The sequence below is a fragment of the Grammomys surdaster genome, unplaced genomic scaffold (genome assembly GCF_004785775.1).
Source record: "Grammomys surdaster isolate TR1022 unplaced genomic scaffold, NIH_TR_1.0 194, whole genome shotgun sequence".
In the NCBI taxonomy this organism is placed as follows: Eukaryota; Metazoa; Chordata; class Mammalia; order Rodentia; family Muridae; genus Grammomys; species Grammomys surdaster.
In genome coordinates this window covers 10,692,320-10,751,012 of record NW_021604639.1, presented here as the reverse complement: position 1 = coordinate 10,751,012, position 58,693 = coordinate 10,692,320, and the positions used below count along the sequence as shown (strand labels likewise).

The following is a 58,693-nucleotide window of genomic DNA, read 5'->3' as shown; positions in this document are numbered from 1 at the left end:
TCCTTCCTTCCTTCCTTCCTTCCTTCCTTCCTTCCTTCTTTCTTTCCTTCCTTTGTTCTTTCTTTCTTTTGTTCTTTCTCTCTCTCTCTCTTTCTTTCCTTCTTTCTTTTATAGATAGTGTCTTTTTGTTTGTTTTGTTATCTATTGGTTATTTTATTTATTTACATTTCAATTTTAATGTTATCCCCTTTCCAGTTTCCCCTCCACAAGCCCCCATTCCCTCCTCCCTCCCCACTGCCTCTATGAGGGTACTCCTGCCTCAGAGGCCTAGTGTTCTGTTCCCCTATCCCTGGTCATCAAGCCTCCACAGGACCAAGGGGTGATCTTTCTTTCTTAACTTCCCTCTCACTCACTCTTTTTTTTATCTTAGCCCCCAACTTTGGCCTTACCCACTGCTAACTCACAGGCTACTCCTGCCAGAGAAGCAGCTAGGCTGACTACAGATCTTCCCCATCTCCTTCCTTTTTTCCAGATCCAATTCCCAGTCTCATCCTCAACTCTGTCTCTGACTTTCTTTGGTGAGCTTTCTTCACCCTCAATTCCCAACTGAAGTAAATAGATCTGATTGAGACACTCTGATTTCCTCACTTCTGTGAACCCCTTTGGAAGCCTAGCCTTTTCTAAGTGTCAGCTCCCAATTTCTAGAAACACATTTTATCTGGAGCTTCCAATGGTCACAACCATCATGTCCTATGAAAATTTTCTGTCAGGAAACACATAGCCACTACATTCTTCTAACATCCAGGACAATATGTCTCCACTAGATCCAACAATCCTACCACAGCAGACTCTGATTATTCTAATATACCCAGCAAAGAAAAAAAATGTACCAATACAACATTTCATATTGTATCCCCAATACAAGGGCACCCAAGTTTGTAAAACAAACACCACTACAGCTTAGATCACCACTTGACACTCACAAATATTGATGCTCCTGAGAGTGGGAACGTCTATAGACACTCTCACCAACTGATTATCCAGACAAAACTAGAGAAATGCTGAATCTAACAAACATTATAAACCAAATGGACTAAATGTCTACAAAACATTTCACTCAGACAAAAGTGAATTTACATTCTTCTCTGCACTTCCCAGAACTTTCTCGAAAATTCACTATATACTCAAACACAAAGCAAGTCTCATGAGATACAAGAAAATTGAAATAATTCCTAAAGGATCACCATGGGTTAAAGACAGATATTGACAATAAGAGAAAACCCATATATTTTACAAACTTACGAAAACAGAAGAACTCTCTGCTGAATTAAAAATGGGTAGGGAGAGAAATTAAGAAATAAATTAAGGTTTTCTCAAATTGAATACAAATTGCACCTGATATTATGGGACACAATGAAAGCAGTTTTAAGAGGCAAGTGCATAGTACTAAGAGACAACATTTAAAAAATAGAAAATATCTTATACTAGGAACTTAATAGCATAAATAGAAACTCTAGGAAAAGAAGAAATAACACCCCAAATCAGTAGATAGTAAAAGATAATCAAGCTGAGTGCTAAAATCAATAAAATAGAAACAAAGAAACAATGCAAAGAATCAATGAAATAAAGAATTGATCAATAAGATCAACAAATCCTTATCCAAATTAACTCAAAGGCAGAGTGAGAAAAATACAAATTAACAAAAGCAGATGCAAAAAAGGGGACATAACGACAGAAACCCAGGAAGTCCAGAGAATCCAAAGGGCATACTTTAAAAATCTGTACTCCACCAAATTGGAAAATGTAAAAGAAATGGATAATTTCTTTGATATGTATCACTTGCCAAACTTAAATCAAGATCAAATAGGTAACTTAAAGAAATCCATATTCCCTTGTGAATTAGAAGCAGTCAATAAAAGTCACCCAACCCCAAAATATCCAGGGTCAGATGGTTTTAGTGCAAAATACTAGTCAAAGAAGTGTTAATGCCAATAGAAAGAAGGAACATTGCCCAATTCATTTTATGAGGCCACAGTAAATCTGATACCAAAACCTCATAAAGACACAACAGAGAAAAAGAATTACCTTCATGAACAATTTCTTTTATGGACATATACTTGAAAAATACTTAATAAAATACTTGCAATGGAATCCAAGAACACATTGGAAAGATCATCCACCACAGTCAAAGAAGCTTTATCCTACAGACATGGGGATAATTTAATATGCAAATATCAACAAATATAATCCACAATACAAACAAATTGAAAGAATAAAACTACTGAATCATCTCAATAGATGCTGAAATTGTCTTTGACAAAATCCAACAGTCTTTCATGATAAAGGTCCTGGAGAGATTCGGGATACAAAAGATAAAAGGAAATACCTATGTGTAATAAAGGCAATTTACAGCAAGCTGTAGCCAACATCAAGTTAAATGGAGAGAAATTCAAAGCATTTCCACTAAAAGCAGTAATAAGACAAGGATGCCCACTCTCTATTCAATATAGTATTTGAAGTTCTAGCTAGAGAAGTAAGACAACTGAAGAAAATAGGCTACAAATGGAGGAGAAAGAAGTCAGTGTATTATTATTTGAAGATGGTAAAACACATACATAAGTAACCCTAAACAGGGAATTCCTACAGCTGATAAACACTTTCAGCACAGAAACTGGATACAAAATTAACTCAAAAAAATCAAATAGCACTCCTATATAGAAATGACAAATAGGGATCACATGTGGAGAGGGGGCTGGGATTGAAAATGGAAGTTGATGGGAGGCATTTATGGGACTAGCTGTAGATCTGGGACTTGAGAAGGCTCCCTGGAGTCTATGTGGGTGACCACAGCTGAGATTTCTATCAGCAGGGAATTTGGAGAGTGAAATGGATACTTCCTGTAGCCAGGTGGGACTTCTAGTGGAGGGAAGGGTACTCAACAAAGAATGAAAAGAACTTCAGACCAATTTCGCTTATGAATATCGACACAAAAATATTTAATAAAATTCTCACAAACCAAATCCAAGAACACATCAAAACATCACATCAAAATGATTCACCATGACCAAGCAGACTTCATCCCAGACATGCAGTGATAATTCTAAATTCATCAATGTAATCCACTACATATAAAACATAAAAAATTAAAGAAAAAATCATATCATTTCATTAGATGTTGAAAAACCTTGGACAAAATCTAACATGCTGTCATGCTGTTAAAAGTCTTGGAGAGACCAGAGATACCTACACATAATAAAAGCTAATACAGCATGTCAATAGCCAACATCAAATTGATTAGAGAAAAACGTAGAGCAATCCCATCAAAATCAGGGACAAGAGAAGGCTACCTATTCTTTCTCTGCTCAATATAGTATGCAATATCCTAGCTAAAGCAATAAGACAACAAAATAAAAAGATCAAGGGAATACAAATTGGAATGGACAGCCAAGCTAGGTTCCTGTCTGCAAGCACAACATAGCATCAGTAATAGTGTCAGGTTTTGATGTCCACCATGGGAAGGATCTCAAGTTGAGGTGGTCACTGGATGGCCTTTCCTTCATCTCTGCTCCATTTTTGTTTCAGCATTTCTTTTATTCAGGAAGAATTCTGAGTTAAAAATTTTGAAGGTAGTTTGGTGACCCCATTCCTCTACTGGGAGCCCTGTTTATCTACTAGATATACATTCCCTCTCCACATTGTTGGACATTTCAGCTAAGGACATTCCCATTGAGTCCTGGAAGCCTCTCACGTCCCACATCTCTGAGTCTTTCGAGTAAGGTTCACCACCCCCTTAAGCTGCATATTTCCATTCATTCTCCCAGTCCTCTGGGCTTCTCTCCTGTCTCCTCTCATATCTGATCCTGCCCCCTTCCTCAGCCCCATCCTTTCCCTTTCCCACCTATACTGAAACAGATGCAGAAACAGCCAACCATTGGACTGAGGTCAGGGACCCCTGTGGAAGAGTTAGAGGAAGGGCTGAATGAGCTGCAGGGGATGGCAACCTCATAGAAAGACTAACAATGTCAACTAACCTGACATGGCTAATTAGGCCTAGAACCTGAGACTACATAGGTCATGGGAACCAGGGGAAACTTAGTATTACTCTGATAAAACATCATAGCAACAGAATGACTTCTAATGACATAACACTATACCCAAAGATCACCGCCTTGTTCTACTCTCCTGTCACCTCATGGGCCCATACTATTTCAGTAAGGTCTCATTCCTTAATCCAGAAGTCTGTTATTTAGATGCTGTGAAAAAAGCCAGGCACTGCTGGTCAGTCTTTCCAAGAATGTCTCACCTTCTATAATGAGGACCATGAAACATGCAATGTGTTTTCTGTTTGGCTCACAGGCCAGATGAACACTCTCATAAATACCTGTGAACTGCAACTTCTTTAGACCCAAAGGTCCCTATCCACTATTTCCCCATAGGTTATCATTTCTTAAACTCTATCCACAGGGTTCCATAGAAGTTAATTTTTGGTCTCAATGATTCAAAAGGAAGCAAACCACACAAGAAACATGCCAATCCTGATCAAAGAAAGACCTTTATTACAAGCATTAATGCAATTTCAAAGAATAGTGAAAATGTAATGTCTTATGTTCTGGACTGTTAGATGCAGCTTTGGGTGAAGGATGGTTGTCAGGCAGCTCAGACTGAGCAGAAGTTACATATGTTGAATCAGCGGCATCTGGGATGTCACATACATCACTGTCCATATAGAAGAACGCTGAGACTGTGTGTTGAAGTCATGACACAGGTCTCCACATTAAAATTCATCAGAAAAGGGGTATTCTGGGTGTCCCTCTCCACTAAAAAAGAAAAGAAAAATGCAAAACATTAACTCTTGAGTTTATTTCTGTTAGCAAAAGCAGAAATATATGATGCTATCATTAGACTTAACCAGTTTGTTTTCCTGCCCGATTGTGGATTGTGGAATTTGCTATTTTTATTTTCATATATTACACTGTGAAGGAAATGTTTTTAAAATATAACTGGATTTTTCAAATTAAATTTTGTTGCCATGATCAGAATGATAGAGACAGACATTCACAAAATGCTCCTTTCTGTTGGCTTCTACAGCCGGTCTGCCAAAGCACAGAAGGCAATACTGGGTCACGTTTAAGTCAGTCAGTACAAGCATAAAGGGAATATCCTGTTGAATGTGAGTCTGAACATTCATCATTATACAATAATGCAGATACTACAGCTTTTAGGTACTAGCTTCTCATTTAAATAACTCATTTGTTTTTACGCACTATCCATTAAAAACAACACATTCTGTTAAATTTGGATAAAGAATGTCATTGACCAGATAGATTTCTAAGTCTAAGGAGAGGGTTATCATATAATTTGTTGATCTTTATACTTTAGCACTATTACAAAACATAAATTAACAAAAATCACTACTTACTAAACTATTTAATAGGTGGCCAGAATTCCTGAGTTCTTGCTACTCTCTGTCTAGCCACTCTTAAATTAAGTCTCATCTTATCCTTCATTTTGCTTTATTAATTAAAAACTCTTTTAGTGATGATAATGCACATGCTAGACTTTTCAATGTATTTACCACTTTTAAGCATTATTATATTTATTTCTATTGATGATTAAAATCTCCACTAGTAAAAAGGGACTATATATTTAGTGTTTGTCTTTATTTGAAATATGTATGAACTATCAGAATATATAACCATGGCCTCAGTGGGAGAAGATGTGCCTAAACCTGCAGAGAAAAGAGTTTTTAACAACTATCAATTGAATCAGTGAAGGAATTTTTTCCTCCTGAATATTTTCCCGTTGGTTTTACATCTCTTTCTGCATAAACTTTATCTTCAGTATTAACATATTTGCAACTCAGAAATGGGAAAAACAATTGTTAAAATAAGTGTACTAATGACAGCTTTCAAGAAACTAATGAAGTTTTTGATTTCTGAATAAGCATTCACTGAAAAGAAAATGATAAAGTAAAATAAATTGTGGATAATTATTAGAGTGACTTACAATGGAGCAGGAGCATATCTGAAGTTTCTGTTCAGGCTATCTAGAATTTTCATATCCTCTGATGGTAGCTCAAATTCAAATACCTATTGAACAATTAGAAACACTTTAGGACACTCCACATTTGCAAATCTTAAATACCAAGTGAGTCAAATTTTATTCTGAAAGGCAATTTTTTAATATACAAATGGTTCTGAAATATATTAAAGATATCAAGAAAGATATTCAAGTGCTCAATGGATGTCAGATAAAAGTTCAAGGAAATCATTTTTCAGACATGTTGAAGCAGCCCAGGATAGACAAAAGGAGCTGCAGCAGATACAAATTAGATGTTATTCAAAGACCAAGGCAATGACTTAAAGCAAACTAAAGTAAATTTCATATAATATTTACCATATAATTCAAATATTTATGTGAATACGGTTATTCTATATCCTACATAATGAACTGTCAAAATATTAACAATGTTCCTTACAACACAATTTAATCCAAGAATTAGGCAAATATTAATTTTATCATTTCCAAAGAACAAAGGAATTGACTTATAGCAATAAAATAAATTTTACTATTTTCTTAAAACCAAACCTTGGGTTTTTTCTCTAAAAATAGTAATAATTAAATAGAACAGAGGAAGGTAGGAAGAGAGAGAAGGAAATGGAAGTGGGAGGGAGGAGTGAGGAAGGAATGGAGGGGAAGATGGAAGAAGGGAGGAGAAAGAGCTTAAAATGTCAACAGTCTAACAACTGACCCATCTAGTAAAAAGCAGTGAGTGATCTTTTCTTTAGATTTAAAAACCATCAAAAACACTGAGAATACATTATTAAGAGATGATAAATAGAAACACTTTTCTATCAATAAACCTAACAGAATATACACAAATGCCCTAATGGAAAAACACTAAGAAAGTTATTTAAATATATTAGAAAGCCACCTAAAATTTAAAACTCCCATTGTAGTTACATATTAAAATTCTCAATATTTGAAAACTTCAGTTTTTTTCTCAACTGATGGACAAATTTAGTACCTCCCTAAAGACTGAAAGACCTATCTAAATGCTGAAATACATAATCAAGATAAACAATAATAAATTATGAAATTCGTATATACATGTGTATGGATTATCTACCCAGAGAATCATACTTTTATTCTTAATTAAATTATTATGTCTTTCGACCACTCCCTTTCTCTTGCTTTCTAGAAGTCTCACATGTCTCCCTGCTACTCTTTCATATTCATGGTCTTTTTTGTCCAACTATTCACACACACACACACACACACACACACAGACACACACACACACACACACACAGACACACACACACACACACAGAGCCTGCTGAATCTACTTAGTGTTGCTTGTATCTATAGCTAGATATAGATCCTATATGTATGAATTATCTAGAACTAGAACTAGATGTGATTTCATGGCTGACTAGTTGGTACTAGATAAGTAATTAAAGAGCTTATCCTAAACAAGACTAATTCTTTTGCTCTTAGACTCTTAGATGTCTTTAATTGCCTGCAGCTCTTTGTCTAAGGATGCTCTTTCATGAGAGTTCTGCCCTACATGTAGGAGTGTCTTTTTGTATTGCCCTTATTCAGATCTTGTTTAAATAGTCATATTTTTGAAGTAATTTGTCATATTTTTAAATAATAGAAGGTAGATAAAAACTATTGTCACTTTGTTCAGGAAGACTGATATTCCAACATAATTTGAGAAAGGGTGAGCATAAATAAGAGAAAGAAAATCCCTGAATGTAAGTATTCTTGCTGGCAAGACCACATAGACATTTAGAAAACTATTAGAAAATGTTTAGAAAGCACTATTAAGTGTTCTTTGAATTTTTAGTTTAAATGATTTCATAAATTGTACTTCAATTAAGAAAGAGTTTAGAACACATCTGTAAACAAAGAGGCATATAATATTCTATTCCTAATGAAGAAAAAACTTGGTATTTAACCACAAGGTAAAGAAATAAACACAATAAAAAGAAGAGCTTTAGCTCATCAATATATACGTATGTGTATATGATGTATATGTGTATGTATATCTGTATGTGTATATGTATATGATGTATGTGTGTATATTGAGTGAATGAATGAATGAATAAATACATGTATGTGTGTAAACCTGAGCTTGATACCAGGCTACATCCTCGTAGCTCTTGTACCTCATTCATTGGAAGAGCGTCTATCCATCAGATCCAGAGCTCACCGTTATGGCTATTTTCACTATCCAGATTATTCTGGGGATTCCTTGTCTGCCTACAAGGCTGGAATTAGAGGAGAGCACCATATCCACCTGGAATCTTAAGAGAGTTCTAGACACCTAATGTCCAGTCCCATGGTTGATAGGCAAGAGTTTTAACACTGAGCCATCTCCCAGATCTTAATTATTTTTTAGCTTGCATTAACTTCTACAGCTTAGCAGGAGAAAGTGATATAATAATTATTTGCCTAAGTTTAAAGTCCTTGCAAATATCTACTCAGTGTCTTGAAGGAGCACAGGTGAGGAGGTGAAACCTATGTCATTTGGGTAGTGAATGAAAATTACTTGAAGCTAAAGAACATCAGTTAGGAGTTGAACTGAATCCTGAGGTAGATGGATCTCATCATTTTGCAAACATTTACAACAGTTCCATGAACATATTTGAGTGAACTCAGATTAGAGAGATGCTTCAGAAGGAGAATTTAAAATTGTAGACTAATGGACTAAATAAGACTCTTTATATGTCAACTGGCCAGACACTCCAGAGCTCCTGGGGACTGGTCTACCAACCAAAGAGTACACATGAAGGGACCCATGGCTCCGGCCGCATACGTGGCAGAGAATGGCCTTGTTGGATGTCAGTGAGAGGAGCGGCCCTTAGGCCTGAGGGTTTTTGTTCCATGCCCCAGTGTGGGGGAATGCCAGGCAAGAAGACAGGAGTGGATGGGTGGGTGGGGGGCACCCTCATAGAGGCAGGAGTAGTGGGTAGAAGGTTCCAGAGGGGAGACCTTGAAAGGGGAAAACAATTAAAATGTAAATAAACTAAAAAATCCTCTCTGTTGGGACTCTTTTATTGTGCAACTATTTTAGGTAATTGTACAATAAAGTTTTTGTAGTTGAAAACAAAAGATCATCTGCATAGATAAGTCTTTAACAAAATAATATATACTTAGCCAGGGAAGCAACTCAAAAGAAATGAATATATCCATATTAAAATGTGTCAGCACAGGCCTGAAGAGATGGCTCATTGTTTAGAGCACTAGCTGCTCTTTCTGGAAAAATTCAGTTCCCAGCACCCACAGGGCAGCTCACCAGCATCTACAATTTCAGTTCTAGGGCATATGATACCATTTTCTGGCCTCTGCCAGCACCAGGCATATGCATGGTACATAGACATATATGTAGCCAAAACATCTATACACATAAACTTCTAAATGAATAAACTACACTAAAATAAAACATGTGAATATACAGGCAAATTACAGAATAAAGCAACAAAAATTATCATATAAAATATCTATCCAAATTTACACTCTCATTTCTGCACTGAAGAGCTATATTGAAAAGAGCTGTTCACAGTGAATGATTGATTTTGTGCTGGATCCTAAATCTCTGTGCTTTCTCTAAATCAAATTCTCTCTGTTTAACTTGATGTTTGTGTTTAGTACAGAGCACTTCTGAGTGCAAATGAAATCTCACATGTGTAGGAAATACTAAGGAGATTGACTCTGAAAACAAAAATGCCCTGAGAGATTTCAAAGAAGAAAATAGAGGTGAGATAGTGAGAGAGTGTGTAGGAGCCTGATGTCTGCAGCCTCCCTGGTTACCTGTATGTTCTCTTTTATCTCATTCTCTTTGTAACTCTGGGCAAGAACCACAATTCCACGTTGAAGTTGGTAGCGGAGGGCAATCTGAGCTGGGCTTCGCTTGTGCTTTTTTGCCATGTCACAAAGAACTGGGTCATTCAAGAGAACTGGAGCGCTTGGGTCTGTCCTGGAAGAAAAGGCAGAAATTTTAGCTTCAAAAGTTAAGCCTTTAGGAGGTTTCTGGACTCATAGGGTGCCCACTCAAAACCAGGGGTCTTCAAAGGAGTCCATGGACCAGAAATGTTTCCATCATTGAGATCTTCAAAATGCAAATTCTGCCATCTCCCTGAGCATGTTCAAACTGAGCTTCTGAAAACTGAGTTAATAGTACTGAAAAGACTTCATCAACACTGGTGTTTAAAGTAAATTTCCCACTGTCCTTCTTACCATCTCTTAGGTCGTTGAGATCCAAGAGCACAGTAGGCAACTAGAACAATGTCCTTTGACTTGCAGTAGTTCAATAGCTTGCTCTGGTTTAGGTAGAGATGGCATTCCACCTGTAGATGGACAAACAAAGATACATGATTATATGAGAGGCTAGTGTTGATGTAACAGAGAAACATTAAAGGTAAGTATTTGAATAAGAAAACTAATAAAGTGTAATCTGTGCCTTTACAACTGAATTTCATGTATATAATTTTCCTGTAATAACCCAGTTCTATGAACCATGCCTTGGAGTTTAATTCTGTTTTGCATTACAAACAGAAAGCATAGTGCTGGCTTGAAGATGTCTCCAGAAATCATTGCAAAATTTAAATACAGGCAGATTCATATAATGTAAGAGAAGTATTGTTAATTTCTCTAAACATAAATAAAACAATGTCTGATAACATTTTAATTCTTGGGAGATGCTTTCTAAGCTCTCTGAAGGTGAAACATTAAAGAACCTGCTTTGGAAAGGTCATAAGAATGTTGTAGTAATAGACTCAGTGAGATGTCTCAGTGTGTTAAGACCTTTCTGCCAAGCCAGAACTGACTTTGTTCCATGAGACCCACATATTATCTTCTATCCTCCACAAATGCACCATAACACACGTGTGTGTGCTCGCGTGCATACACACACACACACACACACACAGAGGCATGAACACATACACACAAGTGTAATTTTAAAAATGAAAGAAAATGCATATATTTCCATTTTATATTTAACTTGTATTTACTATATCATTACATATTTTATATAGTATAATTTTATAATTAAATATTTTATATTATAATTCAAATAATATTACTTAAATGTTATATTTAATATGTTACATGAATACATTTATATTCATTTTATTTAATTAAAATTAATGAAAAATATATGTATATGTACATATATACCTATATGTATGTATATATATGGACATATCTTTTCCAGCTCAGGGATAAATCAACTTTGATCCTTAAATACTCCTACTGACATCTGCTTCCAGGAATTCTTTAAATCTCCATATTCTGTACCACTTGGGCAGTATAGTATGCTCTTATGATCAGACTGGAGACATTACACCAGAAATAAGGAAATGGATGTGAGGTAAAGAGGCATGTGAGGGTCTCACCTGGTTGCAGACAGGCTTGTATTTGAGCCCAGGCTTATTCAGAATTTTCTCCAGCTGCCTGCTATTAAAGTTGGACACTCCAATAGACTTGACTAGTCCTGCATCCTTACACTTCTCCATTGCCTAGGAATGAGGAAGTTACAAAGAGTCATATTTATATTGAAATAAATGCAAGATGGAGCTGTTAAAATAACAGCGTCCAGGTCTGCACATATAGCTCATTGGCAGAGCCCTGCCAGAGTGTGAAAGACCCTGAAATTGATCATCATTAATGCTGGAAAGGTCGCCCCAGGAAGACACTGCCTGCATGATCCCTGACACTGAGCATGAAGAAACCAAAAGACGAAAGACAACAGAGGAAGAAAGTGACAGCCACACAGGATCCCTGGGTCCTCACTAAGAAGCAGTGGTGTTCATATCGATTGCCATGGCAGAATTCAGTCATTCATGTTGTCCTGAATACTCTACGTCCCTCGTCCCATCGCAGGAACTCCAATAACACTCTCCATAAACATATAGAATGCCTACACTCGAAGGCACACTCCTATATTCTCCCATACCTCTGAGGCTCCCTCCCTCACCATCTCCGTTGTCCCTCTTCCAAGTGCTCACCTCCCATGTGGCACAGATATCCCCTGAGTCATGTAATGTTTTCCCATGCTCATCTTCTGGAAACAGATCTTCCCCTGGCTGGAATAGAAACAGTCTGCATGATGATCTGAGTAAACATGGTGTCTCAGGAATAGCTAGAATTGGAACAGTAAATATTTCCTTAAGTAGAGCATCATGTTATGTATTTATATTTACAGAGTTATTTCCATGTGGAATTTTAAGGAGTGTTTATAGGTGCTTGAACTAGCTCCTTGTATAAATCATGTTATTTTACATGTCTATTATAATTTATTATTGTTATTGTTATTGTTATCATTATTATTATTATTTAGTATTCTCATAGATCTACCTGTGGCCTCCTAGCTGATATCTATTATTTTGTCACTTCTTATTGATATTTCTGTGTTGGGAGCCATTTTGCCTGCTTCTGTGAAATCCTTCCTGTTAGGCAGAGTCAAGTCAGGCCAAGGTCTACTGGCAGATTTCCTGGACTGCTGACACAAGGAATGATACAAGGGAATACATTTGAAGTCCAAGGCAAGGGACTGACTATTCTGTCAATCTTGGAGGAAGGAACAATCTTGGGAACAGGGAGGCCTCAGGTTGAGAACAGATATCAAATGTATATCAGCCATTGTCTCTGCTGGCTTGTTACATTGTATCCCATGGTACTGTATAGTACATAAAGCCTAAGAGAATTAAACTTGGAGCTGCCACAGTACTGTCTGGACAGTCCTCCCTATTTCGAACCTCTGAGTTTATTTTTCTGTGATGTGTATAATCCTCACTCTCCCCTCAGAGGGACTGTTCAACTTTGAACCAGCCAGACTGGTACACTTCTGCTGAGATATTTCTCTATCAATGAGAAATTCAGTAGTCATACAAACTTGATTTCTGGCAGTAAGGAAATTGAGTTCTGACACACGCCAATCAATGGTCTTTTTCTATTTGAGTTTATTTGGGGGAAAAGCAAGTATACCCACTAAAGATGGTAAATTAGGCTTATAGTCAAGACTAATTTTGATGGTAGAAAACTCAAAGATGCTATAAGGAGGTAATAACAAAGAAACTTAAACTGTCTCAATGCCAAAAGGAAAAGCTGAATAAAATTCAAATACCTACTAAGGCAATATAAAGAATGCTTAAATAGTGGCATTTTTGAAATTAGTTTTGAATCTATAATTCTAGCAATTGCATAGGCCTCCCATTTTATGATCTTTTGTATAATTTACTTTGCATAGACTATATAACACAGCAATTGAGTTTACTAGAAAATATGATAGAAACTTATCTTGATCATTGTGAAAAAATAACAGCCCCACCTTTGTCAAAGTTCGTCAATTCTGGTCATTTAAATTGCTTACCTTCATTGATACTGGATAATGTATAATATAGAGGTCAACATAATCCAGCTGAAGGTTTTTCAATGACTTTTCCAAGATAGGTCGAACCAGCTCTGGTCTATGGAAAGTGCACCAAAGCTACTTGCATGAAAGAATGGAAGTAATTCTGGATTAGTAAATTATTCACATATGGAGGACATACTGATATGTTCTCTAATATATAGAAAGTAATAATGAGTAAATTTTTTTTGTTCTGTGGCTTCCATCAATGTGACTAATATATATGAACATCATTATAAGATGCTTTCAATCTTTCAAAAATGAAAGAAATTTTCTCAAAAGAGCAAACTCCCATCAACTAAAACTAATATTCAGTCTCTGGGTTATATCTTATGGAGATCAGAAAATAATTATTAATCTAATTTTTCAATCCTTTCTTTCATTAAAGAAGAATTGGCAGCTTACAACATTGAACACTAGCACCATGTGAATATTCTAATCTGTGATGGACACAAGTAAATTCACTTTAAGGAATCTTTAATATGAAAGTTGCTTTTTTACTGCTATTCAATATTTAAAGGTAAAAATTAGCTTCTGGAATATAGCATATTGCAAAGCTATATAGGAAGTATAGAAGCCTCAATTTCATAGTTTACCTGAATTCACAGCCCATGATAAAATATAATTGAGGCTCAGAAAAATAAAGGACTTTGAACTATGCATTTGTTGCTAGTAGGAACTCATAATATTTTTTCTGCTTTTCATGCTGGAGCTCATCTATGAATTATCTGCAACTAAGTTGAACACGGGTGTATATTTTACCAATTAATGAGCCAATCAAGTAAGTGTTTGCTTGCTTATATTACAGTTCAACTAATCTGTATACCTAAGCACCGCACACATAATACCTTTGTAGTGATGAATATGTCTTCTCTTTTCACAAGGCCGGCTGCAATCTTGCTTCGAACAGCCTGCCCTACATGGCTTTCAGTTTGGTACACATAAGCAGTATCAATATGGCGGAACCCAGCCTCTAGAGCTAAATGGATAGCCTCCAGTGGCTTATTTTCAGGAACCTGAAGGAAGAACAAAGGCAAGTATTTAAAAACACAGAAGAGAGTGGCTCAAGTGGATCTGATTGTCAGTTATCTAAGGCAGAAGGAATTGTACATTCCTAGGTCTTTCTCCCACTGCTTTAGTGCTTAATAAGAGCCTAGTTCCTGTACACTGAAATACAGCCACCTGTAAAATAACAGAATCTACAACAGGAATCATGGAGATCAAATACACAAGAGTGATTTCAGGAGAATCATCTTTTTCCTGTATCTCAGGATTAGTGAGCATTCAGGGCAGTAAGTGTCAATTTCACTGAGTCTTTCCTGGGTAATCACTAGAAGTTCACATTCATGACCTTTGCATACACACACAACAATGGTCTATCAGTTGCATCAGTGCACCCGAAACAGACCTCACATTCAGTGATTATTCTGGAAAAGTTTACAGGGCTGAGTATATAGGAATAGTTCTGTTATAATTTATGTAGTGGGGTCACAGAAATAGCAACACAGGAGAAGGGTGCTTGGAACAAAACAGAGAAGAAATACAAATTTGGTGCTGTATTATGCGTCTTCCCTATCAAAGACTCCTAGGAAATACTGAGTCATTTTCTGCATCAAATTGTAACAATATATGGGAAATTTCATCTAAATAGAGAGCTAGTTGTTCCTTATTTTGTAAGGGAATATTCACGTTGGGTTGTCAGCCCTTAAAACAAAAGTTACTTTATTTAGTGAAGTATAACCTGACTTAAATTTAAAATTATTGCCTACTCTGCCAGATTTGAGTAGTGCTGTGAACATTCATCTGTTAAAGAATAGAGGATCACATCAAACCTCTTTTGCAATTATATAAAAATCTTCAGAGCAGGACATGGTGTCCTATCTTTAATACCAATGCTCCCGAAGCAGAGGAAAGTGGATCTCTATGAATGCAAGGACTTCCTGGTCTACAAATTCTTTTCTCAATGAAGTTATAGTAAGTGAAATAGTGATTCTCAGTGCTGAGCCCTGAAACGTGCCCAGGTTGTCTTGCTGCAGGCCTACTCAGGTTGAGACTTCTTGACATTTGTCTTTTTTTTCATTTTCTACACAATAATTTAGATTAATTTTATTGTGAATGTTTTGTTTGAATATATGTCTGTGCATCATGTGCAGGCAGTGCCTGTGGAGGCCCAAGTTGGATTACTATTTGGTTCACCATCCATATGGCTTCTGGGAACCAAACCCTGATCTCTGCTAGAGCAACAAATGCTCTTATCTGTTGACCCAGCTCTCCAGCCCTGCTGCTTTCCCTGTCTGTATGCCACTTTATCCTACACAGTAATTAAGTCTCATCATATTTCTTTACTCTTGCTCTTTGAATATTTATGACAAGATAAATTGCATTCGGGGCAGTTTGGTCATTGTTACTCCATAAATATCTTTGTGAATCTTAGAGATAAGAAATGTACAAATTCAAAGTTAAAGAAAAAATTCACTTATTTTAAAATTGTGTGATCTAAGGAAGATTTTAAAATATGAAATTCCTTCCAGATTTGCAAACTGCCCTCTTTGGTCACTTCATTTCAAAGAACCTTCTGGACTACTGTGTTCTACCCTTAGGGTATAATAGCAAAGACCAGCCAGCATGTCACCCTTACCATTTACACCGTCATCATATTGTAGCATCCCTACTGTCTTCACAGTTGAGAGTTGTAAATTAGAGGCTTTACTTAATTTAAGTGTAGCATTTACTGTGAATTTTACTGACAGCTCCCCAACATAGAACTGCAGTAGTCCTTGAACATTTATACAAAATTCAACATGCTGATTTCTCTAAGTCTTGTTTTATTTAATAGGAGGAACATACCTGCAATATGTAGCTAAACAGAGGAACCCCTCCTCTCTCTTCTGCCATTAGTATACAATCAAAGAAGTTTATGGTGTTCTAGACTGGAAACTGATTCTTCTAGCAAGCCAAGACCAATTATTAAAATTATTGATAAGCAATGGTATAATTAGACCTTGATACAGAGCAAAGTCAAGCTATCTTCCACCTTGTATAGTAATCTAGAGGAACAGAACCAGTTGAGTCCCACAGAGTCACATAGGGAGTAAGTGACTTGATGGTTCATCTCCTCTGCCCACCTTCAGCCCATTTTGCCTTGAACCATCCACCACAACACCACTGTTCTTACCTCTTCTGGTTTATAGGTGCCAAAGCCCAGTGCAGGGATGAAGTGGCCATCGTTCAGTTTCACAGACTGTTGCTTGGAACTCATTCTGACTAAGCAGGTTCTGTGGCTCCTGCAGTCTTTATTGAACAGTCAATCAACTTCCTGGCTAATGGATAACCAGAGGCACACCCCCTCTAATGACAAAACAGTGTTAATCTCTGATTAATTATTAAACATTTCTCAGGCCTGTTTAGTGGTTAACCAGTGACATTACCTGTTTAATGGTTAACCAATACAAAAGGGAAGGTAGGACATTTAAAGAAGTACTTTTACCTGTGACTTGGTACCATTCAGATAATGGTACCAAGATAAAAGATAATTCTGCAGTAAATCATTAAATATTTATAATTTGTTTGAATTAAATTTCTCTTTAAGATGTATAAATTACTGTCAGATGTTGCAAGTGGTTAAGAGATCACTGAATGTTTTCTAGATAGAAACCTTGTGGTGATGGGGGTGTCTCAAGTCTCCCCTTGTCTCAAGCTCACAGCACTCTTAAGTTCTTATGCACAACAATTGACCAAACAGTCTAGCATGAGTTTTAGCAAATAAGGAAACAAGAACAGATTCAGAATAAAAGCAGACCAAGCTGGGCAACAGTGGCCTTGATTCTGACAGGTACAGTCTTCTTCTTCTTCTTCTTCTTCTTCTTCTTCTTCTTCTTCTTCTTCTTCTTCTTCTTCTTCTTCTCTCTCTCTCTCTCTCTCTCTCTCTCTCTCTCTCTCTCTCTCTTGTCTCTTACCTATACTTCGCTCAGTGTGGGCACTTTGAGAAAATGGGCCTATATCTTTTGAAGGTCTAGTTTACCCAAAATTCAGAGTAATAAATGAGGCATTTACATAATCCCTAAGTTGATAAACTCACTAAGAAAAAAGTGTAACATCACTAGGCGTGCATTCCCATAATGAGGAAATTCCTTAAGCTTGTTTGAGTTTATTATCCAGGTAAAGCCAACCACTACAAGCTGTTGTTCTTTCTGTCCTACTTGGGAAGCCTAGGACTGACCCAGTGAGAGTGAACATGACCAGATCTTGTTGGAACCTATCTTACCCACTACCAGTATCTACACAATCTACTGAAGGCCAGAGTTATCTCAATTAACATGACCACTACCATCGTAAAATAACCCTAAGAGTACAGTAGTGGCATTCACATTTTGGTGGTAACCATCATGTGTCTAATTGCACCTAAGACCCACTCAACAATGGGGAAAACATTCCTGGTGTTGAAAACCTATCCAGCTACTCAGGACTAGTGAAATCATAGACCTTTGAGCAAAACGTATAACCACAATGTTATTAAACCATTATATTCTAAACCATTAACCCTAACTATATTCTAGATACTTGCTCTTCTTCTCAACATTAAATTTAATTCCACTCCTTATCAAGAAAACTTCTCCATGAAACCAATTTAGACCATCATAGGAAAAAAAATCACAAATAATCCACATATGTATTTGTGGAGCCCTGTCCCAACTGATATATTTACATTACAACTCTTGTACCTAAGCCTCAAGGGTTACCTATGGCTCTTTATGCCCTGATTTGAGGAGAGCCTTGCTCAGCTAGCCTCCTGTTCAACATTAGGCTCTTGAAATTTTTCAGGGAACAGGGCAGTGGTTCTCTGCCTATTCTTTGCCTGGTGAAGGCACTGTCATAAGGAACATTCAGATGAGGAACCACAGATTCCTCCAAAGAAGGTCAGTTCAGGGAGTCTTTAAAAGAAGAAAGTGATTGTAATGGTCAAAGTTAGCATCACTTAGTTACTATCAGCTGCATTTTGGGTATAGGAAATGTTGAAGACATCAGTTGTAGCAGTGTACTAAATAAAATAAGGATCAGAAACACATGACAATAATCAAACTATGAGAAAGAGATTGTGGAAGCCTGTTGGCATAAGTAACATGTAACTTATTTTTTTAACTTAAAAAATCCCCAAGGCTTGTCTCATTTAATCCAATGTAGCCTCTGATGTGTCAGGATGTGGTCCAGGAGAGATGTACAGTTACATGCCAGAGGAGTGCATCATGTCCAGCATAGATGGTTGTAAATCACCATGTGGTTGCTGGGAATTGAAGTCAGGACTTCTGGAAGAGCAGACAGTGTTCTTAAATACTGAGCCATCTCTCCAGCACAAAGATTTGCCTTGAATCTTAGAACGTGCATTGATGCTTTTTTTTTTTTTTTTTTTTTGCCTGCATGCATGTTTCTGTGAGAATGCCAGATCCCCTGGAACTGGAGTTACAGACAGTTGTAAGCATCCATGTAGGTCCTTAGAACAGAACCCAGGTCCTCTAGAAAAGCATCTAGTTCAGGAATATTTTTTTTGTATAACTATTTGAAAAAGTAATATGTTGAATTCTGGAAAAAACCAATTTGATTGCCCATTAAAAGAGGAGCAGGGACTGAAAATGTACAAAATAAGAAATGAGAGACTAGGGCCAGAGAGATGGCTCAGCAGTTAAGAGCACTGGCTGTTCTTCCAGAGGTACTGAGTTCAGTTCCCAGGAACCACATGGTGGCTCACAACCATCTGTAAGGTACTCACATACATAAAATAAATATCTTTAAAAACAAAAAAGCAGGGCAGTGGTGGTGCATGCCTTTAATTCCAGTACTTGGGAGGCAGAGGCAGGCAGATTTCTGAGTTCGAGGCCGACCTGGTCTACAGAATGAGTTCCAGAACAGCCAGGGCTACACAGAGAAACGCTGTCTCGAAAATCAAAAAAAAAAAAAAAGAAAAAGAAAAAGAAAAGAAAAGAAAAGAAATGAGAGGTTATCTAGGCCCATTCCTGTTTAAATAATGTTAGAAGAACATCTGAAAATATTTTGTAGGAGTCAAGAAAGAATTTATCTGTTAAGGCCAGAGGTTAAAGCAGGTGGAGGAGATAAAGCTGTCAAGTCATCCACTTTCCATGTGACTCTGTAGGAATCACCTGGTTCTGTTTTTTGTATTTATTATTAGTCTCCTACGATTCTGTGTGATATTGAATGATATACTCTAAGAGGGGTTGGCCATGATAAGAGCTCCCAAGGACCTTGAACACTGAATTATCACACAAGAGAAGTCATAAACACACACACACACACACACACACACACACACACACACAGAGAGAGAGAGAGAGAGAGAGAGAGAGAGAGAGAGAGAGCATAATACCTGTTTGTCAACTGATCTTGTAATTGCAGATTGGGAGACAAAACGTCTATCCCATTGAAGGACTGTGAGAGATTGCAAATGGTTACTTTTTCATGGAGGATCAAGCAAGGGAAGAGAAACCATCGGTGCCTGCTGGAAAGACTCGCTGTTGTGTGATGCCAGGCTGGACCCAGGACCCTTTGCTACCTCCAACATGCAAAGCATTTCTCAGACATGGAAATGGGTATTGATGAGCAAGAGAAACCAGTCCTTTCTCTGCTCAGAGTGATCACTTCTCTTCTTCATAAATAAGGAGTGACTTTCAGAGGGGACAACTTGATGTTGAGGGGCTACCACCTGACAATTTCCAATAGTTTAATGACATCTGTGTTGCAATAAGACCAGATTGTACTGAATTTCATTCCCTACAGAATTTTAAAACTAATATCAAGTTTGTAAGCACTTAATAAAAAGTCTAGCTCACATGAATAAATACTTGGAATTGTGATTGAATTTGAAGCTTTTGCAGAAGTTGGAGTTTCCTTTAAGAATACAAGTGTGAGAGAGAAAAAAAAAACCTTCCCACTTTCTTTTTCACCTGCAAAGTAGATGAAGCAGGAGGATGGCAATGTAATTAACATAAGAGGCTTAAACATAGGTGTCTTGTTGCTAGTTTTTGCCCAATGCACGAAAAACATGTCAATAACTGTAGTATGGTATTTATTTTGGCTCCTACTCAAAGACAATTCTTTCCACCCTTAGGCCATAGTAGCACCAGCCTTATTGCAAAAGAAAACAAGTTGCCTCCTTTTGAAAATGTCTGGGCTGAGCTTACCCCAGTTCTCTAGGGTGAAGTCTAGAGAGCATCCAATGAGGTGCAGATAGGCCTGATTCCCCATCTTACAAACAGAGGAAAAATGAATCAGAAAGTTAGACAGCACCTCAGGTGAAGCAACTCTGTCCACTCAGGCAATCCTCCATCTATGGTTGGGGTCACATACATGCTATGCGTGGTCTAGCCTCCAGGAGGCAGTTCTGGATCTCTTTAGGTGTCACCAGGGAATTTCCTCTTGAGATTGAACAGTGACCAGTCTCTTGATCATCTTGCCAGGCATTCTCATCTCTCTCTCATCATGCTTGGACTATCCTCCCTATCATTGACCAGCCCATTCTAATGTAAGCTCTATAATCAAAGAGTTTCTCCTTCAAAATTATGGTCTCCCTTTTCAAGTGATTAAACCTAGTGTTTGAGCTTGCCAGATTCCAGACAACTTAGCTGGTACCCTGTTACCAAACAATGGAGTCCCTGCTTTGTTTAGGGGTTAGGGGTTAGGGGTTTAACAGGTTTTTAAAGAATACACAAGAGCTGGGAGCATGGCTTAGTGGCATAGTCCATGGCTAGTATGTACAGGGCCCTGGGGTCAATTCCTGTTACTGCAAAAAAGAAAGAAAATACTTTCTTTGAATCCTTGATGTAGCTTGGTTGGTAAAGCCACTTTTTGTGAAAGACAGGAAACCTGAAGTTGATCCCCAGAACTCACATAAAGGTAGAAGCAGAAAACTAACCTACAAAACTATCCTTTGACCTCTTTATGCATGCCACAGGATATGTGCAGCACAAACACCGTGCACATTCACACACACACACACACACACACAAACACACACACACACACACTTAACAATAATAATAATTAAAAATAAAATAAAATAATTTCTAAAGAAAACCACAAGTATCTGAGCAGTAGGTGCAAGAATGCCCCTTTAAGGGATGAAGACAGTTAAGGGGTCATCCCCCGTCAACAGCCTTCAAGTTTTCCAAGGCTGTGCCAGGATTTCATAGTGAAAGGAGAATGCTTGGTTAAAAAGACATTTCATTCTGGAGCTCTGAGAACCAAGATCGTCCAGACCTCACCCTTATCCTTAAAGCCTTGCAGCTTTCCCAGGTATCTGACTGCAGCATCAGAATAACCAGCTTAGGGACTTCAGTGTCTTTTGACATGAGAGAGGAAGTAAAAGGGTTTCATCTGGGCAAAAGCTAACAGAAAAGGAACAAGCCAATGCCCTTGGTCATTCCAAATTTTCAGTAAGTGTCACACAAGTAACAAACCAGAGGCAGCTGTCCTTAGATTGTTATTCCAAAGGAAAAAAAAGAAGAGGAAGAGAGAAGGAGGAGGAGGAGGAGGAAGAGGAGGAGGAGGAGGGGATAGGAGGGGGAGGAGGGAGGAGGAGGGGGAGGAGGAAAGAAAGAAAGAAAGAAACCCACAGACTGGGTGACAGAGGCAATTAAAGGAGGATTATAAGTAGTGACAGAGAAAAGGAAGAGGAGAGAGAAAAGCATTGAAGCTAAAGGATTCTCATATCAGAAAAAGCAACAAGAAGAAAACTATTCAGTACACTTAGGAAGCAAACTTGAAATAAGTAAGAAGATGCAAGTAGCAAACAGAAGCTGAGTCCTTTTGATAGGTGGGGTAGGGAGGGGGAGAATGCTGCCCTTCAGCTAAAGAAACTGAACCTGTACTGAGCACCAGATGTCCGTGGGGAGGTCTCCAATTTCGAGTAGTCTCAGTTCTAGCTTCAGTCTTGGTTCTTCTCAATTCCAATGTGAATAATGCAGATGGAATGCGTAATAGGGAGAGCAGCCAAGAGTTTCATTTTAGAAAACAAGGAAGCAAGAGTTCTCTTCAGAATAAGAGCAAGCTGAGCCCAGCAGCAATGCCTGGAGCCTGGCAGGCAGGGACTTCTATCTCCTTCCTCTACTTGATAAAACTTTCCCTTCCTCTCCTCCAGGGAAGGTACTTCTAGAAAAGAGGCTTTTGTTTGTTTGTTTGTATCCCATTTTTTCTCTAAGGAGTTGTCAAAAGTTCAAGAATATGTATAGGATTTTAACTACACATAAAATCTAATAAATTCACTGTGCATGCTTCTCTGGGCATGCCTGTTTAGGCTGACCCAAAAACCAACTATTATTTATGTTCTGTTCATGGGTATAGGCATGGACCTGTTCCTCATGCCTAAATTTTAAGTGTGTTTAATTTTCAAAGCCTTTTGTCATGATGAAGTGTGTACTTGATTGCATAATACAAAAAACAAAGAGCTGTCACTACAGTCCTCACACGGACTATGACATTCGACAGAATTGCTTTGTCCCTCTGCAGCTATCAGAATATAAAAATCGATGGACCTCAAGATGTTAGAATTGGCTTAGGAACCTTGTACTTGGAAAAGGAAAGGCTGAAGATATAGGGGCAGCCAATTTTGTCCCCAGGAGAAAGAGTTATGATGTATTAGATCTCCCTTCAGGAGAGAGGGACCATATCTTGAACCACAGTACATAGTTATGCATGTCCTGCACTGTGATAGTGGTCATTTCAGTTGGGACAACTCAGGTGGGGTGTGCAGATAATGATGGTGGATAAAATAGATATATGCCTTTTGAAAATGATTATTAGCTAATTTAGCTGGGATAACACCAGTTCACAGAGCACTTTAAGTTTTACAATTTAATCAGAGATATAAAAATGACAATAAAAATTATTATAGCCATGGCAAACCACTCACAAAACCTTGTATCCAAAATGTGTCCTGCCTACAAGATATGCAGGAACAAGGGAATCAGAAGGAGTAGGAATGTCGGAGCGGAAACAGAAGGAATATGACTGCCCCAAACTGAGACCCATGTAATGGTCAAGAGCCAATCCTTGACACTATTAATAATATTCTGTCATGCTTTCAGACAGGAATCTAGCATAACTATCCTCTGAGAGGTTCCACCCATCAACCAATGGAAAGAGTTGCATAGGCCCACAGCCAAACGTTAGATGGAGTTTTAGGGATGAAAGATGAGCTGGAGAGATGGCTCAGAGGTTAAGAGCACTGCCTGTTCTTCCAGAGGTCCTAAGATCAATTCCCAGCAACCACATGGTGGCTCAAAACCATCTGTAATGGGGTTTGATGACCTCTTCTGGTGGTTCTGAAGACAGCTACAGTGAACTCATATATATATATATAAAGAATTAAAAAAAAATCTTCAAAAAAGAAAAAGAAGAAAAGAAAAAAGAAAAAAACATAAAACAAGTATTTTTCCAGGCAGTGGTGGTGCATGCCTTCAATCCCAGCACTTGGGAGGCAGAGGCAGGTGGATTTCTGAGTTCAAGGCCAGCTTGGTCTATAGAGTGAGTTCCAGGACAGGCAGGCTTACACATAGAAGCCCTATCTCAAAAAACAAAACAAAAGAAAATAAAACAAAAAACAAAACAAAACAGAAAAAGAAAAAAAAGAAAATGAAAGAGTACTTAGAAGGATTGGGGGACCCAGAGAGGACAGGGACTCCACAGCAAGACCAACAGACTCAACTAATCTAGACTTTGTGTCACTCCCATAGACTGAATCACCAACCAAAGAGTGAACCTGGACTGAACCTAGGTCCCCTCCACATATGTAGTACATGATCACCTTGGGCTTCATTTGAGTCCCCCCAAGACAGGACTGGAGGTGGCTGTCCCTTGATGAGTTGCCTACCTATCTAAACAGATTGCCTTGTCTGGCCTCAGTGGGAGATGAGCCTAGTCCTGTAGTGACCTGATGTTCCCAGGAGAGGGAGGTGTGTAGCACCTGGTGGGGTTACCTTTCACAGGGAGAAGGGGAGGGGCTAGGTTCTGTGTGAGAGGGTACTGGGAAGAGATAGCAAGTTGATACTGGAATGTAAAGTGAATAAATAAATAAATGTATTACAGCATAAATAGAAAGTTAAATAGTCCTTAAGATTATTAAAGGTCTAAATATTTTAACAAATAATGTTAAACATTTATTACAATAAACAAAAATAGCTTAAATTTAGTATTTTAAATTTCCTATAACAGATCAATTCTTAAGAATGTCAACTTGCCTTGAATGCAAAAAATATGAAAAATTTATAAATAACCATTGATTATAAACAATCTAGTACATAAAAATATACTTCTGTATGCTTTGTTAAAAGCTCCCTATAACTTAATGATGTAAAACTTTAGCATATTGAGATTTTTATAACATAATTATGTGTATGCTATTATTCCCCTTCAAACCATATTTTAGTTATCTTTTTTACATTTTTAACTTGAGATAAAGAACTACTGGAAAGAAAATAAAAAATAAAAAGATGTTGTAAATAAAATGTTCTGGAATCATATTCCTAATTACACATCTTTATGTATTTGTGTTTATAATTGAAATGTAGTCATATATATATATATATATATATATGTGTGTGTGTGTGTGTGTGTGTGTGTGTGTGTATTTAACTCATATTTATTTGCCAGACTAACTACAGATGCCATGTACAGATGTCAGTATCATTCTTTAACAGGGTACCATATCTGGGATATGAAAGTCTAAGTCTGAGACATCTAGTCTACGGTAGAAAATTAGAAACCACCTACATGTGACATGATGAATAGAAAGAAACTGAAAATGAAGAATATACTCTATTCCCAAGTGAGAAAGATTGGAAGAACATCAAAAGTCACATACGAGGAGATAGGGTTGAAAAAGGAATTTTAAGTTAGTTAAATAGTATAACAGAAAGTCTTAATTCACTAATACAAATAGTTAAAAATAACAAGTCAGCTAAATTGCTAACTCAAGGCTGTCACAAAAGATGCAGGGAAACAAAGGTCAATTGAGTGCTCCAAAGATCCACCGGCAGTGAAGAGATAGGGAAAGTGCTTAAGGGTAAATTCCTTAAGAACGAGAACATTATTGAAACATCCATCTGTTCCTGTGATGTTTTAGCCTTCTCTGGAAAAACTCCCATGGAAGGTCCCAAGGACTTGCAAATTAAATTCTGCCAGGTGGTGAGCTGGCTCAGATAAACATTCACACTGGGTCCCAAGGCCACAGAAACCAGGGACAGTTCTCGTGAGATCTGCTTATACACATTACAGATGTTTAAAACAACCAATTGTGTGTGACTGTACCGCAGCCCCCTTCCTCCCCCACCCTGGCCTTTGCCTTTATTAACCCTAAGCTATTAGTTCTCAGCGTCGATTCCTCTACCTCCTACGTGAGGCACGTGTTGACCCGAAGCTTCGATATTAAAGGACCTGACTCATGTGATTACAGCAAGCCGATCTTAGGAGTGTCTTTGGGGTCGCGTGTTTCTGGGTCTCTCTTTTGGGGTGTCTTTCAGGGTGTGATGGTTTAAAAATGAAAGGCCTCCATAGATTCATGTGTCTGAATGCGTGGCCACAGGGAGTAGAACTATTGGTAGGTGTGGCTTTGTTGGAAGTTACTGTGGACCTGAGCTTTGAGGTGTTATATGCTCGAGCTACACCCAGTGAAGCTCAAGTTAGTATCCTTCTACTGCCGAGGATCAAGATGTATGAATCTCAGCTCCTTCTCTAGAACCATGTCTGTATGCATGTCACCATCTTTCCTGATATGATGATAATGAATTAATCTTCCTGCCATGATGATAATGGATTAATCTTCCTGCCATGATGATAATGGATTAATCCTCTGAAACTGAAAGCCAGCCCTAATTAAAAATTTTCCTTTATAAGAGTTGTTGTGGTCACGATGTTTTTCACAGTGATAGTAACCCTAAGTAAGATATAGGGTGACAAGACAGTTAAGAAACATAAGCAAACTGAAATTGGTACCCAAAGGGAGTATTTGTATTGTGGTGGTGGAGAGAGAGGTAAGATGCATATTGTTATAGCCACAAGACAGATTCCCAGTGACAGAGAGGATGTACAAGTCTTATCATAAAGACAAGCCTGATTGTCAGACAAAACAGACCGAAGTCCTGCTAAGGGGTAAGCCCACCTTCTTGAAAGCCTCAAATCCAGCTGTGCATTCTGTTAAGACTCCTCTGATGTGATGGTTTGGGCCGGGTATCATCACCATATTGAGTCTATTGTTTAATATTGCACCATCATAAAATCTAATAACAGTGACAATGCCAACTCAAGGGACCTGGAGCCTGAGCAAGAAAGGAAAAGGAGCTAGTTACAAAGAAGAGGCAAACCAGGTATCAGCAACTGAAAAATTCAAGTGAAAGTTTTGGCTCAGACACTGAAGACCATGTCAGAAATCAACCTCATCCCCAGTAGCTAGGAAGGGAGAAATATTTACTGAACCCATGTGAATACAGTATCCACTCCTGTCAAATTTCAGTCAGTATCGAATCCAGGAAGCCAACAGCCAGTGCTCTAGGCAGGCGATTTTCTTCTTCGTATCAAGCTGAACAATCAACAGAAATAGGGAAGTAGAGTTCCCAGAGTAACCAACAGGTGACGGTGTGATGAGGTGCTGAGGTGGAGCAAACTCTACTCATCTTGTCTTCTGTTCCTGCATGGTCCTAGCCTGAAGAAACTGAGAAGCAGAATCACATGACTAGGCAAACTGATTGGGTCCCCACGCAGTCTCCATCTATTTTCCAGTGATCCTGCACCAACAACACCACTGCTATTGTTTCATGAATTTCCACAAACTGATGTGTTAAATTTATTTCCTGTCACACTTCTGACTGAACAGATTTTATTTCTTTATGTTTTCTTTTGGAGACACTGGAGTAACAGAAATTATTACATGTAAGTGTTGTTCTATTTTCAAGCAACATCATGAGAGGAGCTGAACTTAAAACAGTAGTTCACATGTACCAGAGAGCTCGAACCAATTTAATTATTTTATATGAATTAGAATTCCTAAATACATTACTATATCATGATAAAGAAACATAATTTTTATAAATTTTTAGAGTCTTTCGATCATGGTAAATTATGCAATATATTTGTTGGATAATTTGTTAGACTAGGATGCATTTATCTCCTACTTTGGTTATTTTTGTATGGGGGTAGTCACCATGAATCCTTTGATTTATCTTTCTATGTGGATGTTGAGTGTACATGATATGTACATGAACATGTGTATGAGTGCAGGTATACACATGCCCCAGCATGGAGATAAGAGGACAACCGCCCGAGCCAGTCCTTGCTCCTTAAGTGCCACCTTGTTTCAAACAGGTATTCACTGCCAAGCATGTCAGACTAGCTTATCCACAAGCATCCAGGGATTCTCCTATCACGTCTCCTACCCCACTGTAGAGACACTTGGATTATAGGCGCACACTAACACACAGGTTTTTTATATGGATTCTAGGGATATGAATCTAGATCCTTATACATACACATCAAGCACTGTAGTGAGAATTTCGGTTTCTTTAAAAATGCAGTTAATGTTATCTGAGTATGTTTTTGGTTTTAATTCCAGGTGTGGGATGTGAGGCTTCTTTAGTTTGTCCAGAGCTGCTAACTATGGTTGTCTTGTGTTCTACGAGAGTCATAATTTTTGCTAGCCTCAGATAGTTCAATTCTGGGTACTCCGGAGAAGAAGTAAATGCCAGAGTCCAGAGAGGGTAATGAACTGCTCAGAAGATGAAGAGGAAGGAGGAGAAGGAGGGAAAGGAGGAAGAGGAGGAGAAGGAGAAGAAGAGAAGAAGGAGGAGGAGGAGGAGGAAGAGGAGGAGGAGAAAGAGGAGGAGGAGGAAGGAGGAGGAGGAAGAGGAGGAGGAAGAGGAGGAGAAGGAAGAGGAGGAAGAGGAGGAGGAAGAGGAGAAGGATGAGCTGCCACTTCTGCTGCTCCCCAGCTGCTCCTGGTTACTGTTTTTGCAGTTTGACAAGAAGAACTTGGAGATATCCTGATAAACAAATATTGGACTAGCCTCAAGAAACATGAAGTCAGCAGAAAGTAGCCTAATGAGGTCTACACCCCTTTATCCCTCTAACCTTCTTTATTTCCTCAACTAGTGTTGAGAGATTGGAAGGGATTAGGGTGGAGTAAAGGTTGGAAGGGAGGTAGAGGTATAAGAAACCAATAAAATAATTTAAAAGTAAGTCAACAAAGCATTTTATCCTCAGAGCCATCTCCTCAGGCCACAAAGCCTCTTCCTAATCAGACAGACATGCATTGAAACGGTCACATATCTCACACTACATGGTCACAGTAATACTCATAGACAGGGCATTTTAAAAATTATGATTGTTTCTGAATTTTTAGCTCTCAAGATCCTAAGTTGAAAATTGACAAGAAAAATAAGCCTTTCAACTTCCCTTACTTGGCAAGTACATTTTTGCTGTGTAATTGTTGTGTTTAGTCATGAGAGTGTAGTGAGAACATCCCAGTATAAAGAGCACTAGAGTCATGATTAGATGTAGAATGAGTAACCACTCTTGTAAACTGCTTGCCAAGGTAGAAACCAAACCTTAGCACCCATTACGACTTTCACCTGTTACACAATGATCATGATCTAATTTAATGTGTGGGGTTCTCAAAATAATTCATAGAAGAATTGGGAAGCATTGCATGGCTGAAAATTTTAGAGCATTTGTATAGGATTTGAAATGCTGTTGTCAAAATATGGAATAATCATAAGGGAAGCATATACATGTTACATTAATGAAGAATGTTTAAATACATGAAAAGGGCTTTTAATGAATTTCTTTTGAAGAGCAGGGAACATGTTATCATCCACACTGCGCATATTTATATGATATGTCTGATAACAACAAAAAGACTTGAAGGTTTCAGCAGTCATTATTTCTGAAGGTTTGGAGTGTACGTTGTTGCTTTAAGTACTATTTGCTTTTCCAGTCATTACAAGCATGCTTTATCACTTTCAATTCTAAGAATGGTTTCTCTACAAACAACTAGGAAAGTCTGAGAGCAGGAGAACCAGTCTTTCCCAGTGAAAAGTATACTAATTGATTATGCTATACCAAGTGGTAAGTCCCAAAAACATGTATACCAGTAGCATTATATAGACTCAGGAAGGGGTATTTTATGTATTTAGAAATATGTATATATGAATATATGTATATAAAACAATAATTTTAAAGATCATGAATTTGAAAGAGGCATATATGGTATGTGGGAGGGCTTGGAGAAAGGAAAGTTGTCTGTGCTAATTATATTAAAATCTTAAAAAGTGAATGAAATAATTTTAATATAATTTTTATTGTTTTTTGAATTTAAAACATGTACCCTAATCCCACCAATTTCCCAGTTGTTCCATATCTTCCCTCTGCCCTTGTAACATCCCCCACAATAGAAAATAAAATTAAAAAATAAAATTAACAAAACTCTCACCATGGATGCTGAGTCACATAGTATACAATTTTGCCCAACCGCTCTGGTTCGAGGCCTCTTTGGTTTTTGCTATACTATCCATTCTGGACCCTCACTAAGACTCTTCTCTGTTATCCTGTTGCACTGAGTCATGAAGATCCTGCAGCTTCAGTTCTGCAGAACTGGCTCCATCACAAGCTCCAACAGCTCATAGACATTGTAGATGTTGATGTGGGTTGACTTAACCCAATATGGATATTCATAACTCCTGAGTTTCCTTTGCCTGAAATCCAAGACATTTCCACCATTGTCCATATCTGTGGAGACCTGAATATTTTCATTTTTAATATTGGTATCCTGTTTATCTACTTAGACATTATACTATATATGAGCATCTCTGTTTGACTGTCCTGGAACCAGGAAAAGAATTGGAACATTTTCCTCCATGTACAGTACTTTCAAATTTGCTACATCTTGCCCACCACAATCTACACTGATAAATTCTCTCTCTCTCTCTCTCTCTCTCTCTCTCTCTCTCTCTCTCTCTCTTTTTGTAGAAGCTTGAAGATATGGTGAGTATTTGAATGAAATTTAAAAAAAAGTTTAAATGTGATTACCACAGGAAAACTTTTATTCCATAAGTAAAGCTCCTTATTATATAAAGAGTTTATATAAATTATAAAAATTCTCTCTCATAATCTTATATGATAAACTTTTAGGTCTTCTTCTGTCCCTAAAACTGTGTCTGTATACATGGTGCCTTCATCAAGAACAATTTCACTATGTATCCAGCAATAAGTTACTGTCCTGTTAGTTTACTTCCAAGAGATAAAAAAAATTACCACTAAAAGTCCACCCATGAATATCTATCTATCTATCTATCTATCTATCTATCTATCTATCCAAACTTGACATCATATCTAGGTAGAACTATAATCAACTCTCTCCTCCTGACGTCCCTCATACTGAACTTTAATGATCCTGCTAAGCTAGTTCTCATGTCCCCTCGTTAGCCTAACCTACCTCAGGAATGCCTCTCTCTTCAGTTCCAAGACTGCTAAACAGCTAGAGAGAGTCCTTACACTGTTGGTTCACCTTGTTACATGTGTCTAACCTTTCAGACTGAGACTCTTGTATTTTATGTGCAGTGTGTTCTTATTGAATCATTGAGGACGACTGACTCATAAATGGCTGATTCTCAGCCATTACCTGAACTGAAAACACTATTAACTCCAATCCTGAAATGTTTATAAAACCACCTACAACTACCAACAAAGCTAATTTTGTGTCATAATGATCCTAGAAACACAGCAAAAAAACCAAAAAAACAAAAAACAAAAAACAAACAAACAAACAAAAAACAAAGAAAATATCTTTTGAGGAGAAAGTTTTATATTTATTCAAAGCATCATCAAAATTATATTATTTTTCTACAAGATCATTAACTAAAGCTTCAGCTGAATGTGAGTTGCTAAGAACCCGATTGGTTAGAAACGACACGTCCTTCCAACAGCATCTAGGTCACATCACCAGCATCACGGTCCACACACAGGGACGTCAGGTAGAAGTCATGATTAGCTCCCATGTTAATATTCCTCTGAAAATGGATACTCTGGGTGGCCAACAAGGCTAAATAGGAAATGAGAACAAACATAAGCACATAAGCTGTGTGGTCTATATCTGCAATGTAAAACTGTAACATCTAGGAAGTCACCATCGAGGTGAAAGGTAATTGCTTCCTTCCCTGATTAGTTGCAGAATAAGATATTCCTACAGTTATTTACAATGTTTTATAAGAAATGTTTTAAAAATATCATTTATAAATTTTTTTAAATTATGTCCCTTCACCTAGAACAGAAAACACAAAGACCAATGTTCATAAATATTCATCTCCTTTAGCTTCCTTCATGTATCAATCAAAGAAAGAAATGACAAAAACACTTTCCAACATTAGTCTCCAATAAAAGGACAAAAGGATGATGTCATCTTTAGTTCAACACAAAGGCATCTTACCATGCACATTGATACCTACCACTTTCACATCTGTTTAATGTTTAGTAATCTATTAATTATTCACTCACTTTCATCATCTACACTGTACTCTATTAGATTGAGTTAGGAAAAGAATGTCAGTTAAAAGATGGGCTCCCATGTCCAAGGAACTAGCAGTAAAATGGGTAAACTTCTATATATGAATAACAATCCAAAATATGCAATGACAAAAATTATTAATGATTAAAATTTGGGAAGAAATATTTATTGTTGATAACAGTGATTCACTCACCAAGTTACATCTCTTTTTGTGCTTTTATTCTTCTCTATAGTAATAAAAATATTAATGATAATATACATATGCACAAATTTATATTGTAGATTTTCTAATCATTCATAATCTATGTTTCAGGATACTTGATCACACCATGAACTCCAAGATTTAGTTGTTTACTGGAGAAACCTGTTTCTGGTTTGTATGTCGCTCAGCTCTCACACTCCATTAATCCCCACAACCCAATTCTGCTAACTGTAAAGAGAATTAAATAAAGCCAACCATAGGTCAGGAGGCTGAGCAAGAAACTAGCTGACAGGAAGTGAACACAGGAAAAAAACCATAGAGAGTAAGAAGAAATCAGGAGGACAAATAAAGAGATGCACAAGAAATGGAAGTGAGAGACATTCAGTTTAAGGGATTTTTAAGAAGACAGCATCAAGAAGAGCTTCCTTTTAAGTCATCAGCTGAGGAGGAAAGACAGCTGGATGCCTCCTCTGCCTCTTGGTGCTAGCAGGCTTTCACTCCAGCATCTGGCTCCCAATTCTTCATTGGTAAAATTGAGTGATTGAGATGTTGTTAAAAAAAAAAATTGCTGCTCAATGTGGGGATTGAATGCAGGACCCTCAGATTGACTTCCTGTCAACTGGTTGCTTGCTCTGCCTTTTGGTCTATGGTTGACTTTATTTAATCCTGTTTACAATAAGCAGAAATCTCTTGGATTAAAGGTAGGTGTTTTCTAGTAAACAACACAATCTTGGGGTTCACAGCATGATCAAATATTCTGCAACAAACCTATGTCCAGTTTCAAATCTTGTAACTATAAGAGCATGAGGGGAAATCAAGATCTTTGCATGTCTATTAAAGCTCTTAAACTATTTCTGGAAGATTCTCTTCTTATTTTCGAATGTGACTTTCAAAACCTCCTCTGTGTTTTGTGGTGATGTGTCCATATTTCAGAATCTGGAAATAAATATTCTATTAACTATCTCCATGGGAAACTTGGAGCAAACAAATAGGGCATTTAGTTTCTGAACCGGCATGAATGGAAGAGGAGGAAATGACTTGAACTGGAACACATTGAACTGAGGTGTTCCTCAACATTACTTACAATTCTGCTGCAAGGTATCGAAAGTTTTTGTTCAGGCCATCTAGTGTTTTCATGTCCTCAGCGGACAACTGAAATTCAAAAACCTGTCAGAAAAAAAAGTACAAAGATTTTAGCATTTGAATGACACACATATAAAGTCTCAAAGGGAATGTAATTAGTATGTTCCTAAAAATGATGAACACTTTTTTTTTACTAAAACATTCATGGTTAATCAATTACCAAGTAAAAGTGAAAGAAATTGCTTTTGAGATGTATTAAAATTGTATAACACCACAGACAAGACGTAGTCTCAAGAGTAGCTTGGGAGAAAAGAAAAGCTGATATTATAAAAAGACTATGGTCTGTAGTTTCCAAGAACTCTAACTATGGGGAGTTAGATTTCTATAATCTATCAACAAATAAAGTGCAAACAATGCTTTTTTGATGTTTTGCAAGTTTAGACTTATCCAAACTCATGTAGAATAAAAGAGCTGGGTTTAAAAGATGTTCTTATTTCAATTTGAGATGTTTTAACTTTAAAATGATTTTCTATATATGCTCACATCTTAAAACATACACATTGTTAGGTCCTTTGGTACTTTAAAAATATGGAGACAGAGAAAGATGGAGAGTGGGATAAGGAGATTTTTCAACAGTTTAACAAATGAAAAATCTAGTTCAAAGCACAAGGTAGGTGCTGGGCAAGTGTAAATACATTAATTGAACAGGGAAAAGGACTCATAAATGTAATTGCTCTAAATACGTTATTTACAATTACATTCATATGTGGATTTATATTTCACAACTCAGAAAAACTGCATTCTAGAGAACAGTTTAGTGGGAAATAACACAACCCCTTGGTAAAATAGTGAAGTAGACTCATTTGTTTAACAATCAAACGGATGTAACCTCAATCACATAGCAAATGATGAAGGTAGAAGTAAGTCCTCTTTGTTCATGAAATAATGAAAAAAGAATGAAAATAATAAAAATTTGGAAGAAGATAATTCAGCATATATTTCTGAGTTTTGAGATAGTAATAACACAGTTAAGATTAGGTAAATGCAGCAGACTGATTATAACCCACAGTTCTTGGTCTGTACACTGATGAAGTGTTTTATCTCCTTCACCCACAGAAGTCGTGTCTATTTCTACCCTGAGAAACTTGGTTGCTGTGTGACTTACACTGGGAATTTCAATGTTAAAGACACAATGACGGATCAACTCTGTGTTTGTCATAAAAGGATTCTCATTGTCTTGGTTGAGAGCTAAGTACAGGAGTAAAACCTGAGAAACTTGTCAGTTATATGAAGCCTATATGGAATTGAGGAAAAGCTCAATCAGTCATCTGAGCTTCAGAGGCCTCATTATCATGAACATATATACAATAGTTCCTCAAATATATGTGAAGGGACTCAGTGTAGACAGATAATTTTCGCTAAGTTCAGACTAAAGTAAGGCAAGTTTTTAAGTTAACAAACACTAAGGTAAATAATAGTTACATATATTAAATTCCATTTAAAACTAGTTTTTATAGTAACTGATAAAATGTTATACTATAATAAAATATACTTACTTGACATTTTAAAAAATAACCAAGGTAAATTAGTATGACAGGAATATACAATTGACTGGCATATATGCAAGCATGTATGTATGTATATATGTATGTATGTATATGTGTATGTATGCATGCATATATGTATGTATGTATATATATGTGTGTGTGTATGTATGTGTGTATGTATGTGTGTATGTATGCATATATGTATGTATCTGTATGAGTATTAGAATATTTGAGTATTCAGGGAAATAATAGTAAAACCATAGAAATTTCTAGAATCAAAATAACTGAGTTCAGATCCCTCATTTCAGAAAATAAAGAAGTCCATTGGCAAGAGGTAGACAGTATTTGGTTGACAAGGCAAACAAATTTCTTTATCATCTCCCACAATAAATCTGTCAAGTCATGCTGGGTTTATTTGATAGACAAAACATTTCTCAATATACTTGAAAACTCATACGCCTAGGAAATGCTAGGGATATGAACTTGATCTCAAACATATTCTGATAGACTTGAAGGAAGCAAGGATATAGATGATACTATTTAAGAACCCTAAGGAACAGAGTGCATCACCTGCAAATTTTCTTTCATCTCATTCTCTTTGAAACTCTGAGCCAGGGGCACCACCCCACGCTGAACAAGGTATCGAAGTGCAATCAGGGCAGGGCTTCGCTTGTTCTTTTTGGCCACATCACCAAGAACTGGATCATTCAAGAGAACTGGGGAGTTCTGGTCCACCCTAGAAGGAAATCAGGAATGAGCTCATAAGGCCAAGCTTTTGGTTATATTACAGTACTTAATACAAGAGAAGGCCCATTCTAGCCTGAGTGTAATGGTTATGGGTAATTTTTAACTGGACAAGATCTAGAATAACTTGTAAGATGAGTCCCTTAGATGCCTATGGCAAATTATTTTCTTATGAAAAAGTATTATGGGAGGACCCATTTTAATTTTGGCTGGGACCATTTCTCTGAGCAAGGGATCCCGGACTGTATAAAGGGAGAAAGTGATCTGAGTCTTAGTGTTCATCATTCTCTGCATCTGTAAGAAGTAGTCACCTGGATCAAGCTCCTGACACCTTGACTTCCTGGCTTTATGATCTGTGCCCTTGAATTGTGAATCATAATAAGCCCTTTCTCCATTAAGCTTTTGTCAGAATATTTTATCAAAGCAACAGGAAAAGAAACTAAGACAATGCTTCACCAGTTCTTCTAAAGAAAGATCCCACTCTCCCTGAAAACTGGGTGTTGGGGTACTAATTTCCTTCAGGTTTTTCTCCTTTTAACTTATTACCATTCTTTATATCGTTGGGTCCCCAGAGCACCATAAGCAACGAGAACAATGTCTTTTGATTTGCAGTAATCTAGTAGCTTACTCTGGTTCAAATATAGATGACATTCAACCTACAATAGAATAAGATGAAAAGATATCAGATTTTATCAGATGCTCATATTATGATGAATAAAAATGCTTAAAATCAGTAAAATAAAATAAGGTATATGTCATTTCCCACATGAGTTAAACAGATCAATCTGTTGCAAATTTTTCTTGAAGGACAAAAGAACTAATTTGGGAGCATTGTCCTGATAACATTTGACCAGGCAAGTTTTTGTGTTAAAAAAAATATAGTTAATGGACAGCTAGAAGGATCACTGGGTAAAGATGCCAGCTGCTAAGCCTAAAAGAACCCTGAAGATGGACCATAATAAGATGGGGAGAAGCATAAACTCTATGCAAATTCTGGCCACTGACTAATTTTTGTCTTCACCCATTTTTTCAATAAACTATCCCATGTCTACTCATCCTTCTTATTTCAGGAAGAAGTTCACTTTCCCCTGCCCTCACTTCTGCCTGATGGACCAACTCTAAATCTCCACATTGTTTGTCAGTTGGGCACCACAGCGTGTCTTCCTTCTCACCAATACTCCAAGGTTAGTCCAAGGTTAAAATTAGAATCCCCTGCATCTTTGAAATAACACTGCTGCTCGTAGAATCTTTTTCCCATAAGATGAAAATCACTTAGAGGGCAACGAAACAGGGATCAGTAGAACAGAAGTGGGGAAAAGCCTGAGAGATGGAGCCAGATGCAGATGCTCACCTGGTTGCAGACAGGTTTGTATTTCAGTCCTGGCTTGTTGAGGAGTCGTTCCAGCTGCCTGTGGTTAAAGTTGGACACCCCAATGGATTTAACCAATCCTGCATCCTTACACTTCTCCAACATCTGATGATGACAATAAAGTGTCATACTTAAATCTGATCATGTGGATATAAACATAATATGGACCAGTTACAGGAAAAATTTTCCAGAGCTAAACATATTGCCAGTGTGTACAAGACCCTACGTTGCCCACAAGCACTAAAGGTAGGAGGAATGTATTGCCCAGGTGATCAGTGGATTGAGATCCAAAGAAGGCAAGATATGAATGATAATAAAACAGAAGATTTACCAAAGAGGAATCTCTGTAACATTACTAGAAAATCAAGGATATTACTAGGTAAGGTGGCAAAATACCATGTAATTCCTGTCCTGTGCCCTTCTTCATTTCACTTGTTTACATTTTAGTGATGCATCCCTCCCCTACCACTCCAGCAAATATGTATGCATAAAAATGAATTTCTACACCCAAGGGAACATGAGATGATTGTCTCTCTCTCTTCTTGCTTTACTGTCATTTTGAAAAGTACTCACCTCCCATGTGTCACAGAAATCCACAGTGTCCAACAGAGATTTCCCCTTTTCATCTACTGGAAAATCATTATCCCCTGACTGGAAGAGAAGCAACTTTAAAACAGTCTCACAAACCATACATCCTGTTAACAGTAATGTGTTTAAGACCATCTTGGAGGAGCTGGAGAGATAGTTCAGTGATTAAGCACTGGATGCTCTTTCAGAGGACCTGAGTTTAATTTGCAGAACCTACACAGTTAGACACAACTATCTGTTATTCCAATCCATTGGGATCCAATATCTTCTTCTGGCTTGCATATGCACCAGGCATACACATATCAAACATAAATACATAGAAGAAAAACAGCCACTCATAATAAACAAAAAATATGTTTTAAAAAACATTTAAAAGTATATCTTGGAAGTAAGACAGTAAGCAGCCATAAGAGAGTGAAGCATCATTTTGTATATTGTGTTTAAAAGCTGATATGTGTGTAGAGTTACATTATATTTTGGAGCCTAGTTTATTGCACTTGCTTGAATTAATTGTGTGAAGAATTAATTCTTTTCTTTCTTATAATAATTTTAATTTTAAAATCATAATGAAATCATTTATCTTCTTCCTTTTTCTGTCTCCAATCCTTCTCATGCATATCCTTGCTGTTTCTCAATCTCATTGCCTCTCTTTCTTTCTTGTTAAACACACACACACTTGTGTGTGTATGCATATATATATATAATCTACACCCAAATAATATTTCTGAACAACTAAATGAGACCTCCTAGTTGATTTGTAATTTTTTGTCTATTCTTTCATTTAGGAAAAAAATGCTTCATGTTCATTGGGAAACCCTGTCATTGCACAACCTTGACCTTTCAACAAGAATTTATATCACTCCTGACACTGGATAAGTAGTGAACATGAATACATGTGTGCCCAGAGATGGTCATGTGAGACCAGTCAGGACGGTACACAAGATAGATTTTAGTAAGAAAAGATGCTGAGAAGCTATAAAATGTTAGTGACCTTGAAACTGAAATTGTCTTGAGGCCAGTTTTGTCACCAAGAGTGAAAACAAGGACAGGACCTAAGCAAACATCTAGTAATACAAATTTAAAAGATGTGTAAATACAAGTTTTCCTGGAAGTTACTTCTAATCTGTGGTTCTGGATGTTGCTTGGACACTTCATTTCATAATTCAATATACTCTTTGTGGAACCTACTCAGAAGTTTAGTAACATATAATTAACTTTGTATAAAATTATAACAGAAATTTATTTCAGCCATTTATAAAAATGATATCCACACCCCTATGCAAAGATATGTATATTTGACAAAAACAAATCACTTACCTTCATTGGCACTGGGTAATGCATAATGTAAAGGTCAACATAATCCAGTTGAAGGTTTTTCAGTGATTTTTCCAAACCGGACTTGACCAGCTCTGGTCGAAAGTAAGTGCACCAAAGCTACAAATGTTGAAGAATGGAAGTTGTGCTAGATTAATAGATCACCCAAATATGCATAATCATTTATCCTAATACTGGAATATTTTTTTGTATTTGAAGGAAAGTTATAAGCATTCTTCTTAACTCAGTGTTTACTTTACTCTTACTTAACAATGAGAACTCAGCTATAGTTTGGGGGTTAATGTTAGCTCCTTTAATAAACAATGAAAAATTACTCAAGAAATAAAATACATAGTAACAAAATAATGTCCAATAACTAAATTATTTTCATATAGAGTTAAATTTGCCTTTACTTTCCCTTACCCATTTATGAAATTGATATAATTCAATTCACATCGTTAACCAACTTCTGATGCAGTAATATAATTTCTGCTGCCTTACTAGATTTCAATAATTTGCGTACTTGCATACTATACCTTTGTAGTGATGAACAGGTCTTCTCTTTTTACAACCCCAGCTTTAATCTTGCTTTGAATGGCCTGTCCTATCTCCTCTTCTATGTGGTATGCATAAGCAGTATCAATATGGTGATATCCAACATCTAGTGCTAGGCACGCAGCCTCCAGTGACTTACTCTTGTGAACCTAGGGAAGGAATCAAAGGAGGTATTTAGAAATGCATGTTCTGAGACCTAGCTCAAAATGAGCCTAGATGGGAATTTACTATACTAGAAAGAATTTTGTCTTTCAAAGTCATCCTAATTTCATTGTTAGGCAAGAACATAGTACCCCGATGCTTGTATTCCCACATCCTATTCTATAAAACATATTAAAATCTCCAGAGATATTGTAGTTGTCACAGGAAAGAGTCTTCACAGAATCAACGTTTGCCCATATTGTATCCCACTTTGAACTAATGAGCCAAAATCTTCATTCTTGGGGTCATTCTTAATTAATTACAAGACTTTTGCAACCAAGAACCTCCATGTACCCACAAAATCCTGGCTACTTACTAAAACTGATGGATGCTCAACCTGTGTTCATTGGCCTGCTAGAACTTCACAGTAAATGTATGTAGTAAGATGACTAAGCAAAGTAAACACAAGGAAGGCTGCTTGGCACAGAACACAATTACACAGACACTCCTTCTTGCTCCCAGCCTAGACATTGTTACAAAAGGATGGAAAAACACAGATCACAGATACCAAACAAGGCCAGGTTAATAATAGGGACTTGGACAGAAGGTAATGTCCTATGTTAGTCTTTTTACAAATCCATTCACTTTGTCTGACAGACCTAAATTCAGGCAGGGAAATGTATTCTTATACATTCTTAAATGTAATTACATTCTTAAATGTAAGATGTATTCTTACATCTCATGTAAGAATATATACTTGTTTAAAGTACCTTACTGATATCATGTTAGAGATAATTTTGGGTGTCAAACTCTTCAACCAAAGATTATTTGTTTTAAATTGACATGGCTAGATTTAAATCTAAAATTATTAGCCTGGCTTCCAGATTTGGATATTGATATAACTGGATTTTTGTTAAAGATTTAGGGTTGGGCCGGGGAGATATCTCCCTCAGTAACACCCTTGAAAACAACTTTGACATCTTAAATCAGATCCCCAACACTCTAGTAAAGCAGAGTGTGAATACATGCAGTCCCATTGCTTGAGGAGGGAGTATCAGGGTGAGCCCCGGAGCACATCAGTGAGCACTATGGACTGGGTGAGAGAACGGTCCTCACACAAATAAGGTGAGCTTTGACCTCTAATATCCTCAGAGGTTGTTTACAACACACAAACACATGTACAATCACACAACACTTACAAAGGGGTTTAAAAAGTCAATCACAGTAACTTTTCAGATTGTTTTAAGAATCACTACAGTTATTTTTTCCCAATAAAAGACAATGACTAAAATTAATGGCTTCTGCCACCTTTTCTGGAAACCAGCCCTGACTTATCAAGAAAATAAGGACACTGTGAGTTATCAATGCCGAGGCTCCAACAGTGGCCTTGACCTGTTCCTGTGTTTTATGCAACTTTGTAAAAGTAACAAATCCTGTGTATATCCCCAGATTTCTCTGGAGTCTAACAGGAAGGAGATGGGCAAATTTGAAGTCAAGGAAAGAGGTCCTTTATCATACAATTAAAAGGTCTAAGGAAGGCTAGAATACAAGAAAGTCTCTCCAGGTTACAAAAAGTCCACCAAGATGTGTTGGGAGCCACAGCAAGTGCAAGCAAAGTCCGCCATCGCTAGGTGGCGCTGTTGCCATAATTCTTCCTAGTAAACCAGTATACTGCGCATGTGCCATGGTAAAGCCCGCCAAGTTTAGCCCTTCCCACGGCGTTTGGCGCACTACGGGTAAGCAGCCAATCAGGGGGTGAATACCCCGCTCTGGGGTATATAGGCAGTGCTTTCCCACGCCGCCTTCGTCTTCTTGGTCGTCTTCTACCACCATTTTGGTTTAGGGAAATAAACGTGTTTCTACAGAAGGATTCTGGTGTGTATGTGTGTGTGCGTGTGTGTATGTTTTTGCCGGCGAGACCATTACGCGCGCGCCCCACACATTTGGTGCCGAAAAACCCGGGAGAATTTTCCATCGCCGGCACGTTTTCAGAAGACCCTCCGCCGCTTCCCATCCACTCGCGGAGTGAATCCAGAACCGTAGAACGGGGTAATGTTCTCTGAAAGATATGTCTCGATTTGATTTAGTTCACTTCCCTCCCCAGTTGGCAGGAACCTTAGAGGCTTTCACTATGGTGTTAGCAGCCTTAGTTTTCTTCCCTTTGGTCCTCGTGGCCGCTCGGAGAGTGGAAAATGGATTACAGGTCAGCATGTCAGGAACAGAGACAGAGAAATGGAAGCACATAAATATTCAGAAAGGAAAAGGGAAAAAAGACGTATTTAAGAAATCAGGCCTCCCCGATAACCAATTCACGGGGATGAGAGATGAGAGAAAGAACGCTCTCGGGAGAGACGGAAGGAAAGTAAGCCTCAGAAAGAGATCTCTTTATCCGGTAAAGGAAGTGCTGGGGCATGATAGCTCTGGGTCGGAGGAGATGGCTCCCTCAGAGGACTCAGATGGAGAGATAGATGAGGAGGAAGATGCCAGCCAGATGGCGGCCGACGCCGCGAGATCGAGTGCTTGGGTTAATAATGATGGTTAATTAGAAACTGTGTTTGCAAGAAAAGTGTTTGGGAGAGAAAAGGAATTAGAAAGCAGGGTATTGAAGTGTTAAAATAACTACCCGCTACATCTCCGATGAATGAGATGAAAAGTTACATTTTAAATATGAGAGAGAGAGAAAGAGTTTTAAAAAATACAGGTGCCCTCTCTCTGAGCTGTGTCAACAAAAAAGAATGAAAAGGCTATTTCAGAGTTCATCTAGAAGCAGAGAATTCGAGAGATGTCCTGAAATTCTCTGTAGTTCTTAGAGTCCTTCCTTGTCGCTTGTCCTTGGCGCGCTAATGTCCACGTGTTTGTGTTTGCTCTTTGTTTCATTGTCTAAATGTTCTGTGTTTGTTACGTGTTCAAAAAGAAAGATCGTTAAAACTGCTTGATCCAACCTTTGAGAGCTAAAAAAGGTCTTTTCAGGAATTGAGGTTGACATAAGCTGCTTTTAAAAGAGACCAGCAGCATTTTGGGTTTTATAAGGAAGCTAAGAGTCGTTTTGTCCTAGAAAAACCTCTGTGACAAGGTGCTTTTCTCTTGAAATTACAGCTAGAAAGACAAGAAATTTTGTTTGATCTAAAAATAAGATATATAGCCATTTCATTGTTGTTTCAGATTGGTTTTAAAAGTATAAAAATGTTCTACATGTCTTGGTTATAGACTATTGGCTTAAATTATTGGGTGTAATTAAAAATTTACAACTTTGATAACGAAAGGTGGCGTGGAACTAGCTCAGTGTTGGAGTCGTTCAGAAACCAGGTATATAGAAAGTAAGATTTTAGACCAATGTCTCTTCAATGAGATTAAAAGCTGCTTCATGCATTCATGTGTAGAGAATTAGCAGCAAAACTTTGTAGCATAGGGGTGGTCTGCTTGGTGTTGATTTTAGAGAAGATAGATTGTTTAAATTGGTTTTGCTTTTGCTTCTCAAAATTAATGGTTACACGCTAATGTTACAAAAGATATTTAAAAATTTAGTTAAACTGCCAGTATTCCATTGGCTACAGTTGGCAGTTGTAATCTTGAGTTTAAAATTTTTTTTTGATTCGCCCATGTTATAGAAAGGGGGGGGGCAGCAGGTAGAGTTAAATAAAAATATTTATAACAAGTTGTGATACAATGCTGGCCTGCTAGAGATTAAGAACGTTTACATTTAAATTAAGACACACAGGCTGAGATCTTAACGTGCTTGTAAGACAAGGTCAGTGTGATATTAATCAGGTTAAACTGCCCACACAGCCCTCAAATCATACAAGCAAAGACAGACTTAGATACTTGTCTTTACAATGAAATTGCACCCTCATACAATCAGGTTCTGGCCATAACTACACAGAGCCATAGAGATGGGGAGTGTTTTAAATGTAGAAATTTAGATAGTTTTTAAGGTGACTGTCCCAGAAACAGAGACTTAAACAACAGCCAGGTGACCAAGGTTACCTGACACACCTGTCCTTGGTGCAAGAAGGATAATCCTTGGGCCAGGCCTCAGGATATAGGCCAAGATTAAAACATTTACATTTAAATTAGACTTTAACAGAGTAGTTGAGACAGGAGCTTAGATTTCAGACATTCCTATTGTCCTGTCCCGCCTCAAAAAGGGTGTTCTCTAGAATTTGTTTATTGCCTTGCTTGTTCCTTAGGGAGGTGTCAGCCTCAGACTCAAAAGAAATTCAAAACAGCTTTTGGGCCAGGCCAAAATTGTTGGGTGTGATAGAGACAAAATGGCCTTGGTTCCTCTGATGTGTATTAGGTCTTATTAGTAACAAGAAGCCTAATCTTAAATTAATAATTAAAAGGAAAAGGGGTTTTAAAAGATTGATAGAAACTAGAGCTGTTTAACAATTATTAGAGGACAAGATTGCCTTCAGCTTGGCTTTATTTGATACTTCACTCAGCTAAAAAGAGTTGGTTATTCAATTAATCCAAAAAAACACTAGAGCCGGGCGTTGGTGGCACACGCCTTTAATCCCAGCACTTGGGAGACAGAGACAGATTTCTAAGTTCAAGGCCAGCCTGGTCTACAGAGTGAGTTCCAAGACAGCCAGGGCTACACAGAGAAAGTTCAAATTTAAGATTTATAAGACCAATGGGACACTACAGCCTGACTTGCCTACTCCAGCTGCCATTCAAGTAAATACATATAAAAAATTATTATAGATTTAAAAGAGTGTTCTATACAGTTCCTTTACCTCCTGGTAAAGGTGAGAGGTTTACATTAAGTAAAATTGCTTGTGAGTTTTGAGAGCCCATGAAGCCATTCATTAAGAAGGCTTGCCTCAAAGAATAATTAATGGCCTTAAAAAATTTGTTGTTGCTTTAATACAAAAGGTTAAAGTGTTTAAATCTCTCAATATATATTATTCATTGTATATTTTATTGGCTGATCTCTCTAAAGGAGTTTTCCACAAGCCCTTGCTCTAGCACAACGAGCTTTAAGATTTTAGAGTACTTGTTGCTCCAGAAAAGTGATTCTCAAAAGTTGTTAACAGAGATTAATTGGCTAAAACCTCACTTTCAGCTTGACAGGCCAAAAGAAATGGTCAAATAAAAGGACATCTTGACCGGACAATGAAAAGGTCCAGATTCTATTTTATTAAAAGCCAGGGGAGCGGTCTGTGTGTTTCCACAGGAAGAAGACAATCCGTTTTGGCTACCAGAGAGGCAACTCGCGATACTGGAAGGTGACACCCAGACAGACCCTCCAGGCTCTGATGATAGCCCTTGTACTGATCCAAGGGATACAGGTTCCTAGTATTTTTGTTTATTTTATAAAATTCCACCTTTAAGAATTGTACCAATAAAACCTGCTGGATGTCCCAGTGTTGGAATTCTAAAGATTCACTCGCACTATGGTTGCCAGAGTCACGCGATGGGTTCCCATCCCCGTGGAGACTCCTTCCACTTTGTCATTATTTAGACAAAAAAGAGATTTTGGTATAACTACAGCCATAGTGACGACGATATTAATTAGTGTCGTTACCGCCACTGCCACTGAGATTGCTATGTCAACTTCTGTTCAGGTGGGCACTACCCCCAATTGTCAGCCACGGTGACAGAGACTGTTAACCTTCAAACCTCCGCCAGTACCCTACTAAAAGGCAGGCTAATCATCCTTAATCAACGCCTTGATTTAGTGAGAGAGAGATTAGATATCCTCTTTCAACTAGCCCAATTGAGATGTGAGAGAAAACTAGATACACTTTACATCACCAGCGTACAGTATAAAAACTTTACTCGTGTAACTAATCTGTCCAGAAAATTGTTTCAGTATCTTACAGGAAACTGCTCAGAAAACTTCAGTGAGACACTCAGAAAATTGGGAACAGCTGTGGTGAACATCAACTCGACACACGTGGATCTGTCCCTGACTGAGGGACTGTCCTCCTTTCCTTTTCTTCCCTTTTTTAAGTGGGTGGGAGTAGGCCGGTTTGGTATACCCCAGTTGTGGACTAGTATTCATCTTTTGGTTGGTTGCAAACTCAGAGCTCAACATAATCTTGACAAGGCTATTTTTGCACAGGCGCTTCCAAAGTACTAGGGGCTTCCCCTGCAGTGTGGTTATCACTGCCTCAATTATAAGCAGTCTCCCCCCCCACGAGTAGTGGTGCTAATGTTAGGCCATCAGCGTTACACCCCAGAACATTTGCCCTTTACACTGGGTCAGTGAGGAGTCTTGGCCTGGCTGATTCTTGTCTGTATAGCTGTGGTACCTGAATTTTGAGACAAACAGCTCTCTTGCACCCCTAGGAGATGACTCCATTGCACAGGGATGGGTGTTTACATCTCTTTCTGTTCCCCTTAGCCCTTGCACCCAGAGGACTTGTGTTTCCATTGCACCTGGTAGGGTAAGGGAGACGGTCTTAAACTGTTGGTTCTTTGATCGCTTATTCCCCCAAGATGGAATTTGCTTGATCAGGCCTTGGGTTTGAGTCATAACTGGTACCATACTAGACAGGCCAAGGGCAGTCAGTTAGATAACTCCATCCTTTTGTCTCCAGGCCGGCTGTCAATTGATCCCAACGACGGGAATAAGCTGATCTCATATGCCAGAGGTATACCACGAATGGTGATATTACCCGGTGACAGGCATTACGAGTGGCCACAACCTGGGGCACACATTCTGAGAATGCCAGGTGTGGGTGCGCGACCCTCGTAGCCTAGCCAGAGAGCTCACCATTCTTTGGTGCTGGCTGGGGAGAAATGTCAGTCAGCCTAGACACGGGACATTGACCAGTGCCTGTTTAACAAAACAAAAAAGAAATAGCCAGTAGACAGATTCCTCAGCCGCTGTACCCAAGGGCTTCTGGTAAAGACACCCTGTAAAGCCTCAAACATTTCTATACACAGTCCCTGCCCACTAAGGTGTTCGTTCCATGGATAGAAGGTCTGGTAAGTCAATAACGGAGTGGACGGATAAGGCTCGGCCACCTAAGACAGGGCAGCCTCGGGTGGAGAGGCTGACCCCGTGACGGGTAAGAGTTTGAACACCGCCCTCTAAAGAGACTCAGACCCGCCGTGAGACCCCCAAATATGGGAGTTACGTAACCTTCCCAGGGACCTTTACCACCCTCTATATTTAAACAAAAAAGGGGCAGATGTTGGGAGCCACAGCAAGTGCAAGCAAAGTCCGCCATCGCTAGGTGGCGCTGTTGCCATAATTCTTCCTAGTAAACCAGTATACTGCGCATGTGCCATGGTAAAGCCCGCCAAGTTTAGCCCTTCCCACGGCGTTTGGCGCGCTACGGGTAAGCAGCCAATCAGGGGGTGAATACCCCGCTCTGGGGTATATAGGCAGTGCTTTCCCACGCCGCCTTCGTCTTCTTGGTCGTCTTCTACCACCATTTTGGTTTAGGGAAATAAATGTGTTTCTACAGAAGGATTCTGGTGTGTATGTGTGTGTGCGTGTGTGTATGTTTTTGCCGGCGAGACCATTACGCGCGCGCCCCACAAAGATGTTTTTCATTCTGAGGACAACCCTGCTCTAAATCCAATAAATCACACTTATCTTTACTAGGTCCTCCTTCTCCCCAGCCTAATGATGCACTATAAACTCCAGTAAGTTTCCCACAGTTGAGAGTTATACATAGGAGACCTCACTTAGCTCTGGTAGAACATTCACTGTGAGATGCTGATGGCTACCCCAAAACAAAACCGATGTATTTGTCAAATATTTGTTTCATGCATTAGTCAACGGCAGTGGTTTCCAACCTTCTTAATACTGTGACCCTAAAATACAGTTTCTCATGTTGTAGTGATCCCCAACCATAAAGTGATTTTGTTACTACTTCATGACAGTAATTGTGCTACTATTATGTATCATAATGTAAATATCTGATACCTAGGACTTCTTATATACAACCTCTGTGAAATTACAAAGGGATTGCGACTCACAGATTGAGAACCGCTGATCTACAGGAAGCCACCCTGAGTTACCATGTGCATTTCCAGCATCTTGCCTTTTTGCAATGAAAAATGTTGGAGACTGTGGACATAAACAGAAAAGTCTCCTCCCACACTGCAACCAAGAAAGCTGATAGGCAATCTGGCAACTTTTTTCTCCTCTATCAAGCTGTGAAACATGGACATAGGAAAAGCCTAGTGCCCGGAACTGTTAGGTCATGGGTGGGTTCCTTCAAGCCCAGAGCTCACAGCCAAGTTCATTAATTTCAACTGACAGGCCCCAAATGGGAACAGTAAATTCACAGGCAGGCCTAGGCCAGAAAAGTAAATCCAAGAAAAAAAAAAGGCACAGCCACATCTTGCCAAGCCCAGATTCCCTCGCTCACAGCAAGAATAACAGAGAAGATAAACAAACCTTCTCCCTGACCTGAAATCGCTGACTGAATTATAACAAAGGTCCCAGTACCACTGAGGCATGTACCCTATAGCTCCATTGAATGCTGCATTAAAACCCATCACCAGAGAAAATGTCTTTAGAGTTTGGCTTTCCCTTTGTTCCCCACTAAGCCTGCCTCCCTCCTGACTCACCAAGAGCAGGGATCTTTCCCCAGAAAAGAGAAAGCATGAATATAGAACCAGCTCTTCTGCTTGAATCTGATGCATGCTACCCAGGGAACCAGCTCAGTCTCTTACTCACAGCTACCAACTGCAGCTGTGGCTGTTACCTCTATTTAACAAGAGAAAATCAACAAGTGGGGACACAATCAGACACTGATGCAGGGCAGAACTAACTATCTGCTCTCTTGTACATGGCTTAGCTTTAGCCTGGAGATACTGAGAATCCTGTATTCTTACCTCATTTGGTTTATAGGTGCCAAAGCCCAGGGCAGGAATGAAGTGGCCATCGTTTAGTTTGACACACTGCTGTTTGGAGCTCATTGTATCTCTCTGCCCAGGCTAAGCACAATCTGAATCTTCTGTTGCCCTGAAGGGGAAGTGGGTAAACGTCATATATAAACTTCCTGTCTAATGGTTAACAAGGGACACTCCCTTTCTGGAAGTTAGCCATGCCTACTCACCGGCTAATGTTTAACCATCTTTACTCCCCAGCTAATGATTAATCAGTGCTACTGTCTAGCTAATGGTTAACAGTACTGTTGTGTGCCTATTGTTTAAATACTGCTATTGTCCGTCAAATGGACAGCCAATAGAAGGGAGGAGACAGAAATTTAAAGCAGTATTCCACATATAAGAAGAGAAACCACTCATTTTCATATGAAGGATAAATTTCAAATAAAGTACTATATAATGATAAAGTATTTGTTTTCTCTTTTTCTCTTATTTATCTCATATATTATATATTATTAGAGATAGTTTGAATAATTATAACACTGAAGACACTTATTTTCATTTGGCCATTATGAATCCTCTATTTGATCATGCATCACTGAAAATAATGATCTACTGCATACCATACAACATAAAGAGCTAAGAAGCCACAACTGACATCTTAAAGTGATAGGGACACAAACCACTCACAATATTTCAACCCCAAATTTGTCCTGTCTATAAGAAATGCAGGGTCAAAGATGGAACAGAGACTGAGGGAATAGCCAAAGAATACTGAATGCAACTTGAGACCTAGCACATGCCAAACACCAATCCCTGACACTATTAATGATACTCTGTTATGCTTGCAGTCAGGAGGCTAGCATAACTGACCTCTGAGAGGCTTTACCTAGCATCTGAGTGAGACAGATGCAGAGACCCACAGCCAAACATTGGATAGAGCTCAGGGACTCTTATGGAAGGGTTAGGGGTGGGGTTGGGATTGAGCATCCTGAAAGGGATAGAAATCCTATATTAAGACCAACAAAGCCAACTAATCAGGACCACTGGGGGCTCTCAGAGACTGAACTACCAACCAAAGAGCATATTCTGGCTAGACCTAACCCCCTACCCACACATATGTAGTAGATGTTCAGCTCGGTCTTCATGTGGGTCCCCCAATAACTTGAGCAGGTCTATCTCTAAAGCTGTTGCCCTTGTGTGAAATCTGTTCCCCTAACTGGGTTACCTTGTCTCACCTCAGTAGGAGAGAATGCACCTAGCCTTGCAGAAACTTGATGTGCCAGGGTACAGGATACCTCCATCCTCTCAGAAGAGGAGGAGAAAGGGACTTTGTAAAGGACTGGGGGTGGGGTAGGGTGGACCAGGGGCAGAGACAACAATCAAGATGTAAAGTGCATAAATAAATTATTTGTTTAAAAAAGTAACTCATGAATTGAATTTAGTCTTCTCAGAATTTTATTTAAAAAAAGAGATCAACAACTAAACTTGAAAAGTTTAAACTTTTTGAAATTTCTCCCTGCAAATTTTTTTCCTGAATGTTTCTATTGTCATTGACAGAAGTGTAATCTTCAAATACACAGTAAAAGGGACAGCACAGAATAGTGCCTAGTGGTTGATAAATAATTGGCAGCTACTGGATTTTTTTTTCCTGCAACATGCAACATGACTTAAACATTACTAATGCATTTATTTCTTAGGTCAGTATAAAATATTTGCTTCAAATGTTAAATATTCATGTATATATGCTGGGTGTACCGGAAGAATGTGTCCCATCTCCTGGGGATGTAATAATCAGAGTTCATGTGAGACCTAGCTCTTTATGTCTGTCCTGGGATACAAACCCTGCTCCCATGGCTTCATAGCAACCACTCTTAACCACTGGGCCACTTCTCCAGTCCCTGATTTTAGATAACTGTAAATAAGATGTCCAAAATGCAGATCAATATTTTATAGCTTATGTCCTCATTCAACATACATAAAAGAACTTTAATGAAAATATCAAATTACTATGAGATCTCAAGTGGGAGAGTAAATTTAAAGTATTGATGAGATAGTTTTTTAAAATTCAATTAAACCTAGAACACATAGATCTCCACTAAAGCAAAACATGGGACTAGGATACGTGATTATTTTTAATGTCAAGTTGCCATTTCATGTGCATTATATACCAGGTCAGGCTGAAATTTATAAAACTTCATTCTTTTCAAAGAAACAATTGCTGTGTTTAATAACTTTACTGTATGCTCTCCAATATTCTAGATTTCATGTCTATCCATTTGGAATCTGAAGAAGTTGTTTACTAGGAAATATACAAAAGGACAGAAGAGATTGCTTGCCTCTTAAGAGCATCATCTTCTTTCCAGTGGACCAAGCGTTGCTTCCAGAAACTTCTTGGTGGGTCACAAAGTTCTGTTATACAGGGACCTGATGCCCTCTTCTGGTCTATATGAGTACTACATGCAGGTGGTTGACAGACACAGGCAGGCAAAATGCCTGTGCACATAAAAATAAGTCAACCAACCCAAAACTGTCGACCCCAAATTTGTCTTGCCTACAAGAAGTCCAGGAGCAGAGATGGAGCAGTGACTGAGGGAATAGCCAACCAATGCCTGGCCTAGCTTGAGACTCATCCCATGGGCAAGCACTAATCCCTGACACTACTCAAGATACTCTGTTGTGCTTGCAGACAGGAGCCTGGTATATCTGTCCTCTGAGAGGCTCCATCCAGCTTGGAGCTCAGGTTGTCTTGTGGAAGAGTTGGAGGGAGGATTGAGAGAGCCAGAGAGGATAGGGACTACATAAGAAGATCAACAGAGTCAACTAACCTAAACCCTCGGGGGCTCCCAGAGACTGAATAGCCAATCAGTGAACAAGCCTGGGTAGGATCTAGTCCCCCCCCCCACATATATATAGTAGTTGTGCAGCTTGGTTTTCCTGTAGGTTCCCCAACCAATATAGCAGGGACTGTCCCTGGCTGTTGCTTGCCTGTGGATCCTGTTCCTCTAATTGGGCCACCTTGTTTGGCCTCAGTGACTTCATGTGTCAGGGTGGGTTAATACACAGGAGGAGGCTGCTGCTTTCTCGTGGGAGAAGGGGAGGAAGTAGGGAACCGGTTAAATGAGGGGAGACTGGGAGATGGGTGCAATTTGCAATTGGTGTGTAAAGTGAGTAACTGAACTAAGGAACATAAAGAGATAAATAAATAAATCATAGTATTTTAAAGAACTATTAAAAAGTATCAGTTATATTTTATTTGTGCTTCGCTTCCATTGTGCAGCATATCTGTGAAATCCATTAATGTGACTGAAAGCACTTGCAGTTCATTCCGTTGATTGCTTAGTAATGTTGCATTTGATTACAAGTATGCCACATATCATTTAGAGCGTCTCCTGCTGATGGAAATTAAGGAGATTCCACTTTCTGCACACATGAAAATCCTTGTTAATGGTATCATGATACACATTTTGATTGTCTTGAGAGGTATAGATAGATAGATAGATAGATAGATAGATAGATAGATAGATAGATAGACTACAGTTCACTGTGGAAGTCGATATGGATAGTCCATATCTCCTAGAGAAGCCAATCTTAAATGGCATTACCAAAAGCCACAAAATCCACATGGTTCTGTGCTGCCAATTACAATGTGGTGAACATGAAGCACTCCAGTGAGTAAAGAATCAAATAGTAAAATCCCGAGTGGATCTGTCCAGGTGAGACAACACTTCAGCAGCAATCTCTGGCCCATTGGAGCATATGTCATGTCTCATTCACAGTCACGCTTCTCTCCTCCGTGTGCTGCCAGGGTGAGAAAGGAGAGTACTACAGTTAGGATCTGAGGTGAAGCTCCTGCAGGGTCTGGCTTTTCCACGTACACTGCTTGGTAACTCCCAGCTGACCCCAACCCTTTTGGTTAAGGAATTATTAACCTTAAGTAATTAAAGTAACTAGAACCTTAAGGATTCTGATTCTACCCTAGATCTTCTCCATGAACAAGGGGAACAAGTCTATTGATTGAATGGAGTCCTATAGTTTGTGGCATGAACATTATTTTTTAAGTGTGGATGTTTCAAGTTCTTTCCTATTAGTGTAACTTTTATAGGCTAAGATGGAAAGGCTTTGGGAAGAGTGAGATCAATTAGAGTTCAGAGGAAAACTTCCAGATCACAGTACAGCTTTTGTTTGCTGTGCGAGTGACCTGGCCACAGTGAGGCATGTGTCTGTGGCTCCTTACTGAATAACAAGAAGATATATGTTTGTATATCTTCATTGGCGTTCTTCACGTCAGAGTTAAGGCACTTAAGCACAGTGCTATTCTGTTGTGAGTAATGACTGTTCTCCCCCCACCCCAAAAAAACTGTCAGATGTGGGCACCCACAGCTAATCTCAGTACTCTAGAAGCAGAGAGAGTACATGTGGAGCCAGTTGGCCAGTTAGGCCAATGAGAGATGATCAAAGAAAGGTGGATAGAGCTTAAAGTATAACTAACACTTTGACATCTTGCTTCTACAGGCATGCATCTTTCTATCTCTCAGTCTCTCTGTCTCTGTCATACACACCCACCCACCCACCCACCCACACACACACACACACACACACAAAAATCATGGTCACATGTCTAGTCCATCACTATATATGAGGGATACAAATAACAAGCTGTCATCATAGAAAATATATTCTTTGATGAAATAGCCGAAAATCTCTCAAATCCCGAGGAATGCCTAAACATAATCAAGAGATATTTATAACTCTGATGATATGTGACCAAAGAGACTCTATACAATATAACACTAATTTGGTTGTCAACAACACAAAGCAAAGTAAAATACTAAAACCTCAAGTCAAATAATTCATCAACAGTTTTGGTTTGGTTTCCTTTTGGTTGTTTCTTTAGCAGAAAAATTATTTATGCCAGATATTATAAACATTGTTGCTGTGAGGCATATTTCAACATGTCATGAACAGGATGACTTGTGCTAACTTTCACTACATGTGAGCAATAATCTTTGATTTGCTTCTGTGAAGGCCAGAGTTTTGATTCACAGTGTGAAATTTCCAATCCTACATATGAAAAAAGTGTCTATGCCATGAAGAATGAGAGAATAGTTCTCATATGGTAGACATTTCTCTTCCAACAGTTATACTTGGATTCACCCTTAATATACTTGTAGAAAATAATGTTGGGCCCTATTCACTTATTTGCTGGTTATGAATGTACTAAAGCATTTTGACCATAAATATCTAGCTAGAAACAAAGAATGCCTATTAGGATAAATTTGGGGACTGGCTCTGTGACTACAAGACAGAAGACTCACTGCTAACATTTGCCAACAAATTTTAAAGTGGAAAGGCTTCAGATAAAAGTGTCTTCTAGAAAATAAAGTTTTAAAATAAGAGAGAACTTAAATGAGTTGTATTTGAACACATAAACAATTAGGAAGACATCAACTCTCTTTATAAACTCTAAGTTTAAAATGAATGAATATACTTTTTTCTCTTCTGGTCCCAGGCACTGCTGGAGCAGCGGGGTACTGTGCAGACATGGCCAAGTCCAAGAACCTCACCACACACAACCAGTCTCACAAATGGCACAGAAATGGCATCAAGAAACACAGGTCACAAAGATACGAATCTCCTAAGGGGGTAGACCTTAAGTTCCTGAGGAACATGAGCTTTGCCAAGAACCACAACAAGAAAGAACTGAAGAAGATGCAGGCCAACAATTCAAAAGCAGTGAGTGCATGCACAGAGGCTATCAAGCCCAAGATGCCAAAGGGCTGCAACGTTTGTGGCTTTCATCACTCATGCCAAGCTTCAGAAGCAGATTCAAAGCTACATTGCCAAGGAGCATAGTCTCTGCCAACCAAAGCCCAAGGTTTAAACCAAGGCAGAGGCCAAAGCTCCAGATAAGACCCAGACTTCAGCTCCAGCCCAGGCTCCCAAAGGTGCCCAGGCCCCTATGAGGGCCCCATCAAAAAGGCTTCTGCCAACGTGAAGACAGATGGACTACTGTGACATACCTATCTACACACTATTTACAGATGACCAGTGAGTGTCCTGTGCAACTTTTACAAATAAACTTAAGACAAGATCTGTTAAAATAAAATAAAATTGATGATTATATGTGGGTTAAGTTTATACCAATAACCACAACTCACCAGAGAACTACTGTTCTAATAATACAGTTGATAGGTTGGCTAAATCATGTTTTACACATGTTTACACAAACATTCACTACATAGAGACATAGAAAGAAAGTTAAGTGTAGGCACCTACATACAATCTCAGTACTCCAGAGGCAAAGATAGGAGGACCCCTGGAGCTGGTTGGCCAATCAGCCTGCCTAATTTGGAGGCTCCAGGCCAATGAGAGATGATCAAAGAAAGGTGGATAGAGCAAAGTGACAAACACTTAGACTTCTTAATTCTACAATCCTCTCTCTCTCTCTCTCTCTCTCTCTCTCTCTCTCTCTCTCTCTCTCACACACACACACACACACACACACACACACACAAATCACAATCATATGTCTAGTCCATCACGATATCTGAGGGATACAAAGAACAAGCTGTGGTCATAGAAAATATGTTCTATGGAGAAATAGCAGAGAAAAATCTCTCAAATCCTGAGAAAGACTTCAACTTAAACAAGAGATATTTATAACTCTGATAGTATGTGACCTAAAAGACCCTCTACAACTTAACAGTAATTTAATTGCCAAGAACACAAAGCAAAGTAAAATACTAAAATCTGAAAAAAGAGAGTGTCAAGCCACATAATTCATCAACAGTTTTGGTTTGGCTAGGTCTTGGTTGTATTTTAGCAAAAAATTTAAAAGTATTTAAGCGAGATATAATAAATTGTTGCTGTGAGGCATATTTCAACATGTCATGAACAGGATGACTTGTGCTAACTTTCACTACATGTGAGCAATAATCCTTGATATGCCTCTGTGAAGGCCAAAGTTTGATTCACAGTGTGGAATTTTTAGTCCTACGTATGAGAAAAGTCCCCATGCCATGAAGAATGGAGAAAGGAGTTCTCATATGGTAGACCTTTCTCTTCCAACAGTTATACTTGGATTCATCCCTAATATGCTTGGAGAAAATAATGTTCAGCCCTGTTCACTTATTTGTTGGTTATGAAAGTACTTAAGCATTTCGACCATAAATATCTAGCTAGAAACAAAAAATTGCCTATTAGGATAAGTTTGGGGACTGGCTCTGTGTCTACAAGACAGAAGACTCACTGCTAACATTTGCTAACAAATTTTAAAGGAGAAAGGGTTCAAATAAAATTATCTTCTAGGAAATAAAGTTTTAAAATAAGAGAGAACTTAAATGAGTTGTATTTTTGAACACATAAACAGGAAGACATCTCTCTTTATTAAACTTAAGTTTATAATGAATGGATATATGTGGATAAAATTTACACTAATAACCACAACTCACCAAAGAACTACTGTTCTAATAATACAGCTTTTAGGTTGGCAAAATCACGTTTTACACGTGTGTACACAAACACTCACTACATAGAGACATTTGAAGTATAGAATATGTCTTCTCTTTTTATCACACCATCTGCCATTTTGTTCTATTAGCCCACCCAATCTATTCATCATTCTATGCATGAGCAGAATCATTGTGGCAGAAGTCAGTACGAGTAGCTAGCTTGTTGACTTCCTCAGCCACTCTTGGGATCCAATTGTAGATGAAACCAAAATGTGTTTTTACCCACCAAACTGAGTGATTCATTACACATTCAATGACCTTCCAAGCATTTTTTCTTTCCTTGAATATTTCTATACTGGTGAAAGAAACCAATCCCAGTTCAAAGGGAAATTTAGGAGGGTTAACCACAATTTTTCCATTCCTTCAGTCCCTAAGTCATCAGTTGATGACTGCCCTCAAGACCTCCATATAGACATACATTCAACTTTTACTACAAGTATCTATTACCAAGGCTCAAAAGTATTGATATGATGGTTTTGCAATGAAAGAATTCTATAAAGTGAAAGAAAAACAAAGATATGTAGCCATAAATACTGAACAGGTGAGACACAAACAATCAGTTCTGGTCTGAGGACATCAAAAAACAATCTGCTTTATCCTCCACAGTCAGCATTGAGAATACTATATGATCACAGAGAAAAGTCAGTAGACTCAGTCTTTGGTTTGAAATTAGGCATGTAAGCACTGTGTGCGTAGCTTCTATCAAAATCTCAGACTCCATGAGGAAAGAAGTATGCTGTGTAAAAATCTGATCTTTTGTATTTTTTAATATATTTTAAAATATTTTCATGCAGTATGATGGATCATTTTCTTTCCTATGTTCCAATTCCTGAGTGATCATCACCACTGCCCACCTACCAAATTAATGTTTTGTTTTCTAGCTCACTCTCATCAAAATTAAAACAAACAAAAAAATCAGAGGTGGGGAAAACAAAGAGACAAACTTCTAAAGAATTAACAATACAAAAAAATATCAGAACAAAATATATACATGTGTGCATGTACACACACACACACACACACACACACACACACACACAGAGAATCAACAACAAAACACGGCATCTATAATGGAATCCATTTTGCTTTGGCCAACGCCACCTAGGCATGGGGACTGTTTTGGAGTGTGGTCAATAAATCAAGTAACACTCAACTGGAGAAAATTGATTTCCCCTTTTACAGCAGGTATCAATTGCAGGCAGCTTTTTGGTTTTGGGTAGGAGTGTGTCTGTTTCCTCTCTTCAGTGCTGGAATTTTTTCTTGTTTAAACCTATTCAAGTTTTCTATATGTGGTCACAGTTTCTGTGAGTTCATACATGGACCAGTTTTGTGTTTGGAAGATAGACTTCTTAAAGTCATGCACCATCTCAAGCTCTTACAATCTTTCTTCCTGCTTTTCCACATAGATCCCTAAGCCTTGAGGGAAAGGGTTGATAACACATCCTCTCTGAGGCTGAATGCTCCAAGGTCCTCCATTCTCTGTACATTGTGAACCAATTACCTTAATGTAGGACCAGATTTCCTTCACCAGATATCGGATAAATTTAGAAGTAAGTTTGAACTCTAAGGCACAGGAAATTACTTTCTAGATGACACTATTGGCAGTCATTAAGAACAATTAATATATGGGATCTCTTGAAACTAAAATATTCTATACAGCAAAGGATACTATCACCAAGCAGAGTGGGAACCTACAGAATGAAAAGTATTTTTAACGATTATACATCTAATAGAGAGTTACTATCTACCACACATTAAACACAGCAACAACAAAAACACTGAACATCAAGAAAACAAATTACCCAATTTAAAATGGAATATACAACTCAACAGAGTTCTCATCTTCATTGTGCGTAGGACTTCAAACTTGTATAGCCCCTATGGAAATCAGTTTGACAGTTTCTCAAAGGGCTGAAAATTGATATGTCTCATGATGCAACTATACCAGTCTTGGATACATACCTGAAGGACATGTTACTTCATAGATACTTGCTCATCCATGTTTGTTGCTTCTCTACTCATAGGAGCTGGAAGTTAAAAGCAGTCTAGCTGTCAATCAACTAATAGATGGATAGCAAGAATGTGGTACATTTACAAAATAGAATATTATTCAACTGTAAAGAAAATGAAATCATGACAGTTCCAGATCAGTGGAAGGCAGTAGAAACATTTACCCTGAATGAAGTAACACAGACCCAAAAAGACATAGATGGTATGTTTCCCTTATACATGGATGTTAGCTTTTAAGCTTAAAACATGTGTCTCATCCCAAACATCTACAGAAATTAGCTAGCTAGTAATGGACTCAGGGGAGAGAAAGATCTCCAAGAAAGGAAAAATAGAATACAGCATTTTGAAAAAATAATAGGCAAACGAGAATAGGAAGATTAAATAAGAGGATGATGGGACACCAGAGTAAAGGGCAAAATATGAAGAAGCACAACTAGCACAGGGCCCAAAGCACATTTTCAAATAAAGAAGTGTGGAGCAGAGGGTATTGTTGAAGTATTTGTTTTATTATTTTATTGGATTCTTATACCTCTACCACCCTTCCAACACTTATATCATCTGAGTCCCTTCCAACAACCCAACAACAGGCAGGAGAGAATGTATACTGTGAGACACACTGACACAACACACCTTTCACAACAAGAAATATTTTTCTTTCAAGGAGAAGATTGTAAGGGCACAGGGGCAGGTATTAAAAGATGGGGGCATGAGTGGGATCAGAGTGCATAATATGAAATTCACAAGGAATCAGCAAAAAGTTAAATAATAACATAGAGTGGTGAGACTGTTTCAAATCTAAGTTGACAGGACCATAAAAAGCTCTCTATATGTATGTATGTATATATGTGTGTGTGTGTGCGAGAGAGAGAAAGAGAGAGAGAGAGAGAGAGAGAGAGAGAGAGAGAGAGAGAGAGAGA

The 58,693-nt window shown here is 38.2% G+C and overlaps 2 protein-coding genes across 4 annotated transcripts; both read right to left on the bottom strand.

Annotated features, from left to right (window-relative positions):
• Positions 1-4,473: 4,473 nt before the first annotated feature.
• On the bottom strand, positions 4,474-22,359 carry LOC114623148 (prostaglandin-E(2) 9-reductase-like). Of its 3 annotated transcripts, none has more exons than XM_028769831.1 (10): positions 22,231-22,359; positions 16,536-16,644; positions 14,209-14,376; positions 13,322-13,438; positions 11,958-12,035; positions 11,346-11,468; positions 10,186-10,295; positions 9,760-9,925; positions 5,947-6,029; positions 4,474-4,757 (listed from the first exon to the last, which is right to left on the bottom strand). In XM_028769831.1, exons 2-10 carry the CDS (start codon positions 16,617-16,619, stop codon positions 4,715-4,717), a joined length of 972 nt encoding a protein of 323 aa, XP_028625664.1. In that variant the 5' UTR covers positions 16,620-16,644; positions 22,231-22,359; the 3' UTR covers positions 4,474-4,714. The 3 variants fall into 3 exon arrangements, with proteins under 3 accessions (XP_028625664.1, XP_028625662.1, XP_028625663.1); XM_028769829.1 differs by having other exon boundaries at positions 16,536-16,708; positions 22,231-22,292; XM_028769830.1 differs by lacking the exon at positions 22,231-22,359 and having other exon boundaries at positions 16,536-16,718.
• An 8,833-nt stretch (positions 22,360-31,192) lies between these two features.
• LOC114623149 (aldo-keto reductase family 1 member C13) lies at positions 31,193-48,383 on the bottom strand. The gene is made up of 9 exons (XM_028769832.1): positions 48,259-48,383; positions 39,297-39,464; positions 38,764-38,880; positions 37,432-37,509; positions 36,841-36,963; positions 36,036-36,145; positions 35,316-35,481; positions 33,200-33,282; positions 31,193-31,451 (listed from the first exon to the last, which is right to left on the bottom strand). The coding sequence occupies exons 1-9, from the start codon at positions 48,340-48,342 to the stop codon at positions 31,409-31,411; spliced, it is 972 nt and encodes a 323-aa protein (XP_028625665.1). The 5' UTR covers positions 48,343-48,383; the 3' UTR covers positions 31,193-31,408.
• Between the last annotated feature and the right edge of the window lie 10,310 nt (positions 48,384-58,693).

Excerpts from the sequence above, each read along its gene's own strand:
- LOC114623149 (XM_028769832.1), bottom strand. The coding sequence starts at position 48,342 with ATGAGCTCCAAACAGCAGTGTGTCAAACTAAACGATGGCCACTTCATT. Across the intron at positions 33,283-35,315 it reads AGATGAAAGAAAATTTGCAG|GTTTTTGAATTTCAGTTGTC; the intron begins GTGATGCACTCT and ends TTTTTCTGACAG. Across the intron at positions 31,452-33,199 it reads CGATACCTTGCAGCAGAATT|CCTTGTTGGCCACCCAGAGT; the intron begins GTAAGTAATGTT and ends TTTCCTATTTAG.
- LOC114623148 (XM_028769831.1), bottom strand. The coding sequence starts at position 16,619 with ATGAGTTCCAAGCAACAGTCTGTGAAACTGAACGATGGCCACTTCATC. Across the intron at positions 12,036-13,321 it reads ATTATCCAGTATCAATGAAG|CCAGGGGAAGATCTGTTTCC; the intron begins GTAAGCAATTTA and ends TTTCTATTCCAG. Across the intron at positions 10,296-11,345 it reads ACAAGCCTGTCTGCAACCAG|GTGGAATGCCATCTCTACCT; the intron begins GTGAGACCCTCA and ends GTCCATCTACAG.